This window comes from Leptopilina heterotoma, unplaced genomic scaffold, assembly GCF_015476425.1.
Source record: "Leptopilina heterotoma isolate Lh14 unplaced genomic scaffold, ASM1547642v1 Lhet_227, whole genome shotgun sequence".
Lineage (NCBI taxonomy): Eukaryota > Metazoa > Arthropoda > Insecta > Hymenoptera > Figitidae > Leptopilina > Leptopilina heterotoma.
In genome coordinates, this window is record NW_025110945.1 from 925,282 (window position 1) to 997,370 (window position 72,089).

General features: G+C 27.6%; 1 protein-coding gene across 1 annotated transcript; it reads left to right on the forward strand.

The window, feature by feature from the left end:
* The first annotated feature begins 1,158 nt into the window (after positions 1–1,158).
* LOC122502300 (polycomb group protein Pc) lies at positions 1,159–25,339 on the forward strand. Its single transcript, XM_043612279.1, has 5 exons — positions 1,159–2,889; positions 6,460–6,503; positions 6,576–6,699; positions 9,492–9,917; positions 22,718–25,339. Exons 1-5 carry the CDS (start codon positions 2,830–2,832, stop codon positions 23,366–23,368), a joined length of 1,305 nt encoding a protein of 434 aa, XP_043468214.1. The 5' UTR covers positions 1,159–2,829; the 3' UTR covers positions 23,369–25,339.
* Positions 25,340–72,089: the final 46,750 nt, after the last annotated feature.

Here is a 72,089-nt window from a genome sequence, read left to right on the forward strand (position 1 = left end):
TTTTTGAAAATAATTGAATTCCAAAAAAGAATTTTATTATATTTACAAAAATAATTAAATTCCTAAAAAGAATTTTATTATTTACGAAAATAATTAAATCCGTGTAAAAATTTTATTATTTATGAAAATAATTGAATTCAAGTGAAATTTTTATTATTTTATGAAAATAATTAAAGGTTTGCGTAGAGTTTTGTTAAAATTTTTTTTAATAATTAAATTCTTTTGGAAAAATTTATTAAAATAATAGTAGATATTGAAAATCATTGAATGGAGGAAAGTTTGTAAAATCAAATTGAAATTTTGACAAAAATTTTATTAAAATTTTTGAAAATAATTCAATTTCTGCAATCATTTGTAATTTTTCTAAAATTCTCCAAATTATATATGATTTACGAACTTTTCGTCTTTTTTCAATAAAATTACACTGAAAGACTTTTTGTTTCAAAATTTTATAATTCATTACAAACTTTAATATGGTTTATTTCAAACAGGGGAAAAAGATGTTTTTAGGTTTTGACAAAATAATACAAATAATGTGTATAGTCGGTACCAATCTTTAATATGAACCATATTAATAGTTGATACGTATCCATACGATTAAGTTAACATAAAAAGATCATTTTCCCCTGATGGAAATAATCATATTAAACTTTGAAACACAAAGTCTTTCAGTGTACGGACTTTACGGACCTTTTTTTAAAAAAAACTTACTTTTACGGAATTTACGGGACCTAGTTCGAGCCCTATATGTAGAAAATAAAAAACCATTTGAAAATATTTATATTTCTCCATAGTACCAGGGAATTTGCTATTTTCTATTGGTCGAAAAAAAGTTGTATTGCCACCGTCATCTAACACAGACGGACATTGGCATATTATAATAATGGGGGATCTATAAAGAATTTAAAGTCGTAGAAGATATGTATCACGTTTAGAAGAAGCACGACTTTCAACGACCTAATCCACGCCCATTGTGTATTCGACAAGGGACGTCTACGTGGGTTGTACCAAGCGTCGATTGGCCCCTGAAACTCGCTCTCAACCAATCACAATTCCCTCTCAAGTGTACAACCAATCAGAGCGCGCTTCATTTTCTATATATACACACGACCAACTTCTCGGTATGGATGGGGTTCATGGGTACCTACACCAGACCAGGCGATGTCCTCTTGCCTAACAACGGATGACACTGTAGTAGTTCGGGTGATGTGTCCCGAGCACACAGAGTACATTCTCTTGTGCTTGCATTCTTTTTTTTCCCTAAAAAAAACCGCGAAAAACGTCTCTTTTTTCGTCTATATATCGATCCTTTGTTCTTTCGCCGTAAACGGGAACAGTGATTCGTGATTGTTCAAGTTTTCAATTCGCAACATAACGTTCAAGGAAAGTCGTGCCCGTGCGGTATTGCCAGATTTACCAGTTAACGGAAATAAGACAACTGGAAATTGGTGAAAAATGTGAAATAATTGTAAGAGACAATTGTGAAATGGTGAACAAAAAGGGAAATTGATTTTAAAACAAGTGAATTGGATTAGTATTGGGAAAAATTGACTTGCATCGGTTGTTGAGTGTAGTGGAGGTTTGGCAACGTCGCAATCCGACTGGCTCGCTCGCACACGAAGCATACACAGGGGGGGCTTGTGGGGTGGCAAGCCAGCAAACAGACCGGCAGACAGGCAGGCAGCTTTCTTGTTCCAAGTGCTGCCTACAGCTCCTGTGACCATGCTCCCCCTCCACTATTCTTTAATCCTCTTTCCCTGACTGCGCCTCTCACTGCAATTTCAGTTCCCGACTCTTTTGTCTTTCTTTCACTTTTCTCTCTCTCTCTCTTTCTCTTTCTCTCTGGAAGATATCTCTCCCTTCCTTCGACCCCGTCGCGCGCTAGTTCCCTCTTCTCCCATTCTCCCCCTCCCCCCACCGTTCACGTACAAACTGTGGACGAGTCCAACGGCATAACGAGCGAGGGGAGTTCGGAGGTTCTCGGCTCTAGTCGGTTTCGAACCGGAGAATGTACTAGACGCCAGTTTGTCGATAACGCGTCTCACGGATATTTTGCCAATTAACTTTATTATTGTGAAACCGTTTAATGAACACTTGATGGATTACGACGAGTGATTTTTGTGATTATCGCTCTTATATTTGTGGGTGAGGAGTGATTATTTTTTTCGAACCGCGAATGAAAAAAAGCCTTTGAAACCTTGATTCGGCGCCTATCTGTGCGACCGCCATGTTTGGTGTTTACGAGGCGAGGGAGAATCGTTGACGTCATTGGCCGATCTCGCCCGAAGGAAACTACAGTAGCACAAGTTGACAAAAAAAAAAAACGTGTTGTATATTTCAATATTGATTTTTCAATTTAAAATCGAATTTACTACACTCGACAGAAGTCAAGTTTGAGACATTGGTTTTTTTTGTTTGTTAAAATAGTGCGGGAATCTCGTGGCGAACAAAGTAAAAATTCACCACAGATGGAACGTATAATCGGCCATCACTCGTGGCTTGCCGGTTGCACTACTACTACTACTTTCGACAATAACATCGGGCCTGAAAATAGCCTCGTTTTCGCATAACCAGGAGAATCCGAAATGAAAACATTGATCATGTCGACGAACTGTCGTCTTTACATCGAAATTGTGGCACGTGTTTCGACAAATTGATTTCGAAGTGGGGAAAAAATAGTGTTTTTTCGTGTTTAGGGGGGAAAACAACACACGTGGTCAAGTCAATTTTTTTGACAAGGAAAAAAAATTGAATTCGATTTTTTAAAATCGATTCTACAAGAGGGACACATTCCAGAGAGAAAAGTGTGTTTGTGCAAAATCAAAAGTCATGGATCTCGGTGACAGGGTTTATGCCGCAGAACGGATCACGAAGAAGAGAGAAAAACGGGTATGTTTTGAAATGTCGCCACCAGACGGCGCCACATGATGGAACAATATTTCTTATACATTGAAAGAGAGAGAGAGAGAGAAAGAGAGACAGCTTTACTTCGTCTTTACTCCCAATTGTAATAAATTCGCCATACAATTTTCATAAATTGCATCTGATTTTGATAATGGATTCTTTTATGAAACCTTGCATTGAATAGACTTTTTTTTGTAAATTATTTCATTCGCTTGGAAAAAAAGGTTAATCATGCATTGCATACAAATTTTGTCCATAAAGAAACTCTCTTGTTTCAGGGAAATAGAAAATGGTTGATAGCCTTTAGTGCGAATTACGCATTGAAAATGAGTAGATGATTTTAAATGAATGATGTTATATTTCAATATTACTGGATGAGAAAATATTTTTAAAGTCTCGTGCAGAAAATCATTGAATGTGACTTTAAAGTATGAGATTCTTTTTGAGATTTCTCATGTTATTCAACATACGGACGATCTAGTTTGCCACTTGCATCAGTAAGAAGTCGTATAGAAAAAGAAGAAGATGGATGATCTAGTTGCAAACTACAAGAATTATAAAGAAAAATCACCTAATCTTCACATTCAAGTCTTAATATTGAGATTGAAAGTAATAGAACTACATTCGCAGGAAGTGAAACTTGACATTTCTAAAGAAAAATACTTTCTTTATTATTACTTTTACTACTACTATTTATGATTATGGTGATAATGATGGTGATGATGATAATGATAATAATGATAATACTGAAACTGTTTCTAATACTGCTGATACAATTAACAATTACTACTGATATTATATTTTAGAAATGATCATTTTTTAAAAATTAAGTTTTATTTGTCGATTAGGTATCGATTGCACAGCAAAATTACAAATATTACAAATTTTGTCTCAATTTTGTATTTAGATAAATTTTTTACAATATTTGTAATTTTTCCGTGAAATTGAGTTTTATGGGGTTAGCAAAAAATTCATTTCAACTTTACTTAAATTATTTTAACTTAATTCATCTCCAATTTTTATAGGCACAAATTTTTAAAGAAATTAACTTACTCCTTAATTACCTACATAAATAATTAAAATATAAATCCAAATAATAATATTCTATTATTTTTTTTATTTCTAAAAACATTGCGGCCTTCAGCCTCATAATATTTGTTTAATAGTAGCAAAATTTTCCAAATCTATTTATATCAAATATATTAAATATTTATGTTCCGAAAGTTCTGATTGTTCAAATGAATGAAATTTATATATATTTATTCTTCGAATCAATTTTATTATTATTTTCATGGTCCTAAAGTTTTGAACGTTTAAATGAAAAACAATGTTTTTTTACTTTTAATTTGTATTGTGCGACACTGAGAGAAAATAAATATTAAATTTTGTAAAAGTATTTTACAATTTGGGGAAAAAGTGCAACAAACAGAAATTTTGACACAGAAAATACTAAACAGAGAAAGAAATAATATGAAATTTAGTAGTTACATTAAAATGTAACTAAAATTTTTATATTTAATATAATTATACTAAACTTCACATAAGTTTTTTTCATATCAAAATTTCGCTTCGTCGCATTTTTTCCCTAAATTGTGAAATACTTTTACAAAATTTAATATAATTTTCTCTCCGTGTAGAGAAAAATTATTAAAAACTTAATTCTAAACTAAGAAAATGTTAAATTTTGATCGTTTTTTCTTTTTGGATATAGTAATTTTGAAAAATATACAAGAAAAGTTTCTAAATATTAAATTTAAGTTATTAATTTTTGTTGCAGTCAGCAATTTTTGAAAATATTTTTAATAAAACATTTTGTTCATTTGGAACCAAGTTGAAGTCCACAACGTTGATCAACGAAAAAAAATTTTTCACTTTGTAAATTAATTAAAAATGACGCAGCAATATTGACACAAAAATATTTAGAAAAAAAGATTAATGTTCATATTTTGCTAATAATTATTTTACAATTAAATATTAAATTAAAAATAATACTTGAATGCATTAAATAAATTTTTTTCGTTGATAAACGTTGTGGACTTCAACTTCGTCATTTGGACATTAAAAACTTGTGGTACATAAACCTCCACATAACAAAAGCTTAAAATATTTTTATAAATTCTTCGAATTGCAACAAAGTAAATAATCTTTATAATCTTAAACATTTTGCTTTCAAATCTGTTTAAACATTCTGATTTATCAATAGAAATTTTTTTGTTTTTTTATCACTGATTCGAATATTTCTAAATCTGAATCATTACAAATTACTGGAATATCGTTTGAAAATAACTAGTTTTGTTTTTTTAGTAAATAAATTAGTTTTTTCGATTTTTGGAAGACGTATAAAAGGTAAAAGAAAAACACTCTTACTATATTTTATAAAAAAGTAAAAGAGTGTTTTTTTTTACCTTTTATACGTCTTCCAAAAATCGAAAAAATTAATTTATTAAATAATTGTGGAAGAATTTATTAAATATATTGAATTTATTTTTGTAGGTTATATTCAAAATAATTGAAACTTTTTTAGTTTATTAATTTTGTTCAATAACGTTTTATATTCTGTTTCTGAAATTATAAATATTCAAACGCATTTTTTGTTTTCATGATTAAATTTTGCAACTAAAGAAAATAACGAATTCAATTTTCTAATTATTTCCCTTTGTTGAAAAAACTTATAGAATATAAAGATAGTTTAGGATTTCAGCATTCTGTTTAAAAAAAGATAGTAGACATTTGTTTTTGATAACAAAATTTATGAAATTTCTTCAAGTTTATTTTTACTCAAATTTTTAAAAGAATTTCCTTATAAATCATTTTCTATTTCATCTGAAATGTAATTTCACACTCCAATTGGTATTACATTCTTTAAGCTTAAATTAGTTATGAAATTAAATAATTCTCTTTAGAGTGTATTACAATAAATTAGTTAATAAAATTTCAAACATGAAACGTAAAATATTAGTAAAATTTACGTATAAAAAACGTAGTGACTTAACTAACGAGATAAAAATAAGTCCAATTTTGAATACATACAAAGAAATTGATTTTTTATGCGAAATATATTTATAATTGTTTATAAATAATTGACTTGTCAAGAAACTATAACCTTACACCTCTAGTAAATAAAGAAATATATATTTATATATTAAACTTTTAGACAAATTTTTAGCATAGGTTTCTTTTGGTTAAGAATTTAGTAAATTGTTACTAGAACGTTCATGCTTTTTCATTTCGATATTTTTCTCAATCCGTTTATATTTATAATAGCGAATTTTATCTCTTAAACCTTGAACGTGACTTTATGTTAAGAATTCAAAGTACGTGAGAAAAATGATTTATGGAAGTTGAAGAAATTGTACTTAAAGAAGTGATTCATTAAGTTTCAAATTCATATTTGCAATGCATAGACTAAATCTCTCTCTCTTTCTTTGTGCTTTTTTAGTTTAAAAAACATTTTTTAAAATGTAGTTTTAATTTTTTTATGTTAAGAAAATAATATGATAAAATTATTAAAAAGAAATTGACAATTTACTGATCGGAATTTTTTGTCATACGCAGGGGAAAGTCGAGTACTTCGTCAAGTGGAAAGGATGGAGTAAGAAGTAAGTTAAATTTTAATATTTAATGTTTAAAAAATTGTATTTCAGAAATAATGACAAATTTTCTTTTTTTAGATACAATACATGGGAGCCAGAAGAGAATATTTTAGATGTCCGACTTATTGAACTCTATGAGGAGAGTCAAAAAGGAACCGACATCGTCACAAGACGACCCAGGAGGAGGGATACGCGTTATAATGTAAAATTTATTTCTTCTGAAAAAATTCATTGATTTGTTAAGATCTTTATTTTTTTATTTCAGGGTTGCCACAGGTCAGGGAAATCAGGGAATTTAGAGAAAAGTTAGGGAAAGTAGAATTGGTCAGGAAAATCAGGGAAAAGTTAGAGATTTTTATTAAAAGTACTGGAAAAAATTACCACGAATTCTAAAAAAACCTTCTATTTATTCTATTTTTGACAATAATTTATTTTAAATAACTTAATTCTATTGAAGAACTGTCATAAAGTTATTTATTACTTATAATTCATTTGATAAAGTATTTTTTTGAAAATTTTAATATCAATTTTGTTAAAATTAATTTCAATTTTTTAAATTTTAACGCAATTCTTTAAAAGAATTTAACTATTTTAACAAATTTCAAAATTCTTTCCAGAAATTAAATTATTTTCAAAAATTAAAAACAAAATTTTTCGACAATTCCTATAAAATTCATTGGAAAATTCGATTATTTTCATAAATAACAAGATCACAAGAATTCAATTATTTTCAAAATTAATAAAATTCTTTGAAATTCAATTATTTTCAAAAAAATCTATAAAAAATTGCCAACATTTCAATTATGTTTATTAAATGAATATCAAAATTCTTCGAGAAAATTCAATTATTTCCAGGAAGTTTAATAAAATTCATTGTAAAATTTAATTATTTTCATAAATAATAGTATTCATTAAAAGAATTCAATTATTTTCAAAAGTAGAAGATTCAATTATTATCAAAAATTTGTCTTAATTCAATGATTTTCAATATTCTATTATTTAAAAATTCTATGGAATTAATTTTTTTGAAAAAGTTTAACTGAACTTTTTAAAAATATTATTTCAAATTTTTATTTTCTAATGTATATTTAATTGAATAATTTCGGAATAATCGAAATTTCACGTAAAATTGAATTGTAAACAAATGGATTAGAAAATTTTTAAAAGGAACTTTTTCAAAAATTATTAAAAATAATAATTGATTTAAAGAAGAATTTAAAAAAAATTTGTGATAAAATTCTAAGCAAGAATTCAATTATTTTCGTAATTATTAAAACTCAATGAAGAATTTCAATTACTTTTAATACTATTTTAAATTAATCGAAAAATTCAATTATTTTCAGAAATAAAATTTTCCATAAGAATTCAATTATTTAAAATAAAATTTTCATAATATTTATTACATTTCGAAAACATTGATTATTTAAGACAATGTTTCTAAAATTCTTATGAAGAATTCCGTTATTTATATTTATCGTAATAATTCAATTATTTCCATAAATAATAAAATTCTTCTCAGGAATTTCAATTATTTTTGAAAATTTTAACAAAATTCTTTGCAACTATTCAATTCTTTTCATTAAAATAATAAAATTCATCGCCGATTTTCAATAATTTTTAATTCAATTTTACAGGAATTGCTCAAAAAAATGAAAATTATTCTTAAAAATTTAATTTCATTCCTCGAAAAAATCAATTATTTAAAAAAATGTTTTTTTTAAATTCTTTGGAAGAATTCAGTTATTTACAAAAATATTAGAATATTTCACAGGAATTTAATTGTTTTCAAACATTTTAATATAATTGTTCGAAAGAAATTAATTATTTTAAATACAATTTTAATTAAATTTTTTTGAAATAATTTAATTATTCTTTTATAAATTTAATAAAATTCTTCCCAAAAATTCAATTATTTACATAAATAATTCTTCAAAAGAATTCAATTATGTCGATAAATAACAAAATTATTTACGAAAATTCAATTATTTTGAGGCATTTTAATAAAATTCTTTGTAAAATTCAATTATTTTCATAAATAAAAATTATTCATCACAAGAATTCAATTATTTTTGAAAGTAAATAAATTTCTTTTTGGAAATTCAATTATTTTTTAAAAAAATTCAATAAAATACTACACAGACATTCAATTATTGTCAAAAATTTTAATAGAATTCTTTGTAAAATTTAATTATATTTAAAAAACTTTTCGCAATATTCAATGATTTTTAATATCTACTATTTTCATAAAATTTGCAAACAGAATTCAATTATTTAAACAATTTTTTATAAAAATCTTCTTAAGAATTTCATTCTTTTCATGAATAATAAAAATTTCTCAGGAATTCAATTATTTAAATTAGAATTTGCATAAAATTAGTCGAAATAAATCAACAATTTACAAATTTTTATAAAATTCTTCGCAAGATTTACTTTATTTTTATAAATATTAAAAAAATTTCGTGAATAACGGGATAAGAAAGAAGTAAATATTTTTGATGAAAATTGGAAAAAGGTCAGGAAAATAATATAAAATATAGAATGGAATTTTTGTCAGTTTTGTGAAGTGAAGTGTCTGAAACGAGTTTTTTTGATCTTCAAGTTTAATTTTTCGATAGCTACTTTTTTATTTTAAAAGCTACTTTTTGCTACTTTTTTAAATTTAATTATCGAGTGCAAAGTCTGTGAATTTCAAAAATTTGGAATTTTAAATTTTTGAAAATCATAATTCCTATAGAAAAATAATGATTAAATATTTATTTAAAAATGAAGTTATTGATGTTTTTGAATAATTTTACAATTAATCCAATCACTTTTAGAGTGATTCAGAATATTCGTTAGGGTCAGAGAAAAAGTTAAAATTTTGTTTGGAAATCAGGGAAAAACAAAATTAAATTTTTGTGGCAACCCTGTATTTGTTAAGATTAAAAGATTTGTTAAGAAATATAATTCACGAAATAGTAGAAGATTTTGCATTTATTGAGTGACTTTTTACAGGAACAAGTATTAGCGAATCTTGTGGTGGAAGAGGAGCCGGGTGGAGATGAGCGAGTTGGAGAAGACAGTCAGGATGAGTCGACCGGAAGTACCTCGGCGATTCCGCGTTTAAATCCTGTGGCTCCCGACGAGGACACGCTTCACAGTTCACTAGATGAGAACGAGTCGTCAATACCACCTGAACTCTCGGCATCCGCCTTCAGCGTTGACTCGGAGAGTTCAAATAGCAGCGCTGACATTCCTCTCCTACCGAGGAAGGAACCCGCTGGTACGAAGCGGAAGGCCGAGGTTCTAAGCAAAGAATCCGGCAAAATTGGCGTCACCATCACCACGAGCAGTCCCAGTAGCGGAAGTACCAGTCCACCGCCTGGTAAACTTCCCAGACTACTGCCCATTAAAGGAAACGCCACCTCGCCAACTTACAATGTAAGTTTTGACATAAAAAAAAAGATTGTTCCATTTCGAACAGTTCGCGTGTAATTCGTGTAAAAATCTTCCTGGGAATCAGAGACGATAATTAAAATTATAAACGAATTAACGAATTATAAAATATTCAAGGAAGTAAATCTAAAGAAACAAAACAGGGTTGCTACAGGTCAGGGAAATTAGGCAATTCAGAGAAAGTAGAATTGGTCAGGGAAATCAGGGGAAAGTCAGGAATTTTTATTAAAAGTACTGGAAAAAATTAAATGTTTAGAATTTATAAGAAAATTCTGAATTTTTGTGTCTTTTTGTTTGCCTCAAACTATGAAATTACCACGAATTTAAAAAAAAGCCTTTCATTTTTTCTATTTTTGACAATAATTTATTTTAGTTAACTTAATTCTATTAAAGAACTGCCATATATAAAGTTATTGCTCATAAATCATTCAATGAAGAATTTTTTTTAAAATTTTAATCTCAATTCTGTTGAAATTAATTTCAATTTTTTAAATTTTAACGCAATTCTTTAAAAGAATTTAACTATTTTAACAAATTTCAAAATTCTTTCCAGAAATTAAATTATTTTCAAAAATTAAAAACAAAATTTTTCGACAATTCCTATAAAATTCATTGGAAAATTCGATTATTTTCATAAATAACAAGATCACAAGAATTCAATTATTTTCAAAATTAATAAAATTCTTTGAAATTCAATTATTTTCAAAAAAATCTATAAAAAATTGCCAACATTTCAATTATGTTTTTTAAATGAATATCAAAATTCTTCGAGAAAATTCAATTATTTCCAGGAAGTTTAATAAAATTCATTGTAAAATTTAATTATTTTCATAAATAATAGTATTCATTAAAAGAATTCAATTATTTTCAAAAGTAGAAAATTCAATTATTATCAAAAATTTGTCTTAATTCAATGATTTTCAATATTCTACTATTTTATTAAAATTTCACAAAACAATTCAATTATTAATTGAAATATTCAAAATTAATAAAATTCTTCGCAAAAATTCAATTATTTTCAGGAATTTTAATAAATTTCATTGCAAAATTCAGTTATTTTCATAAATAATAGTATTCACCACAAGAATTCAATTATTTTCAAAAAATTTAATAAAAGTTGTGGAAAAATTTCAATTATTTTCAAAAATTTTCTTCATTCAATGATTTTCAATATTCTACTATTTTAATAAAATTTCCCAAAAAAATTCAATTATTAAACAAACATTTTGATAATATTCTACACAAACATTCAATTATTTTCCAAAAAAATAAATTTTTTTACAGAAATTCCATTATTTAAAATAGAATTTGCATACATTTTTTCGTTAAAATCAAATGTTTTTAAATTTGGCATTAAATTCTTCACAAGTAATTCAACTTTTTTTTTTATAAACTTTAAAATTCTTTTCAAGAATTTAATTATTTTCATAAATAATAAAATCATTTGGAGGAAGTCAATTATTTTCATAAATAACTATATTCATCACAAGAAGTCAATCATTTTCAAAATTAATAAAATTCTTTAAAATTCAATTATTTTCAAAAAAATCTAAAAAAACTTGTCCACATTTCAATTATCTTTATAAATGAATAGCTAAATTCTTTGACAAAATTAAATTCTTTTCAGTACTTTTAATAACATTCATTGCAAAATTCAATTATTTTCATAAATAATAGTATTTATCACATAAGAATTCAATTATTTTCAAAAATTTTATTAAAATTCATTGCAAAACTTCAATTATTTTCAAAAAATTTTCTTAATTCAATGATTTTCAATATTCTAATATTTTAATAGAATTTCCCAAAAGAATTCGATTATTTAAAAACAATTTTGACAAAGTTCTACACAAATATTCAATTATATTTTTTAAAATAATGAAAGTTTCACAGAAATCCAATTATTAAAAATAGAATTTGCATAAATTTCTTCGAAAAAAATCAATTTTTTGAAACTTCTTTATAAAGTTCTTCGCCATAATTCGATTATTTTCATAAATAATAAAACTCATTGCAGAATTTTAATTATTTTTAATACAATTTTAATCGAATTCCTCAAAAAATGTAATTATTCTTAAAAATGTTATTAAAATTTGTTGAAAGAATTCAGTTATTTAAAAATGTGTTTATAAAATTATGTATAATAATTTGAATTTAAGAAACATTCAATTATTCAAACAATACAATATCATCTATGTTTGTATTTGAATAATTGAATTCTTGTAGGACTTTCTAATAAAAATTGATTTAAAATTTAATTTCATTTAAAGTTTTAGATAATTGAATTTTGCAGAAGTTACTAATAATTGAATTTTGTAAAAATTTCAAATTAAAATCTTTAAAAATCTGAATTTTTCATACTCTTAATTAAAAATTCTATGGAACTAATTTTTTTCAAAAGCATAATCCAAAAATTATTAAAAATAATTGATTTAAAGAAGAATTATTATAAATCGTGAAGAAAGTGATATCTTCCGATATTTTTAGATATCTTCTGATATCATTTCAAAATGTTTGAATTAGAAATGTTGAAAATGTTAGTTTCCATGGAAAAATAATAGTGATTAAATATTTATTTGAAAATGAAGATATTGATGTTTTTAAATAATTTTACAATAAAGGAAATTCGTAAATAAATGCGATAGAAAATTTTTTTTTGCGTATCTAATCATTTTTAGAATGAATCAGAATATTCTTTAGGGTCAGTAAAAAAGTCACAATTTTGTATGGAAATCAGGAAAAAACAAAATTAAATCTTTGTGGCAACCTTGAATTCATTCAGAGTATTCATTTTAAATAAATATTTTATAAACTACCTTAGTAACCTCTAAATTTAAATTAGTAAAATTGTTTATTAAGGAAGAATCTGACGGACAATCGAAACAAAAGTTAAACCTTTGTCATAATTTCGTATTTTAACAGAAAAAGATAAATTTTATTTGTTAACTAAAAGTCATGGTACCTAAATCGTTTCTTATTGACAGAAAATTGTATTTTTTATTCTAATGCAAGACTCAATCAATAATTCAAATTAAGGAAGAATCACACAAATAATTGGAACAAAGTAAATCCGATGTCATAATTTAGTATTTTAATAGAAAAAGACACTTTAATTTTTAAATTGTTTTGGTGGAAGCGTAAAGAATTTAATTTTCAAATCCGAGCAGAGTTAGTCTCCCATTTTTTTATAGTTTTAAAATTTAAACATTTAAATTTAAATCCAATTAATTTTTAATATTTTGAACAATTTGAAGTTGCAATTGAATAAAAATTACAATTTTCTGTCAATTAGAAACGATTTAGGTACTAGCATTACCTAAAAGTTAACAAATATTTCTTATTGACAAAGAATTGTAATTTTTATTCAAATGCAACTTTTAATTGTTGAAAATGTTGGTAATAGAAATATTTCCCTTCCAGCAAATCAAATTTTATAATTCAATTTATATCTTTCTTTTAAAATATGAAGTTATGACATTGGATTAACTTTTGTTCCGATTATTTAAAAAATCATTAATTTATAATTTATAATTATTTTTCGAGAACAAACAACTTTTCTAAAACACCCTTTTCATAATTAATTCAATAGTATAACCCTTAAGAAATTTGCTATAAATCATCTTGAACCCTGAAAAGTATCTGAAAACTTACTAATGATAAATTTTTAAGTTAAATTCCCCTAAAATGATTATTTATAATTTGTACTGATTTAGATTCAGAATGTTGAGAAATCTCTTTGATCCAACACTAAATTTTCATTATTTGTTGTATATTTTATAACTTTAGAAATATTGTGCTAGAAAATATAAAATATCCGTAATTTCTTGGTAGTGACTCTCCATAATTCCCCTGGGCTGATTGTTAAGAATATTTTCACGTGGGGAATTATCATTCAAAAAAATAATTTTCGAATTTATTATGCAAAATAACTAAATGTGGACGTCCGCATGAAAAGGGACCACTTTGTCGGTTCTAGATTCCGAGATATTCGCAATTTACTAATTTTGAAGAAAAATATCGAAATTTTTTTTATCTTTTTTTCTTAATCTACAGGGTCTACCACGTCGATTCATGCAGTTTTTATTAATTTATTGACACTCTAAGTATTTTATTTCGTTGTTAGAAAAAAAAAATGAAAAGGGACCACTTTGTCGGAAATCTGTTATTTTTTCATTGTTTCAAAACGAAGGGAGGGAAAAATTCGAAACCTATTGATTTTCAATCTTAAGGGTGTACTAGACTTAAAACAACTCTTATCTGAATAACTTCCCAGAAGAGCCGGAGAAATTCGCATTACAATTTTTAATTTCGTGTTTTTAGAAATGAAATTTTTAATTTTTTCTAAGATTTTTTATAATAAAGTCGCTTAAAAAATTTTTTTTAGGTTACTTTTCTTTTCTTTGCTTGAAATAACTCTAAAAAATAACACCGAACCTTTAAATTCGTTAAATATTCCACTTTATTAATTAATAACCGTATTTTTAGAAAAGGGACCACTTTGTCGGAAATCTGTTATTTTTTCATTGTTTCAAAACGAAGGGAGGGAAAAATTCGAAACCTATTGATTTTCAATCTTAAGGGTGTACTAGACTTAAAACAACTCTTATCTGAATAACTTCCCAGAAGAACCACAGATATTCATATTACAATCTTTGATTTCGTTTTTCTCGAAATGACGTATTTGATACTCCAAACTTTAAAATTCTGTAACTCATCGAATTTTTCACCAAAAAGGTTGTAAGACCACTCAAAATTTTCCAAATTTTGTCAGGAATTCGCCCATATAGATAAGTCCAATAGTGCCAAAGTGGTCCCTTTTCATGCGGACGTCCACAAATAAGGAAAAAAGTATTTTTTTATTTTATTTGATAAAAATTACGATTCTTTTTTTTAAATTGAATGTCTTCAGAAAAAGGATAAATGAATCAGAAGAATATATCTCAGTATCTCAAAATTTCTTTTGATTTTCATTTTAAGATGAATAAGAAATATTCTTCTTATAGGAATCAAAATAATTTTACGTAGTCTATTTAAAAAGAAAATTAAATTTGAATTTAAAAATAAGATTTTATCAGTACATATACACGTAATCTATAAATATATAATAAATGAGAAAATAATTACTTGTATTTTAATTTCACTTAGTTATGTACAAACTTACAGCACACAGTTAAATTTATTTTGTAGTCAGTGCTTATTATATACAGTTTTAAATCTTGATTAGTCTTTTTTTTTGTAAAACAAACAATTAGTTTATATCACAAAAAAAAATTTATGCTGGCATAATATTGTAATTAATATTCTATATTGTTACAAGTTTAGTTGATACGATAGAAGAAAGTATATAATAATTTCATTTATAGTAGTTAGTTTTAAATAATAATCATTAGATTGGCATTCAAAACAGAAATAAATATTAAAAAGAGCCAACAAAGATTATAATTTGCAAAAAGAAAGAAAATTACTCTACCCGACAAAAATGAATTTTATTTCCACCCCTTGAATAAAATTCTGGTCATTTTCGATAGATTTTGTTTCGCTGATTATGAATTTGCAAATAAAAATATCCTATCTCGTCAAGTTTTTGAGAAAATTAATGTTAAAAGAATGAAAAAAGCATGTTTTTGACGATCTCTGATTTTGAATAAATAACAAATAAGAGGAACTAGAATCCTTATTGGAATATTAAATTTTTCCTAACTTGTTTTCAAATGCTGATGTCATACAGAGTGTTAGAAACATTTGAAAAATGTCAAAATTGAATGCAAAAGAAAAAATGATTTCTAATTCTCTTATCGGCAATGATTTCGAATTCTTCCTTAAGGAAATTGTTGTCCATGATTCAAGCTTTCATTTGAACCCACGAACAAGATTCTAGTACATTTTGTTTTTTATTTATTCAAAATCAAAGATGGTCAAAACAAGCTTTTTTCATTTTTAACACTAATTTTCTCAAAAACTTGACGTGATAGAGCATTTTTCTTTGCAGATTCGTAATCAGCAAAACAAAATTTATCGAAAATGACCAGAATTACTAAGGGGAAAAATCGTGTCGTACAATTTTATTTTTAGAAATTGAAAAAAAAATTAAACAATGTAAGATTCGTAAAAAGCAAAAATTGATTCATCCATTATTTTGTGTTAAATAGTAGCCTGTTCAATCAAAGAAAGAAAATTAGAATATTCAGAATAAAAATTAAAAAATAGAAATGTGCTGCCGTAGGTACACAAAAAACTACAATTAAAAATGTTTGTGGTCAAAACTAAAAGCAAAAGAACGTTTTATATATTATCGTGGAACAAGCATGACGGTCTTAAAAATTGCCATTATTAAAAACTGAAAATTAATTAAAGTTATTCTTCTGTCCTCGTATAAAATTTTGTATTATATCAAGTTAGTGTGGTACTTGAAGTACAACAACAAGCTGACTTTTTAATTAAAATATAGCATCAAACACCAATTTTTACTCGAAAATTGTATAAAATGTAAAGTTTACATTATTCTGATACATAGCACCAAAAGATACATTACCTACTTTCCTATTTAGTAAGTCTACAATATTATTACTATAAAAAAGTACCGTAATTTTTTTTATTTCGTGGATTTTAATGGAAATACCAGCATTTTAAAAAATAAGTATTTTTCATTAGAAATTTCAGGTTATCCATTTCGCGTAGAATACCCCTAATAACAAAAGTCAACATGAAATTTGCGCCTGACATTTAAGATATTTTTATGATAGATTTATCGATAGATATGAGGAAAAAAATTATATTTTATCAAAAAGTTTGCTTTTGTATATAGGAGAACGTTTTTACCATATTTTTGAAAATTTATGATTGACCATTTCATGAGTATTGCATGAGTATGGATGTGCAAAATAAATATATTTTTTAAATTTTATTAAAAAATGGTGGCTGTGCAGCATTTCATTAGAAAGCGTCTCGTTTCAGGCTTCCATGTCCAGACAACTAACGTCCTTAATTTTTGATCTGGAAAAAAACGAAAATGTTGTCTTTTTCTATACATCAACAGCTATCGACACACGAAGGTTTTTTTATATTACTTACTTTTATTTTTATCAACAATTTTTAGAATTTTTTTTTTGAAAATTGTCATTTTTTTGTTCAATCACGCACCATTTTGCAATAAATCAAAATATCGAAAAAATCCTACGTGTATCGATAGCTGTTGATGTATAGAAAATGACAACATTTTGGTTTTTTAAAATTAAAAAGTGAGGACGTTAGTAAGTTGTTCGGCCATGGAACCCTAAAAAAACAGACGTCTTCCAATAAAATGCTGCAACGCAGCCATTTTGTAATGAAATTTTTTTGAAAAAATATAGTTTGCATTTCAATACTCATGGAATAAAACGTACTTTACAGATTTTTAATTGGCCATTTCATTGAGCCAAAAAAAATTCCTAAAATATGCCTAATTTTCGTGATTTTTCCCCTTAACATGTTTGCAACTACTACAAAAGCAAACTTTAAAAAGAATGTGTATATTTTTTCTTTATTTTAGTGAATAATAAATAGAAAAATCATTATATAAACCCAGGCGCAAAAATTTTTCGTTTTTTTGTTAAGCTGTGTAATACAACAGGTCAGGGAAAAGGAAGGGATTTTTATTAAAAGTACTAAAAATATTAAATTTTTAAAGTTCATAAGAAAATTCTGAATTTTGGTGTCTTTTTTGTTTGCCTTATAAACTATGAAATTACCACGAATTCTAATAAAGAAAACTGGAAGGTTTTTTATTACAATTCGATTTTTATTAGAAAACATTGAAACTTTTTCTATTTCTGACAATAATTTCTTTTTAAATAACTTCATTCTTGAAGAACTATCATAAAATTATTACTTAGAAATTATTTAACCCTCTGCCTACGCTGACTTATCCCCACTCTAGCGCTTTTGAATGTAATTCCCATAGTCCCCACCAGGCGTCCAAATAGACGATTTTAGACGATAACGGTCACATGAGTAGGCAGCGGGTTAATGAATAATTTTACTTAGAAATATTTAAAAATTAATTCAATTTTAAAAGAGTTCCGTTTACAATTTTCATAAATAGATGAACTTCAAAAGGTTTCAATTTGAAATTTTAAAACATTTTAATCTTAAAAAATTTAATTAGAAATATTAAAGAACTTAGATTTTTGAAAAATTTTAATAATTGGAATTTTTTATAAATTAGTTAAATTTGTAAGACATATTTAATTAATTATTTGAAATAATAGATTTACAGAAGAATTTTAGTTTAAAATACTAAAAAAAACATTGAATTTTGAAGAAATTACAAATGATTACAGAAATTCAATTATTTTCAAAAGTAATAAAATTCTTCGCAGAAATTCAATTATGTTTAAAAAATTTTTTTAAATTCTTGTCAAAATGTAAAATGTCTTTATGAATAATAAAATTCTTCTTCCAAATTCAATTATTTTCAAAAATCTTGGAAAAATTTCAATTATTTTTAAAAATTTTATAAATTTCTTCCCAATAATTCCATTATTTTCATAAAACAAAATTTTTTAAAGATGAGATTGAATTATTTTCATTAATAATAACATTATTTTTAGGAATTCAATTATTTTTATAAATAATTGTTATTAAAATTCTATTGTTTAAAAATTTGTTGATAAAATTGTTTACGAGAATTAAATTATTTTCAATATTTAATTTGAATGAATTCCTCGAAAGAAGTTAATTATTTTCATACATTACAAAATTCTTTGCAGGAATTTAATTATTTTCGCAAACATTAATAAAATTCCTTGAAAGAATTCAATTATTTTTGTAAATAATAAATTTCTTCGCATAAATTTTATTATTTTTTCAAATGCAATTTTAATATATTTTCTTGGAAGAATTGAATTATTTCTAGAACTTTTAATAAAATTCTTCAAAAGTATTTAATTATTTTTAAAAATTTTAATAATATTTTTATAATAATTCAATTCCTTTTAATATATATGGGCAATTTCACGTGAGATTTTAGTCGACTTCTTAAAATTCACCAAAAATATTTTTTTTCTATTCTGTATCGAAAATAAAACAGATACGTATTTTTTTATTTTTGTTTAATTGTCCAAATTTTCGAGTTATGAATTTTCGAAATTTTGGACTTTTAATTGTAGACCTATATTCAGTAGCTTATAAGTCCAAAAATATTGAGTTTAGGAAAAAGTTGTCAAAGAATGAAAGTTTTAGTTTTCTTTCAACTTTTAAGAAATGTAAACAAAAAAATTTTTTTTAAATTTTTTATTAAAAAAAATTTTTTTTTTTGTAAACAAATTAATTTTTTTTAACTTTGGGCCGGATTTATTTTTATTTTTTTTTTAAATTTATTTATACCTTATAATATAGAGAAGATTTTCCAAAAAGTCCCGAAATGGGCCTGATGTGTTAAATGAGTTCTAAAACATTTTCAAAAATCACTTGCAAGCATCACAGTGGGATTTTTTTTACAATTAACTTTTTAAAACTGTCTACAGCTTAGACCCTTTAATTTAAAACAAAGAACACTCAAATAGATTAAAAATTATACGCTGTAGACAGTTTTAAAAAGTTAATTGTAAAAAAATCCCACTGTGAAGCTTGCAAGTGATTTTTGAAAATGTTTTAAAACTCATTTAACACATCAGGCCCATTTCGGGACTTTTTGGAAAATCTTCTCTATATTATAAGGTATAAATAAATTTAAAAAAAATAAAAAAAAATCCAACCCAAAGTTAAAAAAAATTAATTTGTTTATAAAAAAAATTTTTTTCTAATATAAAATTTAAAAAAAAAATTTTTGTTTACATTTCTTAAAATTTGAAAGAAAACTACAACTTTCATTCTTTTACAACTTTTTCCTAAACTCAATATTTTCGGACTTATAAGCTACTGAATATAGGTCTGCAATTAAAAGTCCAAAATTTCGAAAATTCATAACTCGGAAATTTGGACAATAATTAAACAAAAATAAAAAAATACGTATCTGTTTTTTTTCGATACAGAATAGAAAAAAAATATTTTTGGCGAATTTTAAGAGGTCGACTAAAATGTAAAATCTCACGTGGAATTGCCCATATGTAGTTTTAATTTGTGAATTAAATTACATACATTACTTCAAAAATGTTATAAAAAAGGGTTTCTTGCTTTTGAATTAGAAAATTTTACTAATAAATAGTAATTTTTACTAATTTATTAGTAAAAATGATTATTTATTATTAAAATTTACAAATTCAAACGTAAAAAATTCCTCAAAAAATGTAGGGGAGGGTGGTCCCATACCGACCCCTCGTACCATACCGACCCCCTTATGTTTCTTGAAGATGGTACCACTAAAAAATTCGTCAGTACCATCAGTCGAACACTTTCACAACACCAACAACTGGGCCACAGGTTTTATCAATGCATTTGATTTCATTTTGAAGATTCAAGCAATATTAGATTTTAGCATTGTTTAAATTAATTTTTGACCTATACGGAATTCGAGCTAACAGTGTTTTTTTAATACAGGAAAATTTTTACGAAATTAATTTTGATTGTGTATGACCTTAACTTCAACGCACAACATTCAAATTAAATTGATTTCATTGATATAAGTGATTGGCAAAACATTTTGTGAAAATAGTGGGGGTGGTCCCAATCCGACCCCCATATTTTTACATTGTAATTGTTTATTCTCTTCTTCCTTATTGTTCACATGAAGTGAGGATAGGTTTTGCATATTTACTTTTATTTTTTAGGAATTTAGAAAATATTTTACTAACAATCACAGCATTTATTACTTAACTTTAACTCTTTTGGAAAAAGGTCCAAAAATGTATTTAAATGAAGTCAAAATAATTTAACAGTTCATTACAGACTGTTGAATTTTATTTTAATTACTATCAAAATTTTATATCTTGATTATTCTTGAGATTTTCCCCAAAAAAATGGGGGGACGGTTTCGGACCACCCATTTTGAAAAAGTTAAAAACGTAAATTTTCGCTTTTTCTTTAGATCTTTTATTAATGACAATCAGAAACCTCGGCAACCGTCAGAAAACATTAAAGAATAGTTCCTTTATTCAAAAAAATTTTGACGAAGACAAAGAAACACATTTTTGGCACATTTTTAGCCTTTGCACTTTAAGGGGTCGGTATGGGACCACCCTCCCCTAATTATTTTTAAAAATTTTGTTAAAATTCGTCAAAAGAATTAAATTATTTAAATTGATAATATTTAAATATTATTCTTATTTTTCTATTTAAATAATTGAATTCTCGTAGAATTTTCTAATAAAAATTGATTTAAAAATGAATTTCAGTTAAAATTTTAGATAATAATTGAATATTAAAAGCTTTATTAAAATCTTTGAAAATCTGAATGTTTCATACTTTCAACTAACAATTCTGTAGAATTAATTTTTTTGAAAAAGTTTAATTGAATTTCTATTTATATTATTTGAAGTTTTTATTTTCTAATGTATATTTAATTAAAGAATTTTCAAATAATTGAAATTTCTGTAAACTTAAATTGTAAACAAATGGTTTTATAAATTTTAGATAGAAATTCTAGAAAATATAGTAATACATTAAATTGAAATGATGAAAATAATTTTGAAGAAGTTACAGTAACAATATTTTTATAATTTAAAATAATGATTTTATCACTCGGTTATTTTTAATTATTATAAAACAAGAAGAAATTGATCTCTCGGAGTCTTCGACTCGAAGTGATCCATTTCTTCTTGTTTTATAATAATATTATTTCAAGTAATTGAATTTCAAATTTGAAATTTCTGAAAATCTTTTTTCCTATATAAAAAAAATATTACCTAATGATTAAAAAAGAAGTTATTCATGTTTTCGAATAATTTGACAATTAAAGAAATTTGTAAATAAATGCGATAGAATATTTTTTTGAGTATCTAATAATTTTTAGAGTAAATGAAAATATTTTTTAGGGTCATGGAAAAAGTCAAAATTTTGTCTTGAAATCAGGGAAAACAAAATTAAATTTTTTTGGCAACCCTAATTAAAATCGAATCATTTTAGAAAAATTCTATTTAGAAGCTATATGATAAAAAATTTGAATTATATATGCAAGTTTGTTGTATGAACAAATAAATTTTTGTAGGTTTTAATTATTTTTCCTTGAAAACTAATATTTGTTCTTCCAGAAAATTTTATTAATAATAAAGTACATTGTTAATGAATTTAAATAAATATATAAATAATTAATACATTGTTAATGTAACTTTAACATATTTTAATTTGTTGTTTATATTTTTGTATATTTTTTGTCCCCTTTTTGAGAAAAAAAATTCCTCTTTTCACCTTTTTTGAGGATAAAAGGTACTGTGATGCCTGAACTTCATATTTTTAACGAAGTTGAAGTCCACAACGTTTATCAACGAAAAAAATTTATTTAATGCATTCAAGTATTATTTTTAATTTAATATTTAATTGTAAAATAATTATTAGCAAAATATGAACATTAATCTTTTTTTCTAAATATTTTTGTGTCAATATTGCTGCGTCATTTTTAATTAATTTACAAAGTGAAAAATTTTTTTTCGTTGATCAACGTTGTGGACTTCAACTTGGTTATTTTTATTGGTAATGACAACCGAGTGATAAAATCTTCTTCTACTCAAATAATAAAATAATAATAATAAAATAAATAATTGTTAAATATTAGGCTCTAGATTAAAAGAAAATTAATTTTTAACTAAAATAAATAATTGTTAAAAATTGGCCTCTAGATTAAAAGAAAATTAATTTTTTTCCTTTCATTATAGAATCACAAGGTGAACGGAAGGCGGCCGTCGTCGTCGAGTGTGAAATCGACACCGGAGGAACCATTACCGGCAATGCCAACGACACCGGCACCAGCAGCCGAGGACAAGAAACGGCCCGAAGCTGATGTGCCTCATGGTCCTTCGCCATCGTTGCCGCGCACACCACAGACGCCATTGTCCACACAAATCGAAACCACCGTCGAAACAGCGCCATCGTCGTCATCGACAACAACAACAACGACGACAACGACAACGTCAAAAACACGTCACGATCATCGTTCACAGGAGAAATTAAACGGTCCACTAACGACTGATACAAACGGACATAAATCACCGAGTCCCACGGACTCGTACACCAACAACAACAGGTTACCCACAATGGTCAACGGTCATCACAACAACAACAATAACAATACAAATAACAACAATAACGCCAGTCAAAATCAAGTCAAAGCAAATGAATTCGTCACGTCTGATTTGTACATCCCGTTAACTAGTCCCGGCACCGATTATTGGCACTCGAGAAATCCTGTTGCCGATCAGGTTTTCATCACTGACGTTACTGTTAATCTAAAGACCGTTACCATTAGGGAGTGCAAGACTGAAAAGGGATTCTTCCGAGAAAGAGATCCTAAGAGCGACGTGTTTTAAAACAAAAATATCCGTTTTATCGAATTGTTTAGTTTGTGTCGTATTCTCTCTCTCTCTCTCTTTGTTTATTTTTTCCATTGTAAATACTATTTATTCCTTTTCGCACCGTTTTTAAGTCAAGTAATTCATTTATGATTGCACAAAGAATCACTTCTAATTTTAAACAGAATTCATTGAGATCATCGATGTCATTATTCCAAAATACTCGATCTAATTGTTTTTTTATCCCTTGAATTAAATTTTTAAATTTTGCATTCATAGTAAAATTATCCTCACTTCGAATATTCGTTTTATTAACTTTTCGAAATTCAATAACAGTGGAGAATTTTTCTTCAAAACTGATACAAATCTTACAAGAGAATAAATAATCGATTTAGATTATTTTGAATAAATAAAAAATTAAATACATTATTTTCAACGATTGTTAATAAAAAGAAACAAAATTGATCAACAAAATTAATATCCCAGTGAAAAGAATTGATTATTATTATTAATAAAAATTGATCATTTGGAAAATTTTTAGTAAATTAAAAATAATAGTAGAAATTGTAAATTAATCAAAAAAGGAAACCAGTAAGAAAATTGATAAACGTTAAAAATCGCAAAATTCAAATGTAGAAATAGAAGGAAAAAAATGTCAAAGGTTCTTGTTTTGAATTTCGAAAAGTGAAATAACTTTTTTTGTTCAAGGGATAAGAGAAGAGTTAATTTTCAATTTTCTTTTATCACCGAAATTAGAAGCATTTTCAAGATAAAGTTTCTTCCCTGACAACGTGAGATTAATCTTAACTTCCAAGTTTTGAAATTTAAAAAGCCTTCTCCGTCTTTTCTTTCGACAGCTTCCATTGGAATGCTTTTTGAGAGGCCCTCGCACTGTTGATTATATCTCAAAAGAATATTTTACTAATCTTTAAATAGTAAAATACAAAAAGTAGTTGTATTGATTTAAAGAGACAAAATTCTTTTTATCATGATACATTAAAGTTTATAAAAAAAATGACGCAAATTTTTAAAAAAAATATTAAAGATTAAATTTTGACAGTTCGTTTTTATTGTAAATAACGTTTCATTCTGAATTATACTTATTTATTGTTCGATTTTAAATTGTAGAGAAATATTTTTTAATTACTTATATAATAAATATATAAAATTTCAATTGAATTCCGTTTTAGGAAAATGAAAAAGAATTATTTTTTACAAAGTATACTTTAAATTTTAAAAGTAGAAAATTTTTAATCATTATGTTTTTCTGTAACAAAAAATTTCTTTTGTTGACCAAAAAAGTATCATTATTCCAAAATAGTGATAATATATCAAAATGTAATCTTCCACTTGGATATTTTTCGTTTCTTAAGAAACCTCGTGGTTCGATATCTTTTCTTTGTTTAAAAAAAAAAACTGGGAACACTTCTCAAGTTATCCCGTGTTTGTAAATAAGGAATTTGTTTTAAAATCTGACAAATTGCAAAATTTACATTTTGATTGTAAAAAAAAGCTGAGTCGAAATAATGTAAATTCGCAACTAGAATCTTGTAAAAAAATGAAGGATTGTAAATAGTCAAAAATGTAACAAAAAAAAATGGACGTAAAATTCAGTAAAAGTAAAAAAATAAGTAGAGCGCTGAGGCAACAACACTGTAAATAAATAGAATACAGTATATTTAGTCCGAAAAAGAAAAACAGAAATAAAGAAACGCGAAATACTGATAAAGAATGATAATTTGAAAAATTCTTTCTTAGGTCTTAGACTTACGAGATAGACTGTGCGTAAATTGGTCATTGTTTTTCTGTACTTACCGACAATTGATCCGTGTAAATGATAATTTCGCCATTTCGAAATGGAGAATTATAATTGCAATGACTACGCAGGCATATTATCCGATAACGTGAACCCCGGTAGTACCAAATCCAACAGTAATTTTAGTTCTGTCTGGTACAGATTCCTTATATTTCAATAAAATCTTAATTTTACATCTCGTCTATTTTTATTTACTTCCTAAATGTGGATATAAATATACACACGGTCCGTTGATTAAATTAATAAAATATTTAATTTTTTAATAGTTACATTAAAAAGCATTAATGATGGAATGTAAAAATTTTTAATTTAAATTTTTTTTCATAAAAATAAAATATGAAATGGAATATAGTTTTAATATTATTATAACTTTTAATTTAGTATTTATTAACTTTTAAATTTAATATTATTATAATAATTAGATATTCTGAGATAGGGAATTCAGAAAAAGTCTGGGATTTTTATCAAAAGTACTGGAAAAAATTAAATGTTTAGAATTTATAAGAAAATTCTAAATTTTTGTGTCTTTTTGTTTGCCTCATAAACTATGGAAATTATCACGAATTCTAAAAAAACCTTAAATTTTTTCTATTTCTGACAATAATTTATTTTAGTTAACTTAATTCTATTAAAGAACTGCCATATATAAAGTTATTGCTCATAAATCATTCAATGAAGAATTTTTTTGGAAAATTTCTATTTCAATTCTGTTGAAATTAGTTTGAATTTTAAAAATTCCAACGCAATTCTTTAAAAGAATTCCACTATCTTAATAAATATTAATATTCTTTCCAGAAATTCAATTATTTTTAAAAATTTTTAAAAAATTCTCGTCAACATTTCAATTATCTTTATAAATTGCAAACTTCTTCGCTCAAATTCAATTATATTCAGGAATAATTAAAGAGTATTTTTTTCTTCCATATATATTTATATCATTTGTTAATTATGTAGTCGATTTTTGGAAGACAGGTGAATAAAACACATTCACTTTTTTAACGACGACGTTTCGGAGGCACGGTTAGCCACCATCATCAGGTCACTTTATTAAAATCTGAACAAATTCAAAACAAATACCTAATTAAAAGTGGTTGCACTAAACATTACGTCAAAGACACAAAATTAAAAAAATAATTTTGAATCTATATTTTAAATGTTTAAAATTAAAATTAAAAATCACGAACATGGTTATTGTAAGTGATTAGTCAAACTGATTGTTGCGGTGACAATTTTCTTATTATATACAGAAACGCAGGTCAATGAACTTTCATCGAAATTATTTTCTAAAATAATTTTTATTTATTTTACTTATTTTATTTATTTCATTTAATAATGAAAATTTTTCACAGAAATTCAATTATTAAAAATATAATTTGCATCAATTTTTTCGAAAAAAATCAATTGTTTGAAACTTTTTTATAAAATTCTTCGCAATAATTCAATTATTTTCATAAAAAATGAAACTTATTGCAGAATTTTAATTATTTTTAATACAATTTTAACCGAATCCCTCGAAAAATGTAATTATTCTTAAAAATGTTATTAAAAGTCGTCAAAAGAATTCAATTAATTATGACTATAAATAATTTGTTACAACCGGGAAGTGCAAAACCATTCCCTTAATGCGTTTTCAAAAATTTTAATTTTTCAATTGATTAGAAACAATTAAACTTTAAAGTACCTTTTTAGAAAATTCACTATTGCTTTGTTGTTTTTTGTTAAAATTTAATAATATTTGGTAGAAATATACAAAAATAATGCCTAACAACAAGAATTTAAAAATGTCATGATTATTTATGCAAAATAAATTGTTAATTAATTAAACAATTAAAGTTTTAAGTGACTTCTGGAATAGTTACGAAAAAAATTCAAAAACTACAAAAATCTATGTTTTCTACACTTTAATTTCAAAAAAAAAATTTAGTACCTTTAAAAATTGAGCAAATGACATAATTTTAAAGAGCGACGTGCAAGCGCTCTACAAAATACTTCTTCGTTTTTTTAAATCTTCGTTATTAAATTCTCTATCGATCTTTCAAGCCTAATTTTTGAATTTTTGTTTTTAAACATGTTTTAAGGGCATGTCCAAGTTGTGAAATGTAAACAAACCAAAAGGTAAACAAACCAAGCACTAAAATCGCACTTTTGTAATAGCCATTTCTCCCACAAAAATTAATATTTTTTCACATTCTTTACAAAAATGGAAAATTAGAGTTTCAAAGTGTCCAAAAAAATCATTTTTGGCTATGAGCAATAAAAATCAATTAGTAAAATAACTCATTAAAATGACCTGTAAAATACCATTTTTGACGCGTCGCGAAAAATAAACTGTTTGAGTATATCAACTGCACGGATGATGAAGAAGTTGCATGTCAGCGATTGGACCTTCAACATGTGGAAAGAAAAATTTTTCCTTTTTTTTACAAGAGAGGGTAAAAACTTCTTCATCGTCCGTGCGGTTGATATAGTCAAACACTTTAGTTTTTCGCAACGAGAACTCTGTTGCTCTCTGCGCGTGCGCAGACCATACTAAGAATGCATTGACACACTGAGAGAAATGGATAGTTGGAATTTGATGGTTAAAAAAAAGATTGTTCGTGGTACCATCATTATGTTACTGGGTACAATCTACTATCCACTTTTTACAATCTAAGATGTTACCCGAGATCATATAAATATACTAACTTTCTGATTGTAGTCACTACTATCAAATATTGTCAAAGTTTAACTATGACAACACGTTTCAATGCAATTGAAAAAATTCGTGAGTGTTTTCGGATTCATCTAAAATGGACAATTTTGTAAAAAATATTGCAGTGTTGTGGAATGTGGAACCTTTGATTCCAACTATTGTCAGTTAATTATTTTTATTATAGTTAATCAAAGACTATAAAATTTATACATGTTTATAACCTCAAAATTTCAAACGATTGGATTTTCTTTTAAAATGACAGGTCAATGCTTGCACAAGTTATTCTCATTTTACAATAAATTTTTTTAAGTGTTGTAAAGTCTTTGAAATTTGTAGGTTAAATGAGATTTCCGATATTATCGCCCAATAGAACGGCACTGAAAAAAGACCTGAAATAGGTAAACAAACATTTTCTAACAAAGTTTTCTCTGAACACAGACACTTTTTACAAAATCTGCTTGCATGCACTGAATAACCGTCTTCTAAAATATAATAACCGAAAAGATTGTTCAAATCCATGCGTAAACGGTATTATAAAATGAAAAATTGGAAAGCAATGTAATTCAAAGTATATGACAGCTCGGACATTGTGCTCGCTCTGCATACTTCTGCCCTCTTCTGGCGATTGGCAATAATCTCTGATGGTATAACCCCAACCAACCATTTTTAACATCAAAGATTGTTACCTGTACAATCAAATTTCAATAATCTTTTGATAGTAAATACTACAATCTAGATAGCTGTCTGTATACGTAGCATTAAAGATGGTCACCCTAACCATCATTATGTTACCCACTACTATAAATTTCTCTCCGTGCAGCACCATGCAGAAGTGCACATTTTGTTTCGAATGAAACTTAGTTATTTTCTCATTTTTTTTAGTTATGCTAGGTATAGTTACCAAATTCAATACTTTAGTTTACCATTTCCATAAAGAAAATGTGAATTTATGTTTATTTATGCATATGAGATGGTCGAAAAAATGCTTCACTATAGACCGAATAGAGAAGCATTTTTTCGACCATCTCATTTGCATAAATAAATATAAATTCATATTTTCTTTATGGAAATGGTTAACTAAAGTATTGAGTTTGGTAACTATACCTAGCATAGCTGAAAGCATGAGAAAACAACAAAGTTATAGTCGAAAACAAAATGTGCATTTTCGCATGGTGATATCATTGTGACCTTGGTACAGCCTGCGCACGCGCAGCGAGCAACAGAGTTACCGTCGCGAAAAATTAAACTGTTTGACTATATCAACCGCACGGACGATGAAGAAGTTTTTACCCTTTCTCTTGTAATTTCAAGGAGGAAAGGGAAAAATTTCCCTTTCCACATGTTGAAGGTCCAATCGCTGACATGAGACTTCTTCATCGTCAGTGCGGTTGATATACTCAAGCAGTTTATTTTTCGCGACGCGTCAAAAATGCTATTTTACAGGTAATTTTAATTAGTTAATTTACTAATTGCGTTTTATTTCTTATAGTCAAGAATGATTTTATTGGACACTTTGACACTCTAATTTTCCATTTTTGTAAAGAATGTGAAAAAATATTAATTTTTGTAAGAGAAACGTCTGTTACAAAAGAGCGATTTTAGTGCTTGGTTTGTTTACCTTTTGGTTTGTTTACATTTTACACCTTGGACATGCCCTTAATAACAATAAGTATTAAAAAAACATAAAAAGATAGAAAATATTTTTTTTTAACTTCATTAAGGTATTTGTCGCGCGACTGGTCACTGTCAAAAGTTTGTATTCGTTGACTGTACTTATGAAACGATTATGAATGCGAGTTTCCGAAAAACTTTTGCGGACGTACAGTTTGACATACAGATGTTCTCAATGTATATTCATAACCTCTCGCATGAAAAACGATCGTGGCAACGTCGCAAGTTTGGCGTATGGCCGCCTTTAAAATTTCGCGCCAAAAGTAGCAGACAAGCTGTAGTATTTAACAAGCGCTATTGCCACGTTTACGAATTCACCTGTCATTTACAGTAATTGTTAAAATAATTTTTCAAGTTTGACGTTAAATATCTTTTAAACAAGACGGTGAAAAATTTTCATTTTTTTTATAAAAGTTCATTTTGGTTCAATAAATGAAACTTTAGTTTTTCTAAAAAATCTGACGATTAGTATAAGTGCAAAAATTAAAAATCTGTGGTTTTCATATGGTTTTCCTATACCCTTACATGTTAAAAATCGAAACTTTGATTTCATTTTTTGAGACTTACAGACGGTCAATTTTATTTTAATAGGCCTTATTTTGTAGATAAATATCCAAAGAATAATTATGTGAAATTTAAAAAAAATTTGACGAAAACGAATTTACGCGACAAATACCTTAATTAAGAAAATTAATCAAAAAACTCTATTAAAATAATGTTTGAGTGTTTCTGATGTATGAAAAAAAGTATAACAATTTATTTAAATGTTTAAACAATTAGTTGTTGTTATTTCTTTTATAAATTGTACTCAGGGCTAGAAATTACTAGTTTCTTCTCAATTGTGCAATTTTTTATGAGTAAAATATCTACTGATGATAAAAAATAAAAAATTATTTATATAAAAATTGTTATTATTTTTGTTATAAACTGTTCTTAGGGCTTGAAATTTATAGTTTTTTCTGTATTGTGCAATTTTTTGCAACTAAAACATTGAAGTATAAAAGAAAAACTGAAAATTAATAATTTAAACATTCTATGGACAAAATTTTGGCATGAAGTTTGAGGACTTATTTCGGTACTTAAAAATCAATAGAAAAATTCACGAATCATCATTTCTTATGTTTTCATATGCGCTCTATCGAATGGCGTTAAAAAAAGTCAAAAATTTATAAACAAAAAAGTTATTAATGTTTTTTATAAAAAAGTCCGGTTTTTTCCAATTTTTGTTTAATTTTCAATTTTTTCTACTATGAAATAGCAAAAAAATAATTCCAAATGTTACAAATAACGTGACACAGATACATAACCTAGAAGATAGGACTATAGAGAAAATTAAAAATTAAAATGTCGTCTCAAAAATGGAGTTTGAAGTTCAAATTTTTTTTCAAAATTTGATTCGAAACTACGAAATTGTTAAAAGTGTTTAGATCAGTTTGAAATTTGTTACTCGGGTGTTTTAGGGGTCGCTGATCACGAATCTAAAGTCCAATTTTAAAAATTCAAAATGGCGGATCCAATATGGCCGACAAATTTTCAAAAACTGATTAGATTAGCTTGAAATTTGTTACTCGGGGGTTTTAGGCGTCGCTGATCACGAATCTGGAGTTCAATTTTTAAAATTCAAAATGGCGAATCCAATATGTCGGACAATTTTTCTAAAAAATCATTAGATTCGCCTGAAACTTGTTACTCGAGGGTTTTTGGTGTCGCTGATTACGAATGTAATGTCCAATTTTTAAAATTGAGCATGGTCGCTCCAATATGACAGACGAATTTTTAGTTGAAATTCGATAATCACGTTCTTTAGCCATTAAAATACTTAAAATATTTTTAATGTTTTCCAACTTTCATTACGTGGAGCGGTACGCGTGAACTGCCTGGAAAGTCTTTTTTAAAATTTTTTTTACTTTATTTTTTGATTTTTTTTCTTTTTTCATTTGTTATGTATTTTTCTTCTTTTTATTTGTTATTATAATTTTGAATTTAAAGGTCAAAAAATGGAAATGTATATATGTTTTATTTTAATCATTACTTATTTCAAGGTCAAATTGAAAAAATCCATTTTTTTTATCTCCAGCTTGCAGCTCTTGTAAAACCTTTCAAAAATAATTATTCACAGTTTTAATTCGATTAATTTTACTTATCAATATATTAAATCGAATAAAAGATATTTAAAAAAAGACATAATTTATTTTAAAAATAAAAATAAAGACTTTCCAGTTCACGTTTACCTCCACGTGGTGAAAGTTGGAAAACATTAAAAATATTTTAACTATTTTAATGTCTAAAGAACGTGATTATCGAATTTCAACTGAAAATTTGTCTGTCATATTGGAGCGGCCATGTTTAATTTTAAAAATTGGACATTATAATCGTAATCAGCGACCCCAAAAACCCCCGAGTAACAAGTTTTAAGCAAATTTAATGAGTTTTAAAAAAAATTGTCCGCCATATTGGATCCGCCATTTTGAATTTTTAAAATTAGACTTCAGATTCGTGATCAGCGACCCCTAAAACCCCCGAGTAACAAATTTCAAACTGATCTAAACACTTTTAACAATTTCGTAGTTCCGAATCAAATTTCGAAAAAAAATTTGAACTTCAAACTCCATTTTTGAGCCTCCATTTTAATTTTTAATTTTCTCTATAGTCCTATCTTCTAGGTTATATATCTATGTCACGTTATTTGTAACATTTGAAATTATTTTTCCGCTATTTCATAGTAGAAAAAATTAAAAATTAAACAAAAACTTGAAAAAAATCGGACTTTTTTTATAAAAAACATTAATAACTTTTTTTTTATAAATTTTTGACTTTTTTTAACGCCATTCGATAGAGCGTATATGAAAACATAAGAAATGATGAATCGTGAATTTTTCTATTGATTTTTAAGTACCGAAATAAGTCCTCAAACTTCATGCCAAAATTTTGTCCATTTGGGCGTTAAATGGTTAAACAATTTAATTGGTTAATTTTTCAATTTACTGTACTTAAAACTAGCTAAAAATTTAAAATCCAATATGTCCGCCAATTTTTGAAATTTTTTAAAATCGCTTGAGGATTTTATTTATTACCACCAGAGGATTTATTCTACCCAGTTTTAACCGAATCCCAAAACCATGAAAATTTTTTGTGTAAATAAAAAAAAAATATAAAAAAAATAATAAAAAAAAAAAATAAACTAAAAAATAATAAACTGTTTGAGTATATCAACCGCACTGTCGATAAAGAAGTCTCATGTCAGCGATTGGACCTTCAACATGTGGAAAGGGAAATTTTTTCCTCTCCTCCTTGAAATTACAAGGGAAAGGGTAAAAACTTCTTCATCGTCCGTGCGATTGATATAGTCAAACACATTAATTTTTTTCGACCTGAGACTCTGTTGCTCTCTGCGCATGCGCAGACCGAACTAAGAATGCAATGACAGCACCATGTGGAAGTGCACATTTTGTTTTGAATGATACTTAGTTGTTTTGTAATTTTTTTAGCTATGCAAGGCGTAGTTACCAAATTCAATACGTCAGTTCACCATTTTCATAAAGAAAATGTAAATTTATATTTATGCACTTATTATAAGTGAAATGCGATTTTAATCTTTCTTTTCGTCAAAATATCCACCTCGTGCCTTAATAGCAGCTGCACATACTCTCGGCATCCTGGCTGTTAATTTTTGTAGATAATCTGAAGAAATTTTTTTCCTAATTGTTTTGGCAGCTTTCCATAAATCTCGATCATTTCTTATTTTTGTCATCCTCAATTGTCGATCGAGTTCGTCCCATAAGTTCTCTATGGGATTACAATCTGGAGACTGAGGAGGATGCTCATATAAATTGATAACCTTGTCATCTATTTTTTTCCCTAAATAGTTTTTACATAATTTAGAGGTATGTTTAGGGACATTATCCTGTTGAAAATAAAATGGCTGTCCAAATATGCTTTTACCCGAAGGTATTACATGCTCAATTAAAATATGATAATTTTCTTTTTACATTATTCCCTCAATTTTAAAGAGATCACCAACTTGATTGTTTCCAAAACATCCGAATATGAGACAAGTCACACCCAGAAAGTCTCCCACAGACAAGTCTCCACAGAGACATAACTTCCCATGGGACAAGTCATCCCATGGACAGCTCCTCCCAGAGGAAAAGTCTTCCCAGGGACATCTCTCCCTAAATTTAAATGTTAAAAGTAAATAATGCCATGGGTGGACAAGTCTCCTTGGGACATCTCTCCCCAGTAAAAAATTGTTTATTAAAACAGTGACAAATTCAGGACAAGTCTCCCCAGGACATCTCTCCCCAGTAAAAATTATTTATTAAAACAGTGACAAATTCAGGACAAGTCTCCCCGGGACATCTCTCCCCAGAAAAAATTATTTATTTAAACGGTGGCATATTCAGAACAAGTCTCCCCGGGACATCTCTCCCCAGTGAAAAATGGTTTATTAAAACAGTGACAAATTCCGGACAAGTCTTCCTAGGTCAAGTCTCCCCGGGAGATCTCTCCCCAGTAAACATTATTTTTTAAAAGGGTGGCACATTAAGGACAAGTCTCACCAGTAAAAATTATTTATTAAGGGGGAAGTCTACTGTGACAATGAAAAAAATAGGACAATTTTTGCGGATTTTTAAAACTTCGACATTAAATTAAACCGTCCTATATTATATACTCAAGTCCCGGGGAGACTTGTCCTGAATGTGCCACTGTTTTGATAAATAATTTTTACTAGGGAGAGATGTCCCGGGGAGACTTGTCCTGGGGATACTTGTTCTGAATGTGCCACTGTTTTAATAAATAATTTTTACTGTCGAGACTTGTCCTGAATGTGCCACTGTATTAATAAATAATTTTTACTGGCGAGAGATGTCCCGGGGAGGGGGGAGACTTGTCCTGAATTTGCCACTGTTTAAATAAATAATTTTTACTGGGGAGAGATGTCCCGGGGAGACCTGTTCTGAATGTGCCACTGTTTTAATATATAATTTTTACTGGGAAGAGATGTCCCAGGGAAAGTTGTCCTGAATTTGACACTGTTTTAATAAATAATTTTTACTGGGGAGAGATGTCCCGGGGAGACTTGTCCTGATTTTGCCACTGTTTAAATAAATCATTTTTACTTGGGAGAGATGTCCCGGGAGACTTGTCCTGAATGTGCCACTGTTTTAATAAATATTTTTATTGAGGAGAGATGTCCCGAGGAGACTTATCCTGGGCTTACTTGTCCTGAATGTGCCACTGTTTTAATAAATAATTTTTAATAGGGAGAGATGTCCCGAGAAGACTTGTCCTGGCCCGTGTGGAAAATACGACGAGGCATTGGGGAGGCCCTAGCCAATCTCCCTTAAGAATCAAAAGGCACTGGCGAGTTAGGAGACCGTATACTGGCGAGTATCTAGCAAGGCTGTAATGCTGTTTCTGGAGAATGCCTTTAATAGGGTCAACTGCCCAGTGCCTTGTATATTTCTGGCCATTGCCTTGTTTGTTTCTGGCCAATGCCTCGTCTTTTCCTAGCTAGTACCTTATATTTTTCTGTCCAATGCCTTATTATTTTCTGACAATGCCTTGCTTTTTTCTTGTAATTGCCTTTATTGTTTATCGTAAATGCCTTTATATTAAAAAATATTATTTCAGTTTAAAAAATTCAATTAAAATGTAATATTAATACCCTATTTATATTTTGCAATTAATAAGACTAAAATTTTTTATACAAACAAAATTATTTCAATATAAATTGGAATGTACTAAATAAATTACAAAAAAAATTTAAGTTAAATCCAGATCATTGGGATTATTTTTTTTTTTCATTTATTGTTTTGAAGCTGGAAGAACTACAGACTCACACACAGTATTACATTTTATTTTATATGTAAATCGTAGTTTAACTTTCTTAAACCTATGCCTATATCGAGAAAGTTTCTAACGCAAGGATTCGAACACCTAACTATATATCGCAAACGCTGGATTTGATGACGTAGGGGACGCAAGGGAAACGCTTTAAACCGCTCGACCATTTCGGAGGTCGGAGAGTCATCGCTTAGAGAAATATTACATTCAAAAAGCAGAGGAAATGCTCTCTATCTCTCTCTCACTTATTGCAATCGAAATATGTACGTTAGAAAAATTCGAAAGATACCTAGAACCCCTGCTGTTCGAGTTTGCTTTTTCTCGCTCATTATATGTTTGGGGAATTCCCATAAGTTGTTTTTACAGGGTGTTTCCACTTTCCTCCATTTATTTTGAAAGCATAATTATTTGTACACAGTAATAATTATAAAACTTACAACAAATACAGGGATTTGTTTCTAAGGAAAATTTTTCAAGTACTTAGTTGAACCATTATAAAACCCAATTCAGTTGAATAGATATAATAGGTAACCAGCTACACTGTAAGTAGTTATGATAACAATTTTAAAACTCTTATAGAAGGACATAATACGCTTCGTACAATAGAAACTTGTGGACATACAAAAAAATTTTTTTCGGTTAAAATCTGAACTGGAATTTTAATTTGGCCTGATGTAGCCTGCACGTAAAATCTATTTCTTTAAAGTTTAGAGCAATAAATAAAAATTAAATTCTGAAAAGTGGGAGTAAAAATACCTGCCCAAGCATGAGCCACGGTTCAGCCTGATTACTTACTCAGTGTCATTTTTGACATAGTCAGTAACGGTTTGTTCATTTTACATCTTTATTAAACAAATTGTGTTTTTTTTGTTTATCTAGTGAAAGTGATTATTTGTAAATTGTGTACTTAAAAATATATAGCAATATTTAACCAGAAATGAACAAAACAGAACCGTGTAAAAATTCGCACTGACACATACCTAACCTACAAGCTGAGTCTCAAATATCATGAGTCATGAGTCGACAGAAACGCCATTGCGCATCATTGACGGGTACTATTAAACAAGGCGTTTAAAAGCATTTCTCGTGAGTGCCTTAACTGCGACTATAACGAGAAAATTTAAATGTCATTCACCAGTAATATTGTCCAAAGCACTAAATAAGCCTTGGATAAAAAGTTCTGTACGAAATTCACGAATAATACTATGTCGAAAACCCTTTTTATATTCATTCTCCAGGAATTCTATATTAGCAGAAGTCCTTTTTAAGGCTTTCGCCAAGAATTCTAAATGGCATTCAGGAGTGATGCTGGTGAAAGCCTTTTTTAAGGCTTTCGCCATTATTTCTCTATGGCATATACAAGTGATTCTGGTGATAGCCCTTTTAAAGGCTTTCGTCAGAAATTCTATTTGGCATTCACGAGTGATTCTGACGAAAGCCTTATTTAAGGTTAAGGCCAGAAATTCTATATGGCATTCACGAGGGATTCTTGAAAAAGCCTTACTTAAGGTTGAGGCCAGAATTTCTGTAAGGCATACACGAGGGATTCTGGGAAAAGCCCTATTTAAGGCTAAGGACAGAATTTCTGTAAGGCATTTACGAGTAATGCTGGTTAAAACCTTATTTAGGGCTACAACTAGATATTCTGGGGAATGCCTTACATTTTAAAAAGGCGTTTGCAAGTTATGCTCTAAATTGCCCTAAATAAGGGTTTCGTCAGTATTATTGGTAAATGCCTTGAAAAAAAATTTATAAATTATACTTTTATTGTAATATAAATATATTTGTAATAACTATTACATAAATAAAAGTTTATAAAAAGTTAAATATTCTTAAATTTTGTTCAATCGAGAAAAACTGGCCAGGGCCTTTCTAATCCCTTGTTTATAACAAGGCTAAACAAGGCAATTTCCACACGGGGGGGAGACTTGTTCTGAATGTGCCACTGTTTTAATATATAATTTTTACTGGGGAGAGATGTCCCAGGGAGAGTTGTCCTGAATTTGACACTGTTTTAATAAATAATTTTTACTTGGGAGAGATGTGCCGGGGATACTTGTCCACCAATGGCATCATTTACTTTTAATATTTACATTTGGGAAGAGATGTCCCTGGGACATCAACCGTGCGGTTGATATAGTCAAACACTTTAATTTTTCGCGACCTGAGATTCTGTTGCTCTCTGCGCATGAGCAGACCGAACTAAGAATGCATTGACAGCACCATGTGGAAGTGCACATTTTGTTTTGAATGAAACTTAGTTGTTTTCTCATTTTTCTCAGCTATGCAAGGCGTAGTTACCAAATAGAATACGTCAGTTCACCATTTAGTCCAGGCGCCCTGTCAATAGTATGTGACATAAATCCTATCCAATAGGCAAAAATGTTTTTTGATAGATTTGTAGCATAGAAACAAAGGCCAACAGTTTGCACCAACCTACACTAAGCGCGTTTATTGTTATAAAACTGTTAAGATGACAACATCAGTTTTTTTGTAGTTTTTTGAGGATTGTTCTTTTTAGTGAAATTTTAGACAAAAAATTGTTATTAAAAGTTGTAGAGCTTAAGAATACCTAAGAAATGAGAGGTCGCACGATATTTTTCACCAATTTGTTTACGAGTTACAGAATTAAAACCATAAAAGTCAAACGATTTTTAAATATTTTATAATTCATTTAATTCTTATTCAATCAATCTTTCCCTTGGCAAAATTATTGCTTTTGAGGCCCTTAACCCCTTGGCTGTCAACGAGATTTACACTGTTTGGGCCAAAAGTGTGTTGAAAAATTTTTTAATGGATTTTTATGAAACTTGGTACCTTAAGGTTTCTGGGGTCGCTGATTACGAATCTGACATCAATTTTTCGAAATTCAAAATGGCGGATCCAAGATGGCGGAAATTTTTCAAAATTCGTCGAATTTGCTTGAAACTTGTTACTCGGAGATTTTAAGAGTCGCTGATTACGAATCTAACATTAGTTTTCCAGAATTCAAAATGTCGGATTTAATATGCCGGACAACGAATTGGCTTGAAACTGAATACTTGGGGATTTTCAGGGTCGCTGATTACGAATCTGAAATCAGTCTTTCAAAATTCAAAATATCTGGTTCAATATGGCAGAAAATTTTTTAAAATTTATGGAATTTGTTTGAAACTGGTTAATCTGATATCAGTATGATAATTTTTGGTGAAATCAAATTTCGATAAATACCCTGAAAAAATAATAACAGTAACAAGTTTTAAACAAATTCAACGAATTTTGACAAAATTTCCGCCATCTTGGATCCGCCATTTTGAATTTCGAAAAACTGATGTCAGATTCGTAATCAGCGACCCCAAAAACCCCCGAGTACTACGTTTCAAGTCAATCTGATCAATTTTTTATTTTGTTGTCCGCCATATTGGATCCGCCATTTTGAATTTTGGAAAACGAATGTCATATTCGTAATCAGCGACCTCGAAAACCCCCGAGTAACCGGTTTCAGGAACATTTTAGAAGTTTTTAATCACCTTTTTTAAGTTGCGCATATATATGCGTCATGAACCACTTTTGGCCAGTTTTGTTTTGCGCATATATGCGTCAGCGACAGTCAACGGATTAATAAGCATAAAAAATTTTGACCCAATCGGATTAATCTAAAGTCAGAATATACAGACTCAATTGCTCACTGTAAAATCCAAGGCCGGTTTGTACTTTTGAACAAAATTCAAGTACATAGTAGAATAATACTGCATGATTTTTTAGAGTTAAAGAAACATTTAGTACTAATGCTATCAGTATCCTTGGCCAATTGATAAAAAACAGTAATTGCAACGTTTTTCTGAAAAAGTATTGATTTTTCCTAAAAATTAGATTTTAATTAAAATTTTAATGAGTTTCGGAAGTCAGGTGCACAGATATAGAAAGTAATAAATATACACAAAAGTTATAAAATATCATACCTGAAATTGCTTTTTTTGTTATATCTGTAAGAAATCCCTTGGAAGTAACCATTTTTGAGCTTTACGAAGAGGGAAAATTGTTTTTGACTATGAGCAATAAAAAGCAATTAGTAAAATAACTAATTAAAATGACCTGTAAAACAGAATTTTTGACGCGTCGCGAAAAATAAACTGTTTGAGTATATCAACCGCACTGACGATGAAGAAGTCTCATGTCAGCGATTGGACCTTCAACATGTGGAAAGGGAAATTTTTCCCTTTCCTCCTTGAAATTACAAGAGAAAGAAGGGTTTTCTCATATTTTTAGTTATATTCAAAGTTTAGTAACCAAATTCGATACTTTAGTTCACCATTTCCATAAAGAAAATGTGAATTTATATTTATTTACGCAAATGGGAACCGCGAAAAAATGCTTCACTATTCGGTCTATATTGAAGCATTTTTTCGCTGTTCGCATTTGCGTAAATCAATATAAATTCACATTTTCTTTATGGAAATGGCGAACTAAAGTATCGAATTTGATTACTACGCCTTGCATAGCTGAAAAAATGAGAAAACCACTGAGTATTATTCAAAACCAAAACTAAGAATGCATTGACAGCACCATGCGAAAATGCACATTTTGTTTTTGACTGAAACTCAGTGGTAGTGATGCACTTCAAGACAAGATTATCTTGAACTTGTTTCATATTACTTGAAGTAACAAGAATCTTGAAAACCCAAGAGTCTTGGATGTTCAATTGTTTAAACATTGACAATTCTCGGTAATGCTTGATTAGATTGATTGGTTAAAATGTCAGATTTAATAGGAATGGAACTCGGTAATGCTTGATTAGATTGATTGGTTAAAATCTCAGATTTAATAAGAATGGAAGTCGAGAAAACCTCGGAAAAAACAACAACGAATGCAAAAACGATGAGAAGGAACGCATCCGCAGAAGATGAAAAGTATGATAGGTTAAATGAATTTAATGAATTTTGTTTTTAATTAATTTTTTTATTATTAGTAATATTGTAAGCAGCTCCAAACGAATTAAAAGGCATGACCGAAATGCAGTTCTGGACTCAATATTTGAATTTGAAACTGATGCCCAAGGAGAGAAATTTGCGAGATGCAAATATTGTTCATCCACAAATAATAATCAAGAAAAAATAATAAAAATGAAAAATTGTAATACATCGGGCATCAAAAGGCATTTGAAAAAATTCCATCCTCAAGAATATCAGAAAGTTTATAAAGAAAATGTTGAATTACAGGTAATTAAAACTAATGGGAATTATATTAAATTTGTTCCGTAATAAACTGAATTAAATACTGTGTTCTTAACCAAAAAATCTGAAAAAATAATTTTTAAAAATAAAAATAGTTTTTCTCTCATTTTCTAAAATATAAATTATTTTACTGTTGTTATAATTATTTATTAATATTTCTAAAATATTATTAATATTATTATACGCAGGGCTCGAACTAAAACCCTAAATCCCGTAAAAATCCGTTTTTTTCAAAAAGGGCCGTAAAGTCCGTAATTTTATTTAGAAAAGACGAAAAGTTCGTAAATTATGTACGATATCATTTTGAAAATCTTGAAAAAGTTAGAAATGATTGTAAAATTTCAATTATTTTTTGAAATATTGAAATTCTTCTCTTCTAAAATTATTTTCATAAATAATAAAACTCATTGCAGAATTTTACTTATTTTTAACACAATTTTAATAGAATTCGACGAAAAATATAATTATTCTTAAAATCTTTTATTAAAATTCGTCAAAAGAATGAAATTATTTAAAAATTTATTCATAAAATTCTTTATGAGAATTCAATTTTAATAAATAAGTAATTATTCAATAAATTATTTCTTTTGTATGTAAATAATTAAATTCTAGTAGAATTTTCTTATAAAAATTTATTTAAAAATGGATTTCAGTTAAAATTTTCGATTATAATAAGATACAAATTATTGCAGAATTTTAATTATTTTCAAAAGTAATAATACTCTTCGCAAAAATTAAATATTGTTTAAAAATGAATCAACTTTTTTGAAAAAGTTTAATTGAATTTTTTTGTATTATTTTAAGTTTTTATTTTCTAATATATATTTCATTGAAGAATTTACGAATAATTGAAAATTCGTAAAATTGAATATTATAAAGAAATGGATTTGAAAATTGTCGAAGAACTTTTTCGAAAATTATTAAAAATAATCGATTTAAAGAAGAATATTAGTTAAAAATTCTTGAAAATAATAATTGAATTGATAATGATTTTATCACTCGGTCATTAATTATTATAAAACATGATAAAACAATCTAACAATTTAAGTAAAATTTTCTGACACTGACTGGTTATATTTTTGTCAGTAATTGGTCCGTAATTTTTCATTTTTGGTCCGTAATGTCTGTATTTTTAAATTATTTATCTGGTTCGAGCCTTGTATATGTTTACTAAATTATTTATTATACATGATTATTTATTTAAAAAAGAAAAAATTATACAATCCAAAATCTAAAAAAATTTTTAAAAGTTATAAACAATTAAAGTTTTTTGCACCTTTTTTTAAAAATTGAATATCTTGAAAAGTTCTGAACCGATTTCAATGAAATTTATATTTTCAGAAAGCTTAGGAAACGTACTTTCCATAAATATATGAAATATAAATAAAAAGTGTAATTTGTTTAAACAAATTATATTTTTTATTGTTAATTTTATAAATAAACAATGTTCTCGGTCGATTTTACCAATTTTTTTTATAGAATCATGAAGAGGGACTTTTCATGATTGCATAGCAAAAATAAAAAATTAGGATTCTCTAAAAGTTTAGAAGATTCAGTATTTTTAGTCCCGCCGCGCGCGAGCCGTCCGAGTTGAGCACGCTCTCAGCGCAGCGCGTCTCTCGCGCCTACAGACTATCCCGACCCAAGAAAAATTTCTAACTACAATAGTTAATTAAAAAATTAGTTACTTATTTTATAATACGTATATTATTATAATTTTTATAATAATAATAATAATAATTACTATTATTATTATTAATTAATTAATTAATAATTCTGCATTACAAAATAAAAAAGTCTATAACCCTAAAGCAAATGTTAGTTATAGACTTTTTTATTTGTAAAGTTGAATTGTAAGTCTATCTATTGTATTCATAAATAGTATTAGTTTATGTTTTTTAAGGGCATGTGGAATCAGCCAACTTCAATTAATACATGTAATAATATTCCCACCGGTTTTCTTAAAAAATATTAAATAAGTCTTGACAAAATATAAGAAAAATAATATTTTATTTATTGAGACTTGGATCTCTAGTCCAATTAATACAAAAATTTGTTTTTAAATATTATTTTTCATTAAATAAAAAGTTTGATATTTTTCGAGAAAAAAAGAGAATCGAACACAAATTACCATTTAAAAAAATGAATAAATTTATATTTTTTTATTCAAAGTTTCATTTTTTTTTTTGATAATTTTCGAAAAGAAAAGACAATCGAATAAAAATTGTCATTGAAAAAAATGAATGTTTAAATAGCAAAATATAAATTTATTGGGGCGGTATCGATTGCCCAAAATTCAAATGTATACAGGAAAACTGCACACGTTCAAGTGCACAAGGGAAAACTGTATACAAGCAGATTTAAAAAATAAAATCATTAAAATAAATTTAAAAACCGTCCAAATTTAAACTGCATACCGGTAAACTGACCACAAGAAAACTGCTGATTCCACATGCCCTTAAAAAACATAAACTAATACTATTTATGAATACAATAGATAGACTTACAATTCAACTTTACAAATAAAAAAGTCTATAACTAACATTTGCTTTAGGGTTATAGACTTTTTTATTTTGTAATGCAGAATTATTAATTAATTAATTAATAATAATAATAGTAATTATTATTATTATTATTATAAAAATTATAATAATATACGTATTATAAAATAAGTAACTAATTTTTTAATTAACTATTGTAGTTAGAAATTTTTCTTGGGTCGGGATAGTCTGTAGGCGCGAGAGACGCGCTGCGCTGAGAGCGTGCTCAACTCGGACGGCTCGCGCGCGGCGGGACTAAAAATACTGAATCTTCTAAACTTTTAGAGAATCCTAATTTTTTATTTTTGCTATGCAATCATGAAAAGTCCCTCTTCATGATTCTATAAAAAAAATTGGTAAAATCGACCGAGAACATTGTTTATTTATAAAATTAACAATAAAAAATATAATTTGTTTAAACAAATTACACTTTTTATTTATATTTCATATATTTATGGAAAGTACGTTTCCTAAGCTTTCTGAAAATATAAATTTCATTGAAATCGGTTCAGAACTTTTCAAGATATTCAATTTTTAAAAAAAGGTGCAAAAAACTTTAATTGTTTATAACTTTTAAAAAAATTAAAATTTTGAAAAATCGTTTTAGGGGTTTCTTAGTGCCGTCATGGACTATCAAAAACACTAGGTATCATTTACGTTCCTTACCCTAAAGAAAATTAGGGGCCAGTTCAGGAATTCTTACCCATTTCTTATTTATTTTTGTAAATAAATAAACAAAATATTTATAATAATAATTAACAATAATAATAATTTAATATAATAATGCAAATATGATAATAAAAATAATAAGTAAACAAAAATAATTTCTAAAAATAGTAAATAAAATAACAATAAACAAAAATTTATAAATATTTAAATTTAAAAAAAAAAATTATTTATGGGAATGTTTTAAACTGTAAAGAAATGTCCAAACTTTTATTAGCTTTTTAATAAAATTTTGACTAAAATAAAATTATCAAGCACATGTATAAAATTAAAAAAATTTGTAATTTAATTAAATAAAAAATAATTGTTGCAAATTATTTATTTATTTTAGCAGAACCAAAAATTTGTGCAAGAAATTTTTGAGAAGTAACTGGCTGATTGGATTGCAATAAAATATCTGCCTTTCAATTTATTGGATGATGAACAGTCGCAGAAATTATTTAATTATTTGAATCCGAAAGCAAATATACCTCACCGAACTAAAATGAAATCCATAGTGTTATCAAGATATGATGAAGTGAAGGCAATTGTACTGAAGATTTTGAAAAATAACTCGTCTAAACTTTCGTTTACCATAGATGGATGGACTTCGGTAGCCAACAAATCGTTTTATGGAATAACTGCGCATTTTATAAGTGAAGATTGGATATTGCGATCGCTTGTTCTTGATTTCATACCGTCGAACGGAAATCATACGGGTAAGGACATAGCGAATCTCTTTCACGATGTTCTTGTCAAGTATGAATTGGACAACAAATTGCAAGGCATCACAATGGACAACGCAGCTGCTAATACAAAGTTTATTCAAGAATTAGGCAATATAATGAAACAGGTTTTTGGTAGAAAGTTCGACATCAATGATATACATTTTCGGTGCATTGCTCACATCTTGAATTTGTCTGTTCAAGATTTTTTGAAGGAACTTTGTATTCAAGATGATTTTGAAGAAAGCGATGAAGAAGTCGATGAAACAGGAACACTCGAAAATGGAGACAGCATTGAAGACAACGAGATGTCAGAAAATACTTGTGTGATCAAAAGACTAAGAGGGCTCCTCAAGAAATTAAAATATTCGGAGAAATTACGCGAAAAATTGAAATGCTGTTGCGCTACCGTTGAAGTTGAAATTTTATCACCGACTATTATTGACATCGCGACGAGATGGAATTCATCATACGAGATGATAAAACTCGCACTTCGTATGAAACCAGCGTTAAAATTATTATGTGAACTCAATCCCGATTTAAATAAATTCTGTCTGCAAGAATCCGAATGGCAACTTCTTGAAGGTATTTTAAAGTATTTACGATACTTTAAAACATTGTCGCTAACCTTATCAGGTGAAAAGTATATTACAATCCCAATGGTTGTGGTAGGTTTCAACATGCTATTAGATAAACTTCAGGATGGAATAAATATTTTCGATCAAAAAATTAGAAAAAGTGGAGTTGAAATTCAGATAAAAAATGCACTTGAAGCAGCGACGGAAAAGCTATTGAAGCATTATTCCAAGTTCAACTGGATGTATTGCGCTGTCCTTCTTTTGGACCCGAGATTTAAGCTTGAAACTTTCCAATTGACGGCTTGGGGAAAAGAGATGGTGAATGAGTCGCTTAAAAAGTTTGAAAATATTTATAAAGAATCCTATTATAAAACATCTACTAATGTCACAGAAATGTTTCAAGACGATGATCTTTCCTGCAATCAAGATACACCTGATGAAGATGATGACGATGATGATCTGAAGATCAATTCACTTTTCAGAAAGCGAAACACAGCCTCAGTATCTTTGAACAATGCTACGAATTCTTGGCGAAGTGAGATCGACAAGTATTTCTTGTTAGAAAGAGCCACTGAAGACGTTGATATCGGGCAATGGTGGAAAAATCATGAAAACATTTTTCCAAATCTAAGTAGAATGGCGAAAGATTTATTTTCAATTCAAGCTACATCAGTTCCCGCCGAAAGACTTTTCTCGAGAGCAGGGTTAATTATTCGAAAACATCGAAACCGTTTAACCAATGAATCGGCGAAAAGTTTGATTTGTTTAAACTCGTGGATGACGTGTAACTTAAGTGATGCAATATTATCAAAGAACTAAATTCTATTTAGATGTTTTTATCGTTTAAATTTCATACGTGAACTTAATTTGTTTGAAATTGTTATAATGCAATGATTAAAGATTTCATTTTTCAAAAATTTGATTAAAGTTACAATAATTAAAATTAATAAAATTACTAATTAAACAATTAGAATTTTGTTGCCTAATTATTTTTGTAAAAAATTAAAATGTTTATCTATGTAATTTTTCAGGAATATTAAATAGTAAACAATTCTATTAATATTTCAAATAAAATTTGTAATAAAATAAATAAATATTATTTTTTAATAAATTATTGGCAATAACTAACAATAAATTCAATAATAAAATAAAAATAATATTCTTGGTGAAAATTAATTTTGTATAATATTTTTTTTATTTATTTTTGTATAATAATTTTAAATAATATTAATTAGTAAAGTTTTAATAATTTTTAAATGTAATATATTTTTTAAATAACTAAATAACAATAATTTACAAAGTTGAAAATAGAAATATTTTATTTTGAGAAAAAATCAATAAATATGTTTAAATAACAGCGTGTGTACTATTTTCGTTTAACAAAATTCCCGGTTTTTTTTCTTATCAAATTTAAATTTAAATTTGATTTCGAACATAAATAAATCTACATTTTTTGAAAATAATGTTTTTTTCAATAATTCTAGTTAAAAAATTGAAAAATAATTGAATTAAAAAACAATTTTTTCAATTTTTTAAAAATAATCTTGATTCTTTATAATTATAATTGAAAATGTATATTTTTTTTAAATTAACTAATAAAAATTTTAATTATTAATTTAAATTAAAATACTTTGAAAATTCTGATTGTTAAAAAGTTTCTAATGAAATTCTATAACAAATTTAATTACATATTTTTAGTTGAATTTCATAATATTTTTATTAATTTTATAATTTTTTAAAATTTATTTACATAATATGTTTGAACAGTATAAATATCTATGAAAATTGAAATAAAAAGTAATTTTTTAAAAACAAATTAAAATAATAAAACTTTTAATTTTGGTGAAAAAATTCCCGGCTAATTCCCGGTCAAAATATTAAATTTTTGGTTATTTCCCAGTTTTCCCGGATTTTTCGGTTAGTAGGCACCCTAAAATATATATATCGACGCCTCCCGCCAATATAGTGTTTATTCAAACGCCAGTGCTATAAAGCGTTAATTCAGAAAATTGTGCTATATGGTATCTATTCAATTGTTTGTGCAATATCATCTCAATTCACGTTTACTTCAATAAAGGGTTAATTTAATGTTTAATTCTATATAATGCTTATTCAAATAATTGTGTCACATAATTTTAATTCTAGATTTCACACAATGTAAGGTTTAATCATTTTTAATTTAAAATATTATTTTCTTTATACCTTTACGTATAAAAAATAACATAATATTATACTTACGATAAAAATTACAAAAATTAAATTAGAAAACATTGTAAAAATTAAAATAATAGTTAAAATCACTACCTCGGTATAAATTATTGAATTAAAAATTAATTTTTCTCCAGATTAAAATATTTTGAATGGTCAGTAAAATGTAAAACAGCATTTAAAAGATGAAATATAATTCTTAATAGAAAAATTAATTTAATAAATAACAAAAACTTATTATACTTTGTAGAATATATTAATTTATTTAAAATTTTTCTATTGTTAAATAAATAATTATATATTTATTTTGAAAAATGAAATTATATTCATTTAATAATAATTTAAGTAATCATTAATAAATAATTTAAATTAAGAAAATTGTTGAAACCAAATATAATTTTATTAATATTATATAAAAACAATTATTTAAACATTTCTTAAACAATTTTAGAAAAAATTAAATTTATGTACAGTTTAATAAATGAAAGTGAGATCCATTTTAATGTTGATAATTGTTTAAATGTTTAAATATTAATTTTCGTTGAGGACTTCCGGTTTTTCTAGGTACGATGAACACACATGCTGGGGCGATCGTAATTAATTAATTAATTATTTAATTTTTTGTGTGTATGGTGTTGAAAAGTTACTGCCTTTGAATAGGCAGAATTGTTTTCGACTGTTACTTTTTGGTTTTTGTGACGATATTCTGTGTTAAATATTTATTAATTTTCATTGATTTTTAAATTATTTTTTAGTAATTCTTTAAAAGTAATGAAGGTTTACAGTCATTTTCTTCAAAGACTTAAAAAAAATTGAATTACATTTTAATTTAACGATTCTTTTTTCAAAACTAATGTAATAATAAAATTCTAACAAATAAAGTTAATAACAAAACAATAAAATTAATAACGGAACAATAAAATTATTATCACAATAAAACTAAATTTTAAACAATTCTTATCAATATCAGCTTCAGTTCTCATCTTCGCTCAAAGTTAACTCGCTATCGTTTGGATTTTTTGTAGAAAATGTGTTGTAGTATTCGTGATATTTTCCTGGAATTAAATTTTTTTTACAAAGAAATTGCAAATCTTTCAGTTTTGCTGCTGGAAGTCCTTGATAACTTGAGTAGGCGTTTTTCAGGGTGTATTTCTTCACACTAACGTACTCTCTTTCTGGTCTGGTGACAAGTGTAGTGGAATTTTTATCAAAAGCGATTTTGTATTCAATTTGATTAATTTTTTCTCTCGAGACAGAAACTTGCTTAAATTTTGAAATCTGGACAAGAACAGATCTGCTTCTCTTTTTCTCACTCACTACTGTCTTTGACCAGTTCATTTTCGATGACAAATCTTTGAAATCGTAAACCATATTATAATCAATTTTTATTACTTTATAACATGGTTTCGTAAGTTTAGCGCTTTCCATTATTTGACACCATTCATCTAATGTGTAAATTTGTCCTTTCCTTGGCATGTCTTTCTATTGTGGAATGCATGGAGTCACCTTCGTTTTGGGTGTGCCCAACCTCTAGAAATGAATGCACGATGTTCACATCATATTTGCAGGAGGCATAGACATACATTGCAAAAACATGTCTATTTCTATTCTGCCCAGCACAATTATCCGACCACAAATAAAAGTTCTTAACACCTGCAGAAGCTCTCTTTTCAATATATTGAAGCAAACAACTCGCTACTTCATTCGAACCTTTTTTCGCTTCATTCTCGCTCCAAACGTAGCAAAATCCTTCGTGTGTTGCAACATCGTAAATTGAAAAATTGTAAACCGAAAGCTTGCGCTTATAATAAGCGCAGCTAGCCTCTATTTTTGGAGTTGTCAGGACCTTCTCGAAATCAAAAAATATCATGCTTGCAGTCTTGTCGTTTTTGACTAAAATTTTCTGTTCAGATTTAATATTTCTCGATATTTCTTTATTTGCAATATGGCTTCTGTAAGCTGCTTCCAGTTTTTCTTTTTCTGTTTCTGAAACATTTTTATAGCCCTCACAGATATCGCACAAATCTTTCTTTGGCTTAAAAAAGCCAATATTAAATTTTGAATTAAAAATATCACAGTAGTGATGTTTTGTTGCAGCTGGTTTTTCGATCTCCTTCATGTAATCTACATACATTGTGTACATTTTACTCAGAGTTAAAGTCTCTTCTAGGTACTCTCGACTGGAGTCTTTTCTGACATAATGCGATTCCACTCTAGAAAACATATTAATGTGATCAATAACGCTTTTGGTTATTTCCTGATCAACAGTTTTTGGTGTTGTCTATGAATGTTGCCCTCGCTTGTCAACTAAATTCGAATCTCCGCCTCGAAACTTTTGGAATGCAGTGTCTATCATTTTTCCACTAATATTCAATGTATTTATAAACATTAATTTGCAGACTGTAATATTTTTTCCCCTTTCATTGATGGTGTAAGTTCTCTTGTAATTTCTCTTTTTTACTTTATCTGTACAATCTTCACGGCACTCTTCATTGCACCTTTCAGATACATGTCGTAAGAGGCAATCGTATTTCCTATTGTGGTCGGGAATATTCCAAAAATCATCAAAAAATGCTTGTCTTGCCGTTTCAGAAACTTTCTCCTCACACTTAAATCTACAGCCGGGTCCACATGATCTTTGCATGGAACGAGCAGGACCAATTTTTTTTGTCGATTGTGATGTATACTCAACTCCAAGATTAGCTGATTTTTTAGCAATATTTTTTTTCCAATTTTCGCGTTTGCATAATCTTTTCCTTGTTAAAGTTTCTTTTTCTTCACATCTTCTTTTTTGGCCAACATCTGCAGAATTTGTCTCGTTAGAAATATTGTTAGAATCGTCGTTTTCTTTTTCTTCAGATTCGGATTCATTAAATTCTTCGTCTGTTGATTAAAAAGCTTCTTCCTCAGCAGAAACACAAAATGAATCCAGATTTTCTAAAAATTCGAATTCTTTTCCGGTGATTTCATCCAAATCTGGAAAGTTTTTTTAAAATCGTAATTAATCAATTTTATAGACTTTAAATCAGGAAGCATGTTTTCAAAAGATGATTAATCCATTTTTTCAAAAAATCAAGATAAATATAAATTTAATAATTTAAAGACCTCACAAATCGTCCTGCAACTGTTAAATTTTGGAAAAAAAATTATTAACAACGAATTTTGAATTTTGACATAACCAAGATGACTTGTAATTTTTATGTTTTTTATTAGAAAAAATTATCAAATCTTTAAAACACTTAATTATATTATAGTTAAATTAAAAACAGAACGTCTTAGATATAAAAACGTTATTATAAAAATAGAATATTACAAATTTTGTACTTTAAAATTAACTGCAGTTGTTATGTGAGGAAATTCGTTTTTTTTCAATATCTCAAAATAAAAAAATATGGATTTATCTAGTTTTTAAAACTTGCACCTCAAATATTATAAAATTTTGAAAATCAATGGTAATTTAACCTTACCTATAATAATTGGATCATTTGAGACTCTCTCATTAATTTGAAAACTATTTTCAGTTTCATTTTCTTTTCGTATACAAATTTCACTCGAATTTGAAGAAACACTCGTTTCACAAGAATCATTATTCGTTGTTATTATTTTATAAAAAATCTTATTCATTTCTGTTGACAAATCTGTATCAAGTGTAATTTTATTACATTAATAAAATTAATTATTCCAAAAATCAATTTCAATTTAACAAATATTATAAAAGTTCCTAATTATTAAATAATAAATAATTTAAAAATAATAATTATACAATAATTCATAATTTGTTAATTGAAATTATCATCAATCAACTTTAGAAATAATAAATCAAATTTTTAATTTTTAATAGAAATACATACTTGTTGAAGTAGAAGATCGCGACTCCATTGCGATAAAATATGATTTTTAATTAACAAATAGTTTATAAAATCAATTCATTGTTTTCTTACAAAATGTCGAAAAATTGCAAATATGTCATTGGAACGATAATAAACAAATAATTAACGAATAAAATTAATTAAATATATTGAAGTTGTATTTTTTAACAGCACTCCAAAATTGAAAAAATGTAAAATTTCACATTGTGTGAAATCTAGAATTAAAATTATGTGACACAATTATTTGAATAAGCATTATATAGAATTAAAAATTAAATTAACCCTTTATTGAAGTAAACGTGAATTGAGATGATATTGCACAAACAATTGAATAGATACCATATAGCACAATTTTCTGAATTAACGCTTTATAGCACTGGCGTTTGAATAAACACTATATTGGCGGGAGGCGTCGATATATATATATATAAAAAGTTTTAAAATTTAACAAATTTTCATCTCATTTTATTTTTAAATTTTGCATTAATTTTAAGAAATTATATAATTAGTGGTCTTAGTTTCATATAATTTTTATGAAAATAAATTTTAATTTTATAATTGATTATTAATCAGAAAAAATTCTATTACCAAGAATCACCAAGAATCTTGGTTAAAAATAATACAAGATTCAAATTTAAAATGACAGTCGAGATAAATTCTTGTACTTGACATTTTCTTGCTTGGTCTTGCTTGAATGCATCACTACTCAGTGGTTTTCTCATTTTTTTCAGCTATGCAAGGCGTAGTAACCAAATTCAATACGTCAGTTTACCATTTCCATAAAGAAAATGTGAATTTATATTTATTTACGCTAATGGGAGCGGCGAAAAAATGCTTCATTATAGACCGAATAGTAAAGCATTTTTTCGCCGTTCTCATTTGCGTAAATAAATATAAATTCACATTTTCTTTACCAAAATGGTGAACTAAAGTATCGAATTTGATTACTAAACTTTGAATAACTGAAAAAATGAGAAAACCACTGAGTATCATTCAAAACCAAAACTAAGAATGCACTGACATCACCATGCAAAAAGACACATTTTGTTTTTGACTGAAACTCAGTGGATTTCTTATTTTTTCAGTTATTCAAAGTTTAGTAACCAAATTCGATACTTTAGTTCACCATTTCCATAAAGAAAATGTGAATTTATAATTTATATTGATTTACGCAAATGGGAACGGCGAAAAAATGCTTCACTACTCGGTCTATAATGAAGCATTTTTTCGCCGCTCCCATTAGCGTAAATAAATATAAATTCACATTTTCTTTATGAAAATGGTGAACTAACGTATTGAATTTGGTTACTACGCCTTGCATAGCTGAAAAAAAATGAGAAAACCACTGACTTTCAGTCAAAAACAAAATGTGCCTTTTTGCATGGCGCAGGCTTCGAAGTCTTGTAGCAGGTCAAAAAAAGTGTGAAAAAGTAGCATATTAAAAATGAAGTAAAATTAGTTTTTTAAGCAAGAAAATTAAGTGAATATATGTTGTTGTCGAAAAAATTGAAAGAAAAAAATACTAGAAATAGGAATTCACAAAATTTTTATTAAATTTTCATATAAACATAAAATAATGAAAATATAATATAATAAATATAATATAATAATAACATTTTTGTCGATATTTTCCATTATAAAGTAAAACTATTTATTTGTTATGAACAAGTGTTCATAACATTTTGCATATAATAAAATATATTTGCTAATAGTATTAAAGTAGATCTTTCATAAAAATTTGTTTTCTAATAACAGTCTTAGAATTTTGAGAAGTAAAATTAACACCTTCTGTCTTGTTATTATTTTCTAAAAAAGTATCAATTTTTACATTTCGATTTATTTTAATTTTTGGTTTTTTCTCTGGGATAATGGTACTGTTAATAACAGCCTTTCGCTTTAACGTCGCTATAGGTTTAGTTGAAGAAGCTTCCGATTCATTAGTTTTCTTTACATTTGTTGCATTTTTAGTCGCGAGTTTTTCTTTGTTCGTCTTAATATTACGCTTAGTATCTAATTGAGAGCTTGGAGATACATGAGGAACATTGTCTTTATCACAGTCTTTTTTCGATTTCGACACTCTACTTTGCAATAAATTATTTAAAACTTTCGCTTTTTTTGGTCGATTGTTTTGCTTAACTTTAATATTTCTTTTTCTTTAGTATCCTCTTCCTTTCTCATATTCTCCACTGCCACCATAATTCCTCGAGCAACATGAGGAAAATGAAGATTATTTTGATTTACAGCTTTTAACAATTTGCTATTCGCATTTCTCATAAGTTCATCGGAACTTTGTTTCAGTTCATTTTTTTGTTTTTGAAGATTTTGTAGTTTCATTTCGAGTTCTTTAACATTACTGTTTATCTGCTGTACTTGCTTTAAAGTACACATTTAAATTACAATACATTTTTACATTTTTAAATTCTCTTTTTCCTGCTCAATACTGATTTCTTCTTTTTTCGAAGCTTCTGCGATTTCCTTTCTTTGTTTTTCCTCTCCTTCCAAATAGTTTTTATAGGAATTGTGCGCATTTTGACCTTTTAATAGCAAATTCTGATCTATTGGCAGTAAGTGCAACTTATTTTTAAAACCCTTTGTTAAATCGTATGTTGTCAATCTCGCATTTAGTGTCCTCTCGTCCATTTTTGATTTATCCTTAGTCAACGTCAACTTGGATTTCGAAAAACCTCTCTCGACATCGGCGTTCCCGTGCGAGAAAGATAATGCTACTTTGACTACCATAGAAACTAATGGAAACATTAAGTCGCCACTCGAATTTTTTTTCAAAGACATTTTTTTGCCAAAAATGGTTGATTCTCTCACCCGTCTGATAATCGGGTAATTTTTCTAATTGTAATAGCTTCCATTCATCGATGAATCCGGCAGTACAATAATTTTCAAACGGTAAATTTTCTGCAATTTTTACAATGTCTTGATGACTATATTTACTACAAATTTTACGCGGCTGTAAACATCTACACGCATAAAGGACACATGAATGAGGGTACGCTTTTAAAGAAGACTTCTCCAAGATGTGTAGAGCAGCTTTTTTGTAGTGATTTTTAACGTTTAATAAAAATAACAATGAATCTTTTTGAGAAAAATCTTTCATTTCAGTTTTAACAACTTCATCGAGCACAATTGACTTCAAATCAACAAAATTTTCATCTAAAAACAGATCTTCACACTTTAATTTGTTATTTTTAAACTTCTTTACGCTTTCAACAGAACATATTCTTCCGGCTAATGTAAGAATTAAATTTTCAATTTTGTCATACATTATATGTATTAATGGTTCTTCTTTTTGAAAAAGCTTGGAAAAATTTGAAAACAAAGTTGAGCTACTTATAACAAAGCAAATCTGCGCTCTCATATCGTTTTGTTTTAAATGATTGCAAATCGACTTGTACCGAATAGATTCTAATGTCTTTTGCATGCCCGGTTTATTTAACAGAAATTTCAAAAAGTAATCAACTAAAGCCTGCCATTGTTCTAACAAAATCACTGCGCTTTCCTTAAGTGTCAACCATCGCGTCATTGAATGTTTTACAAATCTATGAGGTTCTACATTGTGTTTTTTTGAATTAATTCATAATCTTCAATTCGTATTGGCTGATTATGAAAAAAGTAATAAACGTCAATTGAAAAATCACTCACATCTTTGCCAAGTTCTGAAATACCTTTTACCATAGCATTATTAGTAATGTGTGAATTGCAGGTGCCTATATTCATTAAAGCTTTTCCTCTAGAACTTATCATTTGATCGTTCATCTTATCATAAACCGATTTATTAACATTTGGCCCATCAGACCCTAACATTACTAATTTGTTTGTCGCAAATCCTTTCATAGAATCATTAATATGTCCTACTAATACATTAGCCGTCGCAGATCCTATAAAATACGTTTGTAAATGATGATCAACTACTTCTCCAGATTCTTCTGAAAAATAACAAACTCGAGTTTGTAACTCTTTCCTCCCGTCCGCGTTTGTAGTTTCATCATATGATATTACATAACCTGAACTTCTATTTACATCATCCACTAATTTACATTTATAATACGGTTCGAGCGCTTCTGTGACTAGTTATCGAAATTTCGTGGAACTTAAAGTAAAATTGTCAACAATCTTGGAATCTGGAAACATAGCTTTAAACGTATTCCCCAAACCATCACATGAATTCCCGGACATATTGCAGTGAATGTTTCTGATACTCCACACAAGTTCAGCTGTTGTAGTTTGATTTCGCAAAGACCACAACATTACAGTTTTTCCGGATCCGTTGCTTTCTTTATTCTTGATTGGTTGAATCTTCAACTGATTGACATTGATTCCATCTGCGATGCTTTTACGGTGCTTTACAGAAGAAGAATGTTAAAGAATGTCAGTAAAACCTTTTGCAGAGAGTGAAAAGGTTTTTTTGCAAGCATGACAATACACATAATTTTCCATTGACTGAGATTTTTCACACCATGCTTCAATTTTATGATTCAATGCGTCTTTGCGTTGCAGCCAGTCGACTTTAAATTTGTAAATGGTCATCGTGAAAATGTTGATCAAAAAAATTGAAGAATATTAAATCTTAGATAAGATTAAAGCCAGGAAATACTTTTCAAAAGAATCCAGAAATTGTTTCTCCTTTACATGATCTACAAAAGTACATTACACATTAGGTAACATATAAACAAATTCAGCTTTATTTCTATTTTGTGAACACGACAGTCAAAAAGTTTTTTACCATAACTTAATTTTGTATAAATATTCTTTACAAGAAAACGTACCTGAAGAAGAATTAAAATTTGTTTAACGGTGACAGTTCTCGTTAGTGACGTTATTTTCACGATAGTAGTTTGACATTAGTGGATTTAATTGCTCTTTTTGTGAACAATGGACACTGAATCAGAACCTTAATCGTAACGCCAATTTATCAGCCATCTAATTTTTAAAAATAAAACGTATATATTTTTTAGTAATTTACTAACAACTATCAAAATGGAAAAAAATTAATTGTTTTTAGTCTTATACATTTTTTAGATTTAGAATCCACATAGACATAATTTTGTACAATAATAAATTGTGAGTAATTTAATTACAATAAAAAAAATTATAATTTTTTTTCTAGATAGATCTTAAATCTTTATAAATGTTTAAATTATATGGTAAAATATTTAGTTTTTAATTTTTTTAAGAAGCTTAAAGAATAATACAATTATATATACGAAAAATTCGAAACGGCAAGTATAATCTTAACCTCAAAAAAACCACGTGATAAAATAAAATACTTTTAAGTAAAATTTAATACAACGAGCATTTTTAAAACATAAAATCGGTAATTTTAAGACAAAGAAAAAAATGACAATTTAAAAAAATTTATTTCTTTCATGTTTCACATATTTTAAACAAATAATAGTGAAAAACGTACGTACCTTTATTATTCCTTGTGAAAAATTGAAAAGTTGTGTTTTACTATTAGTAAATCTATTACTATTAGTAAATCTATTACTATTAGTAAATTATTACTAGTTGTGATCCACTATTAGTAATTAATTATAAGAATTATTATTATTATTCTGTCAATTTTTTTTACCATTTTTTTTTAAAAAAGTAGCAAAAAGTAGCTTTTTGACAAAATAAGTAGCAAAAAGTAGGCCTTTCTCTTGTAATTTCAAGGAGGAAAAGGAAAAATTTCCCCTTCCACATGTTGAAGGTCCAATCGCTGACATGTAATTTCTTCATTGTCAGTGCGGTTGATATACTCAAACAGTTTATTTTTCGCGACGCGTCAAAAATGCTGTTTTACAGGTCATTTTAATTAGTTATTTTACTAATTGCTTTTTATTGCTCATAGTCAAAAACAATTTTATTGGAAACTTTGATACTTTCATTTTCCCTTTTCGTAAAGAAAGTGTAAAAATGTAATTTTTTGTGGGAGAATTCGCTGTCGAAAAATTGCGATTTTAGTGCTGGTTTAGTAACCTTTTGGTTTGTTTACATTTCACAACTTGGACATAGCCTTAAAGCTTTGCTGTTCAAACGAGTATTAATTTTGTTGAGTGGTTTAAGAGAAGAAGAAAATTATAATTTGAGATTGATTTCTGTACCACTTTTGACTTTATATAGTTTTATTTGACAATCTGAGCACAAAGCATTAGGTAACCTTTTATAACAAGGGTCGTACTCATACATCTCCTCAAAGTAATTATTTAACTTTCCTTGTACTCGAATCATAATTTTTGACCTTCCAAAACACAATAAACAATTTTTTTTATTATGTGTTCCTGCCTTTCGCATTTTAATTAATACAAAAACTTATCTCAAAAACTATAGATCACTGGCATGTTAAAAAACAAAAACGAAAATAAACAATTATAAGTAATCATGGAAACAAAGATTCAAATAATCAAAATTCTGTAACTTTCATTTCAATATTATAAAATTAAAAATGTTAAATTATATTATTTATTGTAGAGATTCTTTATTGATGCCAAACTATATCTTTTGCATAAAAAATTTAGTTTAACCTTTATTAAAAAAATAACAAAAAATAACCAATAAAAAAGGAAAAAATCAATATAATTTTAGTTTCCCTCCACTAATTATTTTCATTTTGGTCTTAAAATAATCAGAAGACATTACTAAAGTCATTCCAAAAGAAAACGGTAAGGTGGTCGGACTTTTGGGTTGAAGTCAATCCAAGCTCACCGTTGGTCTATCAATTTTGACCGGTAGTGTAGTGCAATTATACAGAGTACCGTAAATATGTATTATTTAACCATGTTTTCTTTTTGTAAATTTTTGCAGTTTTCTTTCAGTTTTATCTTACACTGGACCAAAGAAATCTCTAGATTATAGTGCTGTCCACGAGACGAGATTATACCATGCAAAGTCTCGTCTCGTGGGCATCACTACTAGTTTATAGTTTTTTAAGTTTCTTATGTTCTTTATATTATATCTAATAAAATACAATCGTTTATAATATATTCTCTGCTTTTTATTTCACTAATAAAGTGGTGCACTACATTGCCCCACAAATTTTAGAATGTCGAAAAAAAGTGCCTTCATTTTTTTGGATATAGAAAAGCTCCATCTACATCTACAAAAAAATAATGTTCACCATAATTGTAGCTAGAAGCATTGTCTTTCCAACGAGTCCTTATTGATCAAAATTGGTTGAAAATTGCGACCACAGGAGTCTATAAAAGAAAAGTGCACTACATTACCCCCTTCTACTCTACGTAAGCTTTTTACATGCAATTACTATTACATTTTTTAACTTTTTTTTACATTTACTTTTACTATGATTTTTAATATTATTGTAATAAAAATAAGATTACAGCATAATGATAAAGTTTTTAAGCTTTTTAAAAGCGTATTTCTAAACTTATATATGGGGCATTCCAGGCCAAATCGGAAATTATTTTGCTTTTGCATCTCAAATTTTTTTTAAACATTTTTTTCTTTTAGTACTTTTTAAAATGACCTACCTTGATTTTTTTTCAAATTTTTTCATAAAGCGGTTCAGAATATACATATTTTTGAAAAATGACGTTTTTTACGTTAATTTTTGTTTTAAATGCTTATAACTCGGTCAAAAATTGACCAATTTGGACGTTATTATAATAAAAAGTTTTGTTTTCACGCGTAGTTTTTAATAAAAATATTTAAAAAAAAATTTAAAATAGTTTACGATAAGATTTTAAAATTTTTTAAATAAAATTTCATTTTTAACAATGTATGTATCGATCAATTTTTTTCAAAATTTTTTGTGAGAAACTAGCACTAAATTAACAATTTTTAAGCCTTGTCCGATCGTGGGCAAACGATGGGATTTGAACAGTTTGTCTATGCATAAAACCATATCAAATCCCACGTGAAATCCTGCATGTTTTTCCCAGTCAAATCCTAAACCAAATCCCATGTGAAAAACAGTATCATTTATTTATAATTATTTTACCAAGTCAATCCCCAAGTGAAATCCTTTTTCTTTTTTTTTAAATTTTCCCATGTCAAATCCTAAACCAAATCTTATGTGAAAAATATGGAGTTGCTCGCAGGCATTGATAGAGTACAGACGTGTTTTTGAATCGCTTCTTAGGCAGTGGCTCATATTGTGTACACTCTGTTTGTGATTTTACGTTACTGAGTATTTTATATTTTAAAATTCGAAAATGACTTCTAATGATGATCTGAAAAAATTATTGATTGGAATTCAAAGTGATACGTCTGCGATAAATAATAGTATATTAAGCAACAAGAGGAGAAAGGCAGCCATTTCTTTACGGTGATTTTTGTGACACGAGTGGAGGTCGAGGGCGCCGTAGGCGCCCCGAGACCTCCACTCGTGTCACAAAAATCATCGTAAAGAAATTGGCTGCCTTTATTCTCGTGTTACTTACGATATTTTTTATTCCTAATGCACAAAAGCGGCGATTTCAGATAGCAGACGACAGGGAGTAAAAGTCATTCACTTGTTCGATTTGTATGAAAATGGCGGCCGATTTCTCCCTTGGGCAAGAAAAATGTATGTGAACAGCTAATTTTCTTGCCCTTGGGAGAACACGGCCGCCATTTTCATACGGTCGAAGAAATGAATGACTTTCCTCCCTGTCGGCTGCTATCAGATAGCGCCGTTTTTGTGCATGTGGGATAAAAAAAAATTGACTCTATAGAAAGTGAAATCAAGGTGTTAAGTTCTGAAAATTCTAAACTATCCAGTGACATTTTACATTTCAAATTGAAATATAATGATCTAAAAACATGTAATAAAGTATTGGTTGAAAAAGTGTCAGTTTGTGAATCAAAAATTGATTACCTTATGAACAAAGAAAGAATAAACAATCTAATCCTGTATAAAGTGAAAGATTCCCCGGATGAAAATATTAACTTGTTAGAGACTGTGAAAGAAATATTTATTAAGGCTGAGGTAAATATTCAGGATGGTGAGATAGTCAGTGCAAGAAGATTAGGAAAACAAGAGGGTTTAAGACCAATTCTTGTTTCCTTTAACAATAAAAACATCAAATCAGCTATCTTTCAAAAAGCGGTGAATTTTAGAGATATGAACATTGGTTTCGCCAACGATATGACGAAAGAACTACGTGAAAAAAGAAAAGCGGAGTTTAGTCATCTTCGAGCTGCGATGGACGTACTGGAACAGCATGGAAAGTTAGCAACAATTAGAGGTGCAAATCTAATAATGGAAAACAAAAAGTACGATCTACCATCTATCCAAAAGTATATATCTTTTATACAAGGAATTACTAACAACGAGGATAATGAGGATAGTGATGACTCATCAACCTCTGCTATCTCCTCAGTTAGTCGCAAAAGAATAAGACAACTTGGTTCAAAAACTCTAGAAAAAAAAGATTCTAAAAAGTTAAAAAAAATGCACATGGATAGATCAATCAAGGATTTCTATAAAATTGATAAACCTGAACAAATCCAATTACATAACAATCAAGAATAGCGCCAAAATGATCTTCAAACTCCAAAAATTTTTTTCTGGAATGTCAAGGGCTTGCGAAATCTACCAGATTTAATCTCTTCAATTAATAAGCGAGATATTGTATGCCTAAGTGAAACCTGGAACGAGAGTGATCCAACCACAACAATAGTGAATCACCTTGGCGATGTCACTGTTATCTTTAGCAAGGCGACTAGATCGGCGAGGAAAGGAAGAGCGAAGGGAGGATTACTTCTCACCTTTAACAGAAGCATTTATAAACACGAAATATTAAAGGTCTCCGAGGAAAATATTTCTGTAAGACTAATAAGTAAGCGTTCGGAATTTATCGTGAGTACTGTTTATCTTTCTCCGAGTAAAGACATTGTCCCATTCTTATCTGATTTCGACGACTTTTTAATTAATTTGATAAATAAGTATCCTAATCTGCCTTTCTTTATTGGGGGAGATTTTAATTCTAGAATAGCACATTTAAATCAATTAGACAGCGAAATAATCCCGAATAACTTGTTGGTCAGTCCCAAGAGATTGACCCTGGATAAAAAACTTGATTCCTGAGGAATAAAATTGGTCTCAATGTTGGAAAATAATGGATTTATAGTATTAAACGGGAGAACAATTAGCGACAGTCCTTCAAACTTTTCATTTATAAACTCGTTAGGGAAATCTACAATAGATTTAGTGTGGTCAAACTTTCCAGGCTTAGATTGTATAATGGATCTTGAAATTTTTAATATGTACTCAAACTCAGACCACTTTCCAGTCGTGGTAAAAATATTTGGAGAGGAGAGAGAAAACAATGATTTTATTGATACGTTAAATTTGAAATGGAATAAAGATTTTATACTTGATTATAGGGATCTTATGAATTGTCAGCCGAGTAATTTTATTGAATCAACAAATGTTAATATTATGGAAATTAATTTATTGGAACATATTTATGATATTGCATGCACCTTGGGAATGGGAATAAAAAAGGGGGTAAAAAAGGGAAACTCGAAAGTATGGTATGATTACGATTGTTTAAAATGTAAAAAAACACTGAATGATATATTAAAAACTTGTAAAAAAAATAACTTCGAACCAGCTTCCTTGGTAGCAGCTTACTTAGAAAAGAAAAAAGAATATAAAAATTTACAGAAACTCAAAAAAGAATGTTACAAAAATTCATTACTAAATGAAATTAACTTAGCAAGGGACTCTTCTACCTTCTGGAAGATATTAAACAAATTCAGAAAACGAAACTGGTCAGGGGATGAAATAGAGTTGGATACGTGGCATGGCTTCTTACAGTCAAGCTTTCCGAAACGAGCCAATGTTTCTTTGGAAGTTAGGAACTACAGCAATCCGTTCTTAGATTCGGAAATAAGTTTTTCTGAATTGATTTGGAGTCTGAAGAAGTGCAAGGAGGGTAAGACCCCGGGTCCGGATGGTATCCCTTATGAATTTATAAAAAACCTCCCAAATGCCGGCATTAGTTATTTACTAAATATATATAATATTATAATGGAAACGGAAAAAGTACCGAGCACGTGGGGGAACACCACCCTTAGGATGTTATTTAAAAAGGGAGACAAGAAGGACCCGGCGAATTACCGCCCAATTGCGCTTATGAACACTATCTCTAAAGTTTTTATGCAAATATTGGCACAACGTCTGGGAAGATGGCTGGAGGAGGGCAATCTCCTACCTGAGTGGCAGGCGGGATTTAGAAAAAATAGAAGTTGTTTAGACAATATATTTTCTCTTAACGCAATTATACAATCCCGCCTGTCCCTCGATAGGGGAAAGTTGTTCGTCCTATTTGTGGATTTCCGCAGTGCCTTTCCCTCAGTGGACCATGATTTGTTTTGGAAAAAATTAGAAAAAAATAAAACGGGCAGTAAATTAATTAATATATTAAAAAATCTTTACTCTAAAGCTAATGTGTCAGTCAAAAATTCACGTGGCCTTTCCAGGGAGACAATGGTAACTCGAGGAATCCTACAGGGGGAGGTTATGAGTCCAACTTTGTTTTCAATGTTTATCGCAGATTTAGAGGAATTTTTAAAATCCGAGGGTATCAGAGGAGTCTCGATTGACCACTCACATGAGATTCTACTTGAGGCTTACGCGGATGATATCGCTATTCTCGCGGACTCTAGTATTCATATGAAAAAAATTCTAAGGGCTCTGAAAAAATATTGCGACAGTAACTTATTGGAAATAAATATTAAAAAAACAAAAATAATTATCTTTAGAAAGGGGGGTCATAAGCACGACCATAAATATGGTCGCTTTCCATATGGGGAAAACCAGGAGGTAGAAATAGTCCCTAATTATGAATATCTAGGAGTAACATTCTCGAATTCAGCCACATTCTCAACTGCTACCAACTCGGCCATTTGTAAAACAAATTTAGCAGTAGGTGCGACAACCTCTCTGATAAGTAGATTAGACCTGAGGACATGGGAACCGGTAGAAAAACTTTTTACGAGTCTGGTAACAAGCACATTGTTCTATGCCATCCAGATCTGGGGTTTAAGATATTTAGATGAGATAGAGAAGGTACAATCTACATTTTACAAAAGAAATTTATTATTGCCTAAAAACACTGCAGGTTATGCGATAAGACTTGAATTGGGTTTATTAAAATTGTCAGCAATCATTTTCAAATTAATTCTATATTGGATAGAAAAATTCTATTAATGGAGGATCATCGTTATCCAAAAATATGTTTTTTTTCGTCTAAAAAATTTAGCAAAAAATAGCAAATTATCTAGTAAATTTAATTGGTATAAACAAGTTGGACACTGGTTCGAAGTTATAGGAGAAAAAGATGAATGGGATATGATTAACATAAGTGATTTACAGTCCAAAAAACAAATCTGGTTAAAAAAATATGAGACTTTTCTGTATACTGAGGACTTGAAAAGATTGCGTGAATTGAGCTCGCTGCAAATCCTGCCACATTTAGATATTTGTAAAGGTAATCAAAAATACTTTGAATTAAATATAACTTTAAAATATATTAAATTTCTTTGCCAAATTAGACTTTCAAATAAATACACAAAAACAATTTTAATCAATAAGAAAATTTATAATCTGGGTGCGTTAGGATTCTGCAATGCTTGTGGTAAAGAAACAACAAATGTATTATATCACTTGTTAATAAATTGTCCGGAGCACACTGAAGAGAGAGAGGGAAATATTTATCCTTATCAGCGGATGAGGAGAAAATAAAAAACGATTTTTTAAATATATTGGAGTTTCCGCAAATTAAAAATGTAAAAAATGTCTATCTGTTCGTGAAAACTGTTCTGGAAAAACAAGAAAAATAATGTTTAAAATATTCTTTGTACTTTTACTGAAAAATGAAAAAAAAACTGCGACAACTTCTTTGTATTGGCTTTTAAGCCATAAAACAAATAAATTATACAATGTGAAAAATATTATCCGCCTTATTAAATATTCCTACATGGGAATCCACGTGGAATTTTACAAGGGATTTCACATAGGATTTAATATAGGAATTGACATAGGATTTCATGCAAGATTTCACCTAGGATTTAATATGAGATATCACATAGTATTTTATTAAAGATCCAATGAAGAAATTTTCAAAGGATTAAAAATTATTTAATAAAAAATTAAATAATAAATAGTATTTATATTAGACGATGTACTTTGGTGTTGACCAGACTAAATTGTATTGAAAAATGTTAGAATAGTGTTTTTGTTTTCACTGGTCTTAATTTAAAGAATTTTTATATTAAAGGATGAAAGAAGTTAACAATCACTACGAATCAATTTTTTTAAGCTTTATAAGTTAAAGTACCGACAGCACTGCTGCCCCGAGTAACGTTTTTTAAGCGAATTCGCCATATTCGATCTGCAATTTTGAATTTTTTAATACTTATACTAGATTTGTATTCAGTGACCCCAAGAACCCTCGAGTAACGATTTTTAAGAGATTTGAAATTTATTAGATTTTTAAAGGCTAAGTACTTTTCCAAGAAGATATTTCTACTGAAAATATTTTACGACTATTCCGAGCAGAAAATAAGGAAATTCCTGTTTTTTCAAGTTGACTTTTCTCGTGAAAAAAGAAAATCAATTAAATTAATTTGACGAATTTCAGTAGAATAAAATCATTAATAATCAAAGGGTAGTTTTTACTCTTTAAATTGAGCCTTGGTAGATAAAAAAAAGTATTTAATATTTTTATATATTATAACACAAAATCTTTAGTTGAAAAAATCTGTGAGTCTGAGTTTAATAGTGTAACTTGTTAGTCAAACTTTTAAAATGTTAAAATATCAAATGACAGAATTTACATTCGTTCAAAAACATACATCCAATAGAAAGGTTGTAGAGCCAATTTTAAAATTGACTGACCACTATTTTTTATAATTTTTGATTGGTAAATTTAAAAATTTTAATTTTTAAACATTTCGATTACAAAATTTTGCTTTTTGAAGACAATTAGTATCATAGAATTTTTAATTAAAACTATGGAAAATGTTAGATTTTCAAAGTTTTCCATTTTAAACCTTTGTTTACAAATTTCAATTATTTCTAAAATTTGCAATTAATAAATACTCAAAAATTCAATTATTATCTAAAACATTCATTGAAATTAATTTTAAATCCATTTTTTAATAAAAAAATTTTTCGAGAAATCAGTTACTTAAGGGTAAGTCCAAGATGTAAAATGTAAACAAACCAAACAAAAAAATCGCACTTTTGTAACAGATATTTCTCCTACAAAAATTAACATTTTTACACTTTCTTTACGAAAATGCAAAATTAGAGTGTCAAAGTTTCCAATGAAATCATTTTTGACTATGTGCAATAAAAAGCAATTAGTAAAATAACTAATTAAAATGACATGTAAAATAGCATTTTTGACGCGTCGCGAAAAGTAAACTGTTTGAGTATGTCAACCGCACTAATGATAAAGAAGTCTCATGTCAGCGATTGGACCTTCAACATGTGGAAAGGGAAATTTTTCCCTTTCCTCCTTGAAATTACAAGAGAAAGGGTACAAACTTCTTCATCGTCCGTCCTATTGATATAGTCAAACACTTTAATTTTAATTAGTTATTTTACTAATTGATTTTTATTGCTCATAGCCAAAAATGATTTTTTTGAACACTTTGAAACTCTAATTTTCCATTTTTGTAGAGAAAGTGTAAAAATTTTAATTTTTTGTAGGAGAAATGTCTGTTTTAAAAGTGCTATTTTTGTGTTTGGTTTGTTTACCTTTTGGTTTGTTTACATTTCACAATTTGAACATACCCTTAACTTCGTTTATAGATGACGAGCCTGAAGACCTCATTACAATCATGGACACGTGTAAAGTTGTCAGAGCAACGCCACAGACAGAAAAAATATACTTCTTGCAGGACAAAATATTCAAATCCCCAATATGCTTAGAAGTCATTAGACATGAAGAAAGCTATTATGAACATGTTCAACAAGAGCACCCATTAATCGAGTGTCAAAAATATGGTGGATAAATACAAATACGATGCTCATACAGATTGTAGTAAGAGTTTTCAATTCAACCTTTAAAAAAATAATTTTTAGAAAATCAAGGGGCTTAAATTTCAAAGGGTAAGTCCAAGGTGTGAAATGTAAACAAACCAAAAGGTAAACAAACCAAACACAAAAATCGCACTTTTGTAACAGCCATTTCTTTTACAAAAAATAACATTTTTACACTTTCTCTACAAAAATGGAAAATTAGAGTTTCAAAGAGTCCAATAAAATCAGTTTTGGCTATGAGCAATAAAAAGCAATTAGTAAAATAACTAATTAAAGTGACCAGAAAAATAGCATTTTTGACGCGTCGCGAAAATAAAACTGTTTGAGTATATCAACCGCACGGATGATGAAGAAGTTCCATGTCAGCGATATTGTCATTGCCGGCGCCGTCGAACCAAATCGATCGTCGACAATGTTGTTTATTAATTAATATTTGTTTTATAGTTGCTTTCCTGAATTGGTGAAAAAGACTGTACTACGGAAGAATGTTCCAACAAAAAAATGTAAGTTTATCTCTAACAACAGAATTGTAAATTTCACTAATCTTTTATTTTTTTCGTTATTAAAATGAGGAACAAATGTTCTCAAGTATTCAAATCTTAAAAAAATAATAATAGTAATATGTTAAAGCAATATTATCAAAACTAGAATTTCTCATGAAACCCGAACGATCTTTGATATTGACAACAGTTGAAGGATCAACCTCATTATGGCGACATTTACAGCACCGACCGCATCAACGTTATCATCACTAACAAGTGGTACAGAAAGAAAGATTGATCATCGAGCAGGTAAAAAGATAAAAATTATTAATAGTAAATATATTAACAATACTTCTCAATTAACATGTAACATTACTTTAACGTCAATATTATGTGAAAAGTAATATCTTTAATATTACAAAGTAACATAACACGTGCTTAATTAATATCACGTGCTTTTTGAGTATTAAAAAACAATTGCATTACTTAAATAATATTTCTAATAGATGTGAAGAGAATATCATCGTCGTCGTTGGACACTCAACCTGATCGATCTACCCTCATGATCCGGAGAATCGCGTCACATTTTGCCAATGGATACTTAATCAAAACACAGCGGATCCCGAATTCTTGGCAAGAATTCTGTTCACAGACGAATCCACGTTTGGTAATAAAGGTCCTTTTAATTACCACAATTACCATTTCTGGTCACCTGTGAACCCGTTCTTGACAAGCGTTCGGAACAACCAGCACTGATTCTCTATCAATCTTTGAGCGGGCATGACCAGCAACGAAATAGTAAGTAAAATTATAATTATGTATAAACCTTTTTATGAGACAAATTTTATATCACTGTCACTGTCACTATCAGGGCTCGAACCAGTGAAAGTATTTAAAAATACGGACTTTACGGACCAAAAATGAAAAATTACGGACCATTTACGGACCAACTACTGGCAAAAATATATAAGAGAACATTTTACTTAAAACTATAAATTAGATTTTTTCATAACTAATAAACATGAAGATATCGATAACTCCGAGTCTTCGACTCGGAGCGATCGATTACTTCATGTTTTATAATAAATTAAAGATAGAGTGATAAAATCATTATCATTTCAATTATTATTTTCAAGAATTTTTAACTAAAATTCTTCTTAAAATCGATTATTTTTAATAATTTTCGAAAATGTTTTTTGACAATTTTCAAATCCATTTCTTTACAATATTCAATTTTACGAATTTTCAATTATTTGTAAATTCTTCAATTAAATATGTATTAGAAAATAAAAACTTCAAATAATATAAAAAAAAATTCGCAATTAAAATTTCTCAAAAAAATTAATTCCACAGAATTGTTACTCAGTTAAAAATATGAAAAATTCAAATTTTCAAAGATTTGAATCTGAAACCTTTTCAAAATTTAATTATTTCTAAAACTTTACGCTCTAATACTTTTAATATTCAATTATAATCTAAAATTTTAACGGAAATCCATTTTTAAATCAATTTTTATGAGAAAATTCTACGAGAATTTCATTATTTAAAAACAAAAAAAAACAATTTATTGAATAATTACATATGAATTATTACATTGAATTCTTTTAAAAAATTGTATCAATCAATTTTAAAATAATTTGAATTCTTTTGCAAAATTTTATTAAAATAGATATTAAAAATAATTAAATTAGGCAAAACTTTTGAAAATAATTGAAATTTTGCCAAGAATTTTATTAAAAGTTTTTTGAAAATAATTGAATTTTGAAGAAGAATTTTATTATTTATAAAGAAAATTGATAATTTACGCAAAGAATTGCATTAAAAATTTTGAATGCAATAATTTTATTCTTTAAAGAAATTTAATTAAAAATTTATTAAAAATAATATTTAAATTCTAATAAATAAATTGAATTAGAGGTTATTAAAATAATGAAATTTCTTTGATAAATTTTAATAAAATTTTTAAGAATAATTACATTTTTCGAGGAATTCGATTAAAATTGTATTAAAAATAATTGAAATTCTGCAATTAGCTTTATTATTTATCAAAATAATTGAATTCCTAATAAGAATTTTATTATTTGCCAAAAAAATTAAATACCTGTAAAAATTTTATTATTTATGAAAATAATTGAATATTGCGAAGAAATTTATTAAAAAATTTGTAATTAATGAATTTCCTGTAAAATTTTTATTATTTTTTGAAAATAATTAAAAGTTTGTGTAGAATTTTATTAATTTTTTTTAAATAATTGAATTCTTTTGGAAAATTTTACTAGAATAGTATAGATACCTATTAAAAATAATTGAATTGAGGAAAAATTTTGAAAATAATTGAAATTTTTCCAAGAATTTTATTAAAATTTTTGAAAATAATTGATATTTTGGAGAAGAATTTAATTACTTCTAAAGATAATTGAAATTTTGACGAGAATTTTTAAAAAATTTTAAACATAATTGAATTTTTGCGAAGAATTTTATTGCTTTTGAAAATAATTAAATTCCTTCAATCATTTGTAATTTCTCTAAAATTATCCAAATTATATCGTATAATTTACGTACTTTACGGACCTTTTTCAATCAAATTACGGACTTTACGGACCTTTTTTCAAAAAAACGGACTTTTACGGACTTCAAGCAAAGTTACGGACTTTTACGGGATTTACGGACTTAGTTCGAGCCCTGTCACTATCTACTCTCCTTCAGGGGAGAAGTAATTTATTACTCACGGGGGTTGGCAAGTCCCGGAGCCCCAGCTGGCAGTGCCGTCAGGCCTGCGGCAAGTCGAATATTATGGCCATCCGAGAGGGGGACCTCGGTCCTGCGGGTGTGACAAACCCGGGATACCTCAGTTGCTTGCCGAGGCAAGGGTGGTAAGAGTCCTTATCGGTACTCTTACCAGAGTACTAAACGGTACCATGGGGACCGGATGCCCGGGGAGACTTAGTGTCTTCCACCGGTCATTGGGTTGGACTCGTGGTGGCAGTGGTTAAAAGCCTTACGTCGCTTGAGGCTAGGACGTGAATGGGACAGGACAAGTCTGTTTGGGTGCTTGCGCCATCGCGACTGTTCTAGTACTTCCGTCCGACATGTGAGTTGTGGTGCCAACTCGGGAAGCGGCCTGCAGAGCCGTTAGGGATTTGGAAGGTCCCGGCCCCGACCGAGGGTCCGCATGGTTCTTACCGACCTTGCGGAAATCGGCAGATGACCAGAACATCTTGGTCATCGACGATGGTGAGCGTACTTACCCCGTTACGCTCGTAGGCGAGCCGTGTAGGTATACCGGTATCGGGAGGTCTTATACGTAAAAACAACCTAGGCGGTGTCACTATCTACTCAAACAATTATTTTCATAAATTAATAACAGTTTCACAAAAATTCAATTATTTACATATTTTTTGTAAATTCTTTCGCAATTATTTTCATAAATAATAAAACTTATTACAGAACTTTAATTATTTTTGAAACAAGTTTAATCAAATTCTCGAAAAATGTTAATTATTCTTAAAAATTGTAGGTAGAGTACTACCGACAGAAGTGGGCCACACTTTGGTTTTCATGCTTAAGAATATTCAGAAATTAACATTTTTGAACGCTTATTGCGTTTATTTGTAGAGAAAGGAGTTACCTAACTTTTGTCAAACACATATTTTAAAATTTTTAATTTTAACATATTGCAGGGCTCGAACCAGTGAAAGTATTTAAAAATACGGACTTTACGGACCAAAAATGAAAAATTACGGACCATTTACGGACCAACTACTGGCAAAAATATATAAGAGAACATTTTACTTAAAACTATAAATTAGATTTTTTCATAACTAATAAACATGAAGATATCGATAACTCCGAGTCTTCGACTCGGAGCGATCGATTACTTCATGTTTTATAATAAATTAAAGATAGAGTGATAAAATCATTATCATTTCAATTATTATTTTCAAGAATTTTTAACTAAAATTCTTCTTAAAATCGATTATTTTTAATAATTTTCGAAAATGTTTTTTGACAATTTTCAAATCCATTTCTTTACAATATTCAATTTTACGAATTTTCAATTATTTGTAAATTCTTCAATTAAATATGTATTAGAAAATAAAAACTTCAAATAATATAAAAAAAAATTCGCAATTAAAATTTCTCAAAAAAATTAATTCCACAGAATTGTTACTCAGTTAAAAATATGAAAAATTCAAATTTTCAAAGATTTGAATCTGAAACCTTTTCAAAATTTAATTATTTCTAAAACTTTACGCTCTAATACTTTTAATATTCAATTATAATCTAAAATTTTAACGGAAATCCATTTTTAAATCAATTTTTATGAGAAAATTCTACGAGAATTTCATTATTTAAAAACAAAAAAAAACAATTTATTGAATAATTACATATGAATTATTACATTGAATTCTTTTAAAAAATTGTATCAATCAATTTTAAAATAATTTGAATTCTTTTGCAAAATTTTATTAAAATAGATATTAAAAATAATTAAATTAGGCAAAACTTTTGAAAATAATTGAAATTTTGCCAAGAATTTTATTAAAAGTTTTTTGAAAATAATTGAATTTTGAAGAAGAATTTTATTATTTATAAAGAAAATTGATAATTTACGCAAAGAATTGCATTAAAAATTTTGAATGCAATAATTTTATTCTTTAAAGAAATTTAATTAAAAATTTATTAAAAATAATATTTAAATTCTAATAAATAAATTGAATTAGAGGTTATTAAAATAATGAAATTTCTTTGATAAATTTTAATAAAATTTTTAAGAATAATTACATTTTTCGAGGAATTCGATTAAAATTGTATTAAAAATAATTGAAATTCTGCAATTAGCTTTATTATTTATCAAAATAATTGAATTCCTAATAAGAATTTTATTATTTGCCAAAAAAATTAAATACCTGTAAAAATTTTATTATTTATGAAAATAATTGAATATTGCGAAGAAATTTATTAAAAAATTTGTAATTAATGAATTTCCTGTAAAATTTTTATTATTTTTTGAAAATAATTAAAAGTTTGTGTAGAATTTTATTAATTTTTTTTAAATAATTGAATTCTTTTGGAAAATTTTACTAGAATAGTATAGATACCTATTAAAAATAATTGAATTGAGGAAAAATTTTGAAAATAATTGAAATTTTTCCAAGAATTTTATTAAAATTTTTGAAAATAATTGATATTTTGGAGAAGAATTTAATTACTTCTAAAGATAATTGAAATTTTGACGAGAATTTTTAAAAAATTTTAAACATAATTGAATTTTTGCGAAGAATTTTATTGCTTTTGAAAATAATTAAATTCCTTCAATCATTTGTAATTTCTCTAAAATTATCCAAATTATATCGTATAATTTACGTACTTTACGGACCTTTTTCAATCAAATTACGGA

Coding starts and splice junctions, on each gene's coding strand:
- LOC122502300 (XM_043612279.1), top strand. CDS start 2,830: ATGGATCTCGGTGACAGGGTTTATGCCGCAGAACGGATCACGAAGAAG. Junction 2,890..6,459: donor CGAAGAAGAGAGAAAAACGG/GTATGTTTTGAA, acceptor TGTCATACGCAG/GGGAAAGTCGAGTACTTCGT. Junction 6,504..6,575: donor TGGAAAGGATGGAGTAAGAA/GTAAGTTAAATT, acceptor TTCTTTTTTTAG/ATACAATACATGGGAGCCAG.